This window comes from Aptenodytes forsteri, unplaced genomic scaffold, assembly GCF_000699145.1.
Source record: "Aptenodytes forsteri isolate BGI_AS27 unplaced genomic scaffold, ASM69914v1 Scaffold7, whole genome shotgun sequence".
Taxonomy (NCBI): domain Eukaryota; kingdom Metazoa; phylum Chordata; class Aves; order Sphenisciformes; family Spheniscidae; genus Aptenodytes; species Aptenodytes forsteri.
The window spans coordinates 1,017,114-1,086,071 of NW_008795919.1; the positions used below are offsets into that span (position 1 = coordinate 1,017,114).

Consider the following 68,958-nt stretch of genomic DNA (forward strand, 5'->3'; position numbering starts at 1 on the left):
CATCCTGGAGGAACAGGCACTAAATGATGCATACTGGTCCTGATCGGCCCATTTGCTAATACTGTCCCCAAAACAGAGCCCATCAGAAGAGGACAAATTGCCTTGCCACAGCCAGCCCTGCTGTTCAACAAGAAAGATGTTTTGTGACCTCAGAGCAAAAATACATAAAATACAGATCGTGGGGCACAAGAGGTCTGTGAGATGGAGGCAGGAGCTCTCACGTCCCCGGGGGAGCTCAGGCTGGCTCCATCCTCAGTAAGAGCTATTTCAAAACAAGTACTTCTTCCAGGATGTCACATGGAAAGAGACTGTCAGAAAGCTGTCTAAATGTGTTAACAACACTGTCAGTGGGGGAGAGAAAAGTGTTATCAGAAATAGTTGTTCAAAGCTAAGTAACTCAGTGATTTTATAAGGAGTAAAAGATAAGAGATCACACCACACACTGAGGGTTGTTGGAATTTTCTTTCCGAGAATGAAGCTGTTTGTTTTGTTAAAAAGGGGAAGAGGGAAGAAAGTGAAAACCTAAAATACATTGACTTTCTTGACTTAGCTTTCGACAAAGCTAAAAATAACTCCAGTTGCATTCAGCCTGCACAGCCACAGCACAGGATTCCCATCCCGCTGACCAGGCTTCTTTCTGGCTCCCTCCTAGGGCCATTCCAAAGCATCATAACCTGGAGATGGGAAGAGTGCAGCGTCTTTGCTTGATGCAGACAGACTTGGGCCTGTTCTGATTGACATCAGTGGGATTTCAGGTGTTTCGTGGGATACAGATTTTACCCTGAACAGAGAAGCTAATTTTCTGCTACTCAGTTAGAGTGAGATCCTCTGTGTTTTGCAGCTAAACCTCCCTTCACGTGCAGTGCCAGCCTCCTTCCCGTGGCCTGGCCCTACTATTGCTCTTCTGGTCTAGATCTAAAATAAGAGTTTCAGGCATTTGCTTTGGATTCTCATTTTGAAATTTTAAACCTCCCCACCTCAGCAGCAATATCAGTGGTCATCAAATAAAATAATATAAAATAATAAGACAGGAAGTTGATTCTAATTAGTGTGTTTTCCCATTTGCTGATTGACATTCTCTGGAGAGCAATTAGCCTGCTTTAAAGGTAAAAGACAACTGAATAATTATTTAACCTGCCTGGTGATTGATATTTAAAATCCAGGAAGTCAGATGTAATAATGGATGACTCCATCAAAAAATATGTAAAAGTAGGTGATAACAGTTGATAGCGTTTGATCCTGTCCTGCCTGAGAAGGTATCGACAGTTAGTGCTGAGGCATCTCCTTCAAGGCTGATTGCCAGACCTGGATCCCATTGCACTAAAGGCCGTACAAACATGGCATAATAAGGAGGTTTTCAGGGAGAAACATACATGCAAACAAACACAATCTGAAGTTGTTAAACCTCAGTGTGTGTTGAACAACACATGGCATTGCAGTAGGGAGTCTGGGCTGTATTGACTGGTCAAGGAAACAGCACGGTCCCTTCCTGGATAAATTTGGCAGCGAATACTCTCATGGACATCAGGAGGACATTGCAAATCGTGACAGACCTCGGCACAGCCGTCTTTTTTCTGTCTGCAAAGCTACGGGAGATAAAGAAAGAAGGAAGGGGAAACTGGGACCTGAACAGACAGAGGCAATACTGGAAAAGGTCGTTAGCACCAGGTCAAGTGAGCAGCATCAATTAATCTCCAAGACATTTGAAATATCTAAAAAAATAGGGTGGAGGCAGAAATAGTTTAGAGACTGACAGCAACACTAAAGGACCTTTAGTTTTACTATCTCAGATGAAACTTGTTTATAGGTAGTATATAAAAGTGGAAACTGTTTTGTTGTTGACTTTTTATAACCCATTGACTTTCTATATTTTTGTAAGAGTAAAGTCACAGTGAGGTTACTGTCTTAAGACCCACACGCGATCACTCTCTCTGGGGAGCACAGGGAGAGCTGACCAAGTTTGTTTGTCCAAACACTTTGCAGCAGATTGCCCAGCTTTGTATTGCTTCATCTTTCCTGTTGAGGGTTGCAGGGGACACATGGGGTCCCCCCCAGCCCAGTGATCAGCCAGCTGATGTCACATCCCTCATTCTCTCAGTAGCACAAGCTGATATTCTCCATTTTGCTCAAATGAAAAAGCTGCAACAATTATTTTCATAATTAGCTGGCTTTTCAAATTAATGCCAGTTATGCTATGTAATCATGATGAAGATTATGCATTAATCAGCTGTTTCAAGCTGGTTATTAGGCTCTTTAAATAATGATCGGAATGAACATCTCCGAAGGAGAGGCGCGCAAGCCAAGAGGGACGGCAGCGCGCGATCTCCAGGAGCGGGGAGGCACTGCCGCAGGGATGGGGCTGTGCTCAGCACGCCCGGCTGCAGCGCAGATCTGCCGTCAGACGCGCTCCGTCCCCCGGGTTTCTGAGGAAAGAGCAGGCTGTTGCATGTGGTGGCTGCTTTTCAACACCTTAGAAACTGCAGTAGATTTCACATCGTCCCAATATATTCAGCACCCAGCAGTATAACCAGAAATACATTACTTCTGCCTGTCTGCTTTCTCATTGCCTGGCACTAAATTCAAGGTGTTGGGTGGCTGCACAGAAAATTATTTTCTGTCAAAAAGCCTATTATATCCAGTTGGATGTCTGGAACGTGAATTTATTTGGGATCAAACACCAATAATCCACATACCCAGTCCTTCTATATTCTATTGCAATAAGATATGCTCTGAAGCAACCCTGAAAGCTCTGGGCTAGGAGAAAGCCTCATGTCAGCTAGTTGATAATCAATGTAACATGAACCCAGTTATCACTTCAGGATGATGCTAGAAAACAAAAAATCCTTTGCTAAAATGTTCTGGACAGTAAAGCTTTGAACAGAAAGACAGGGATGAATTTCACACTCACTTTAGTTTTGTTTATTGTTTCTGCTGTAATATTGTGTATGAAGTTTCTCCACCCTAAGAAACTTAGATTGAGCTACCAGCACGTGAAAACTTTGATATAGATGAATAATTTTCCTTGCACTGGTCAATAACCAAATGTTTTGGCATGATCCAGTGAGAATGAGGCACTTGGACAATTTTGCTAGGCTCCTGCCTACACTGCTAGGCATTCTAGATTGAAAACCTGGTCATAAATTGCTTGCTTGAAGATCGCGTGGGACTGAAATGGGTCTCCAGAGTGAGCATTCAGCCTCTTTTTCTTTATTCTTCCCCCTATTACCCAAGTTAGTACTGAGATCAATAATATTTTTTTCTACCAGAGACATGCAGTGAACAGCTCAAACGTTTTTGGATGTTTATGAATGTAAATTAATTACCGCACTCACTTTACAACTGGGGACACAGATTCACAAAGTCTGCAGGAGGAGGGAACTGACTTGCTATGATCATGGGGAGCAGAAAGTCAGAGGCCTTCTGCAACTTCCTTTGCACCCTTGCTGTGAAAATCTCCAAGCATTGCTACTGTGGTTTGCTCAGCCCATGGCTTTAGCCAGGTTCCTGGGAGGACATGCAGAGCATGGCTGTCAACAGAAATGTCAGCATGGCTCTTGCCAAAGTGGCACTCTTGGCTTACACCAAATGCCACAAAAACTATAGATAATGTGTTCTGCTCCTGGAGGAGGAGTTGCTTGAAAAGTTGTAGTTGCTTGAAAACAAGGAGGGCTGAGTAGAGATCTGTTGTCTATGACAAAACATTTTAGATCTACCTTAAATTGAAGAGAAAGATTTTCCTTCTGCTAATGAACCCAGAGACCATCTGTTACCAATTGCACTTATCTCGCTCATCCATTAGTTATTTTGGTTTACTTTTTAATGAGAGAGCAAGGTTTATGTGTCTTTCCATGGTTCTGTAAGGGGCCCAGGACAGTGCTTACATCTCAGAGACAAGGACATGCAATTACGTAATTTACGCCTGCACTGAGTCACTTCAATTAGAGTAGCTGTCAGCAGGGACCTGAGGACAAGACTCACAGATACAGAGCCAAGAAACCCAGCGATACAGTGACATGAGCTTGCTGCCCTTAGGGAGGTGTAATGGCATTAACAACTTTTGAACATGGGAAAGCATGCATTTGAGATGTGCATTATTGAGCAGATAAGCTGTAGGGCAGGCAAATTCAGAAGTATCTGCTGGTCTGAATTAAGAACTTGGATAACTAAACATGAGGAACAATAGAAGATGAGAAGGGCACTACAAATGGCACTAAAAATAGCAAGCAGCAGTGCTACACTGCCTGCCTCCTGTGTGAGGACTTGGAGATGGGTGGACAAGGCAGGGAGGGGTCCAGCGTGGCACGGAGGGAAGGGCAGTGCCAGCTTCATACCGCAGTAACTCCTCAGAGCACAAAGCTGGAGCATCTCTGCAGCTGAGCAATAAGCCTGTCCGCACTTGCCAAGGTCTGGTCCTGAAGTGTTATGGGAAGCCACTCATCTATCTCATAAAAATATGCCAAGACTTTAAGTTTGTCCCCTATTGCCTGCAAAAGCAGGCATTCTGAACACTTCCATGGACCAGCATGAAACAAAAACCCAAATGTTTTCATGTCTTTACTTCAGTCCAGGAAATGCCCTGGGAGCAAGCCTTGTTCAGCCTGCAAATATCACAGCTCTGTCCAAGAGTTTTCTCATCCTTGCTACATAAGATTAATAATCAAACTTTATGTGACTTAATGCTGCTTTTGTCTTGTCTTGCAGGAGGAATCTTTGAGTATGCAGATGGCCCCAATACCCAGGTTATGAGTGCTGAGGAGCAAGCCTTCAGATTTTCTGCCAATATTATTAATAGAAACAGAACTTTGTTGCCTAACACAACACTAACCTACGACATTCAGAGGATACACTTCCATGACAGCTTTGAAGCAACTAAGAAAGGTAAGAGCACAGCACACTTAGCAGCTTTGTGGCCATTTATTCATTAAAAAAAGGCATGGTTTGGCTGGAGACCCAGCAGCTCATTTTGTCCTGCTGTAGTCAGTCACTGAGATTAGAAGTCCTCCAGAAGCTGACTTTCCAGAGGCATTTTAATATAAGGGGAACAACTATTCTTTTTTTTCCTCTGCAAACCTCATAAAACTCCTTTCAGTGTTTGCTTCTAATCCTGAGCGAAGGTCTGTAGGCCATGCCTTTGTTTATTTTAGTGTATCCCTGGCAGCTTTAACATCCCTAGTGTAGAAATTCTGTTCTCTTCCTAACAGACAGTCATTTTTTATTATCGGATAACAGCAGTCCACTTGAATTACTGAAGGGGAGGGAAGAAATGGGAGTACACAGCAAAGGTTGTGGGGCTGATGCCCTGAGGGCTTACTGAGTTTGCTTCTGTTTTGGGAGAAACAAAACCCGCCTCCTGATCTCGCAGTTACATGAGGGGCATCACCGGAGAGAGGGGATATCTGCTCACAGGCGAGTTCACTGACCCCGCCTGTCCCTTTTTAAGATGTTTTGTTGTGGAGGTTTCTTCAGACCTCTGCCTGGCACTCCTCTGTGCCAGCCTGCTGGGAGCACCCAGCGTTTATACTTTCCCCCCCCTAAAAATGCAGCCCCAAATGCAGTTGTTCTGTTTTAATTTCTCAGTGAAAGCTTCAACAAAGCTATGAAAAGCATTATTTTGCAGGAAAAAAAAAATCTATTAAAATTAATGGGAAAATGCATTTGTCAGTGCAATTCTGATCATCTCTGGGTATTTCTGTCACATCTCTGGAGGCTCAGCCGTTTCTAACACACCGCAGCGGTTATTCCCTCCTCTGGAAACGTCCCTGTGCCTCTAACCACTGGTCCAGACCCCCACCTGCCATAACTCCTCCTCTGCCTCTCTTCACTGTTGTAATTACCTAATATCTACGCTGCTGTTAGTGCCCAGAAGCTTGTCTGTCCAGCCACTGCTCCATGGTCCAGGTCAGGAAGAAGTTTGTGCCCCCACGGCTGCCCCGACACTCACTCCTCCCACAGAGGTGCCCCGTACTTTACTGACAGCATCCTTCCCTTCCCTTCCTTTTCCAGCCTGTGACCAGCTCGCTCTGGGGGTCGTAGCAATATTTGGACCTTCTCAAGGCTCCTGTACCAATGCCGTCCAGTCTATTTGCAATGCCCTGGAAGTCCCCCACATACAGCTTCGATGGAAGCATCACCCTTTGGATAACAAGGACACTTTCTATGTCAACCTGTATCCCGACTATGCTTCTCTTAGCCATGCCATTCTGGACCTTGTGCAGTATTTGAAATGGAGGTCAGCCACTGTGGTTTACGATGACAGTACAGGTAGGTAAAGGAGGGGATTTAAAGGAGGAATCCAGGAGATTTTTTTGTCGTGGGTCCCATTTAGGAACTTCTCTAATGAACCCTTTTAGGAGCAAAATGACACCCCACGCAGTGATCAGTGCACAGGGACACACCGGTTCCCAAGCATTCAAGCAAGTTGTAGAAGGCCCGGGATCCTTTCTGAACCATTTCGTTCACAAAGCGCTTAGAAAGTGGGTAACCCTCAGCACCACCCCAGCTGACAAAGGGCCAAGGGGAGGATTAATTGTCCGCTAGTGTGATCTGGCTCAGCTCAGCTGTATTTGGCACCGCGGTGCCCATCTACACAAGCAAAGACCTTGGTCTGTGGCTGCCACTGAGGATGCAGTTTCCCAGCTAAAAGCAAAAGCAGTTCTGGAAAGTTTTTTGTTTTCTGGCTAATTCTATAAAGCATAGCTGACGAAGTTTTTCACATAAAGCAAGCTGTTGACGGTTAAACAAAGCAAAGCACTGCACACCACTATAGATAAAAAAACCCAAAACAAAAGATACATTGGATAGCCTGTCCAACCTCATTCCACTAAACCAAATGGTTTCTTTAGGGGAGGGCTGATGAGAACACAGTTTGACATTCCTGTTTTGCAAATGTGGGTCACAGTATGTTCCCTTTGTGGTGTATTCTAATGTATTTCTTCCACTATGCAGAGGGACATGCTTCTGTTTTTCTCCTCGCAATAGGCATCTGCTGAATTTCTTCTTGCAACATTAGATATCAATAATTCCTGCTCAGCTGCATCCAGCATGGCTTTGTACCTTCTGCATAAAAAAGAAATTAATTCTAAGGGTAGTAAGAAAGTTACAAGTTGTGATTAAGTGACCATTATGAACTATGCTATTCATAAATCTAAGCGCATATTCATTTTTTTCTTTTGCTGTTGTGCATGGTAAATACTGCAGATTTTAATTTGTTGTATAGATGATTATCATATTCTGTCCTTTCTCAAGGGCATATTTGCTTAAGAAAAAATGTCGTGATTGCAGAGACATCAAAGTTTAGGACCAATCTGCTATTCTCCTCTCCTACCTAGTGCAGGGACCCCAGCTCTACCATAGCTGGATGCAGGGGCAGCAGGAAAACACCAGGAAAAGCCATTCTGCCTTAGAACAACTGCTCTGGAAATATCTGGGTTTTTAATGATTGACACATGACACCTTGGCTTTGATATGCCTTTAGCAATGGCCATTTGAGGGAGGGAGGGAGGGAGGGAGGAAAGTCTTGATTGCATTCCATAAAATAATATAGGAAGAAATAACTTGCTGTGATACCCAGCCTGCAGGGCAAAGGCAGACTTTCCTGTAACACTGTGGGTTTGTCTTTGTGCAATGCCTGAAGGCCTTATACGGCTGCAAGAGCTCATCATGGCCCCATCAAGGTACAACATTCGGCTGAAAATCCGCCAGCTCCCGCTGGACACTGACGATGCCCGGCCGCTGCTGAAGGAGATGAAGCGGGGCAGGGAATTCCGCATCATCTTCGACTGCAGCCACCTGATGGCAGCTCAGATCCTCAAGCAGGTGAGCAGGGGGCGGTGGGGCGCGAAGCAAAAAGTGGCCACTGAAGGACCCATACGTATGGGCTGGCCATACTGCAGGGAGAGCCCTGCAGATAGGGGTGCAGACCTGCAGCTTTCCCTCTGTCCACAATCCACAGCTACACTAAAAGATACAACATGTACATTTTTCAAGGATACTATTGGATTTCTACAGAAAATGTAGTTTTCACTGAAAAAAATGGAAGTAAAAAATGGAAGTACCAAAAAGCGACTGTTGGTAAGAACAAACAAATCTTACGGGAGGAGAAAGAACCAAGTGCCTGCGTCGAATGCAGCACGGAGACCAGGCTGCTGTCCCGCTTCTGTCTGCGGCTGTGCAGCCCCAGCCCTCTGCCCTCCACCCGCAGCCATCTGGAGCAGCGTTCGCTTCTCTCTCTCAGCCAGGGCATCAGGCAGGACCGTGCTCTGGGCCACTTCTGTCACTGTTCATTTAGCCCTGTACAAGCTTTTCATGCTTGCCGATTTTAAATATCTTCTTTCCCGTCTGTGCTGCTTCATGCCCCTAGGTTTGTGAATACATGCCCATACAGGGCAGGGTATAAAACGCTTCGTTTTGGTTAGCTATTTTCCGAGTCGTGCACGCGGTCCTGCGTCTCACTGCAAGCAGTCAGGACTGGGCCAGCCGGGGAGGGACGGCATCCTCTGTCCCTTCACGAGCACCGTGTGCAATTCTTGGACTTTAAGCCAGATGTCAGTGATTTTCCATTCATTTGGTCTCTCTCCTTTCTCCCCGAGTTCCTTCGGTGGCATTTTTCACAGACCAGAAGGTTTGCTGCTCACCCCAGCTCCTCCTCATTTCCAAGTGCCTTTAGGTTTCAGGGTCAGTATAAGGCAGAGGAAAATGCTCTCACAAAGAATGCTAAAAGCCAGCCGGTGGAAGTGTTGCTCATATCAGCCCAGCAAGACACTCACATAGATTAAATAAATCCCCTGAAGGGCTGAGAAAGCAAGCACATGGAAAGAGGCTTCTCTTGCAGCCTGCTTGATGTAAAATGAAGGGAAGTGCTCAGAGAAATCAGAAAGCCTGGGAGGGATTATTAAAGAAAGCAATATAAGGGACTCATTGTCTCCTGCCTATTATTTTAACATGCTGGCTGTGTTTGGTGCTGTTCACTTATTATGCAGTTTATTATAGTGTATCGTGCCATCTGCTCTGCTCATCACTGTGAGTGCGGAGTGAGGAAGATGGAGGAGAGGGGGGACTAGGGGGAAAGAAGTCTTTCTAAGTCCTTCTGGCTGGTTTTGTGCGTGTGGTGGTGTTTTTCAGGACCCAAAGCCATGGATTTCAGCTTAGCAATATTATATAGTGTATTTTTACTCAGGAAAAAACTGTTAAATATTTTCAGAGTTTGGGAAGGTGCACAAACCCAAACCTCTCTGAACACTTGTACACTCCGGTGTATAACACTGGGGACGCTCTGGGCAGTGCACACCGCGACCCTCGTGTCTCTCTCACTGTTGGCACTCACATTTGCTGGAGAATTAGGAAGCTCAGAAACCTCATCGTTTCCTAACTTTTCTACCTGTATCAAGAAATGCACGTCTAGAGGTGCCACCTTCACCTGTGAAACAGCTTTTTTCTTTTCCATAGGATGGGATAGAAAAAAAGGCTTCCTGATCCCTACTCCCCACTGCCCTCCTCATGCTCTGCTTTGCACATTCACCGAAAGTACGAGCTGGGTAAAGCCAAAATCTTCTCCTGGAAGAGGGGAGTCTGCTTTCACTTTGCAGTGTTAGAAGAACAACATGCAGAAAATAAAACCGGACTGCAAAAAAAGTCAGGGAAGAATGGCCCAGCCTTCTGTTTGTCCCGGAAACAATTATGTTCATATATTATTGCTATTATTTGCTTTTTGTAGCATTTTGGTAACTACACCAGTTAGCTTGCAGACATTTGGCCTCTGGTGTTTGCCCCGACCAGGCAAGGTCCCTGGAGCCTCTCGGCTGCGCTGTCCACCCCAGTGCAGTACCAATGGACGCAGAAAAGGTTCTCTCAAGACTTGTGCTAAAATTTCCACCACCTGGTACTGATTTTAACTGCGCATCTTTAGGTAACATAAAATGGTTTGAGCAAGTCTAGCCTACGTTCGCTAAAGTAGTTCTGACTAAGCACACAGCATGAAGCCAGCCCAGATCTTGCTCCCAAGTTATTTAAGGTAACGTGCTCCCACAGCACACGAGTAGCAAGGCACTTCACTGATAATCTGGGCAGTATTTTTAAACATGGATCAGTAATCCATGAATAACAACGCAAGAGCTGGCACAAAGATGTACAGATGACATTGCCACGTACTGCTCTAGTCTGGGTTCCTTGGAGCGACTGAGACATCAAACCATTCATTATTTTACCCTGTTGGACAAACAAATCATTGTAGAAACCTATGACAGAGCTAGGCCTGCTCGTGAGGCCTTCCCATCCTACCCTACCTTCTCTGGCCTTGCTTATTTTTGGTCACTTGTTAATGCTTTACATCTGTTCTCTGGCTTCCCAGCTTTGTTCTCCTTGGCAGCTGTCTCTGAACAGTTGCTGCACTCTGCAGCGCACAGATGTGCCTGTCTTAACTTTAATGGAGCTCCCATTCTCATCCTGGTGATTGCCTGTAGCTTATCCACCAGGTTTATCATTTATTCATTTCCCCACAAACCCAGATGTATCCTGCACCCAGGCTGCAAGTACTGGGAAGCTGGGGCTTGCTTCTTACAGCAGGTCTGGGCTCTTCATCTACCACTGATCCAGCTGTAGGATCTGAACTGGAATCTCATGATATACTCTCGATTGGTTTCACATCATCTAACTGATGCTTCACATACTGAGGTATCGTTCCCTGCTCCAGCTCTTTGAACCTGGGTGTGCAGGTCAAGAGAGAGCTACGACGCAGATCCACTGACCAGACAGGGAGGAGGGGGACGGGACGGCACACTGCTGCACAGAGACAGCTGCCAGGCTTTCTGAAAGGTACTTCCAGGCCAGAAAACGTAGGATAAAGTCACACTCCAGAGTTACAATATCTAGGCTTGTAATCTAGATTCTTCCCTTTTCCTTTGTTTTTTGACATCTCACTTTTCAAACTGTCACTTCCTTCCTTGGAGCTAAATTCTGCCCTAGTAATTTTAGCAAAAACCAAAGCAGCAAACATTTCCTGGGAGGACTTGAAGTCACTTTCCCATCGGTGGAGATTTTTAAGTGCTCTTGCACTTTTCTTCAGAAAACACGCTCACAGAGCCAGCATCACAGTCAAAACCACGGGTATGTCTTTCCTTTAGCCAGCTACCAACTTCAAGGTGACCCTTCTCATAAACAGAAACACATTCCCCTTGTGTTGTGTAGGGCCTGGGCAAGGTCATCCAGCTGAGGTCCCTTCAGCCCACAGTCATTCTCTGACAAACCTCACAGAACAGCATGTTCTCTCTACTGCTCAGTTATGCAAATCCCAGCAATCTGCACAAACCATCCTTCGAGTCGGGGCTGGCACACCTAGAGCCTGGGCTGGCCAAGAGCCCTTGGGTCTGGACCACGATCTCCAAGGGCTGAGGGATGGGAGATGTTCCTGGCTCCCCATCCCTGTGCCTATACTTTCACTGACCCATTTCTAAACCATGCACTACGTTAGGATCTGGCTGTTGTACGCAGGAAGGAGGGACTCATAGACAAGAGCTACAGGTACACGTTATATGAACGGGCACTGAAGGGGAGGGGATGCAGAGCACCAGAAATACACGTGTGAGAAATAAAAAGCCTTTTACTTAGCTTCTTAGCCAGTACCTGGACTTGTAACCATAAGAATAGGCTGCTTTATGGTCATTCTGCACAGGTTTCTGTAAGGTTGCAGGTTGTTTGGTATCTGAGAAGGAAAGGCAACCCCCTTTCTCCCAGTTGTGCTGACAGAAGCGAGCCTGCATCCCTGGAAGATTTTGCACCGTGAGTGACCTGTGAGCACAGCAGTGTGCCGCAGCTGGTGTCCCGGCTTTCTGTGGCACAGCAACACCCAAAAATGCCACCGGCCTCCGTGAGAGCTGGACACCGAGGCTTTGCTGCTGTTTCAGAAAGGTCCGAGGACCACAGCTCAGCTCAGCACTTAAGCACATGCTTAACTGCTTCACGGGACCGATCCAGAATCCAGCTTCTGTGTTTCTGGGTCTGTCTCCTGCCGCATTTACCAGATCGGCTCTTTAGAGGTTTATGTTGCATGACTGTTGTTATATTCTTGTATCCACTTTTACTAACCTCCTTTCCCTACTCTCCTCAAGGCCATGGCAATGGGAATGATGACAGAATACTACCACTTCATCTTCACCACTCTGGTAAAGTATCTAATCTGCGCAAACACCTTTTACACTCACTGCTGAGCCGGAATGGAAAGTGAGGAGGTAGTCTAACTGGCAGGAGAGCGGGCTGGGTGTCCTGTCCTGGGCATGCACTGCGCAGCTGCAGGACACTAAAGCAGTGGGGTGGGAAAAGCAAGGGAAAGGGAGGTCTGGTACCCTAACAGAAGGTGAGAGCAGGGCTACACTTAGCTTCAGGTTAGAATCAGACCACAATGATTTGGTTGTAACATCTCTGCAACTGCAGCATTGCCCGGGTGCTCATTCTGAGAGGCAGCAGTCTTCTCTTTCACTGCTTTTGGACTGGCTCACTCCTTTGGAGCTGCTCTGGCTTTGCACAGATGTAGGTTCTGGTTTTATTTCCCCTGCCAGTCATTTCGATTTCAGTGCAGCTACCCATACACTGAAAGATGAGCATATGTGTGAATTTGCGAGGTTGCAGTCCCACAGACAGGATTTGATGGGACCGAGTTTCACTAAGAACTGGGTATGTGCTTCTGTGTGTTCACCTAGGTCTCCCTTAAAAGCCAGGAGCAGCCCTGCTGTGGTCAATAGTTCAGTACTGCAGGTTTATTTTGCATGAGAAGAACTCAGCTTGAAATTAACTCCACTCTCATTAAACATGGGCCAGTTCTTCTCTGACTCCAGGAGGCATTTTGGTTTGGATTTTTTGGCATGCCACTTTTGTTTCCATTTAGGATGCTATTGTCTAGTATACTGTTGAATTTTGTGTGATTTTGAAAATCCAATTTATCTTTTTGCCTTTAGGAAAGAATCAGACTAAACTAACCCTTAAAAACTGCAAAATTTATTTTTCAAATGCAAAAGAGATTTTAATTACCCCTGCTGCCATTATCTATTCCAGGCAGCTTTAAGCATTTCCCAGATAACCTCCTATTAATCAGCCCCAGCTGAGCCTAGAGTACATTTCATGTGTAGGTACAGCCTGGAGGTGGGAAAAGAAGAATTATAATAAATTAATAGATAAGCAATCACAATTAATGCCACTTTCCTGAAATAACAGTTATATCATGGGAAAGACATTTTAATCTGTCATTCCTTAAGGCAATGTTTTCCTAGCTTGCAATGCATGTGCTTCAGCTTCTACAGTACTAGACCCATGGGGTGCTAATGAATTAGTCTATTATGTTATACTGAATGTTTCTAAAAGGTCCCTAGTCAATACTGAGTACAGTGTATCAACACTTGGCATGAAATGCTTCAACATTTTGCTAGGCAGCAAGACTACAGTTCACTGACTTCAGCATGAAGAGCCCCATCAGCCTTTTCTAGCAGAAGAGGAGGAGGAACTCTTCTGAGCCTTTGTCTAATGTGTACGCAGCTTTTACATCCTGCAGAGTCCCAAGCAGTGACAACCCCCTTAAACCCAACACTTCTAGGAATTTCTCAGCAGCTTGTAAAAATGAGTCCTTGCAAATACAGAAGTTTCTCCACTGCCTGCTGTCACTGTTTCTGCAAGTTATAGACAGGCAGAAGCAGGAATCTCTTCCCATCTTTCGAGTTGACGTAAACAAAAATTACACACCCAACCTGCCTTCTCCCCATTAGGCGCTAAACCAAACCAGTCCAGTTTTCCACTGGCGCTGATAATCAGGTACTCTTGTTAAACTCAGTGTACCTGAGGCTCATGACACAACACAAGTGTACTCATGACTGAGTACATCGCAATTTATTATTCCGACAGCGCTGTACATGCATGCCTCCCATTATGGCCGCGGCCACTCCTCCCAGTGACAGCCGCCCGAGCAAATCCATGCCCAGACAGGGATCCTTGGCGATCTGTGGCAGACACATTATCCACGAGCTGTTTTGCACAACAGCAGATGGAGGATGCCCTTCCTGGACACCTGCTTTTGCAGCTTCCTACTGCGGATGCTAGATGTGGTGAGGATCAGACCTCAGCATTGCTGCCTACGACTGATGAACCAAAGCTGGGGATTTTAACTGGGGAGGTGGGAGAGTGTGTGTAAGAAAGGGGAAGAGCTGCACAGAAACACCAAGAATAAAACTTTCTTAAAGGTAGTAGGATGGAGGGAAGAATTAATCTGCAGTACAGAAAATAATGAGTGAAAGGGAATGTAGATGAGGTGGAAAATAGAACCAGATGTTTCAATTTGTGGCTGCACAGGAGCAGAAAATTCAGAAGAAACCGATATGGCAATTCCCCCCCACACCTCTCCGTGTTCTGACACTCAGCTTGTATTCTTAATTATCCTCTAATTCCAGGAGATGATAAATCAGGTTGCAGCTGAGATTTAAACTGGAACCAAGAAGGGACCTGATGGGAGGTTGGCTTCTATAGGAACTTGGTGAAATGAAGGGTCAGTGGAGAGCAGCAGGACAGGGAAGGCACCCAAAATACTGGTAGGATCTGAAAGGTGGCCAGGGCTGGCAGTCTGATAGCTGTGCGATGGAGACCATGAGATCTGGAGCTCGGTGGATCAGATTTGTCACATGTGGTCACATTCTGAGGGGGAAATGATCTGCTTTTGCAACCAAAAATTATTTCCCCACAGCAATTTCTAGAATACAAACTGAAGTGTCTGACAGAAAGTTATGAATCCTGAAAAAAATAAATCTATTCCAGTGGGTCAGGCACAGGACTGCTGCACACCCTCATATCCAGATGATATAAGCATCTGCCTGAGGTTAAACAACTGTATTTGCCCTTAGTTACTGTAAGGCATTTAAAAGTCAACATTATGGCCTGGTTTTCACGATGCCCTTTAACAAAATGTGGAGGTTTGTATTTGCAATTTTTCAGGAAAAAAACCCAACAAACAAATAACAAAGACCCTGAACTCTGTTGTCGCTGTGATTAATGACTTGGTCCCTGGCTGCACCTGCAGATTAAAACACAGCATCCATCAGCAGTATGCTTGGGGGTGCAAAGTCAGAGGCCAGTGCTTAAGGAAAAGATCAAACCCTCAAAACTTATTAAAGCAAAACAGCTGTAAGAATTCCTTGCTTTCCCACTGAGAATGAAGTCTCGGTTGCTGGCAAGTGCTGATTTTGTTGTGCTTTGCTTAGGGCAGTGCGTTTTAGGACCAGTGCTTTTCCAGCTCCCCCATGGGCAGAACAGAGCTTCTTGCTGACTGACACCTTGTCTGGGTGAACCCACAGCGTGGCTATGTCCTACCAGTATAGCCACATTATGCAAAACAACAACAGCCATGTAATCTCATGCTGTATTTAAACTCTTTTTTATAATCCCTTGTGAGACCAATGAATGTCGTTCCCACATTCATCCCCCACTCTCTATCACAGAGGTGTTGCCTTTCTGCCTCCCCACATTTTTACTACCATTGAACACTTGCAGAAATTGTTCAGGATAAACTCTGATTAAATATGTCCCATCCAACAAATTATTCCCATTAATGAAGCCCCCTCCAGACTGCCATTCTCCACCACATTCATTCATGATCCCCATCGCTCGGCGCCATCACCCAGGCAGCCCTTGCTTCCCTCGGGTCAGCTGCCCTGGGTTTTTGCTGAGCAGATCATCTGTGGTACGCTCCTGCCATGTTGTCTAACCCCAAACTACTCAGAGTAGTTACTGAGCATTGAAGTTAATCCCTGAACCGACGTTAATGTTTAGACGTGTGGCAGAGCCAAGAGATGCATTAAAGAAGCGCACTTGCAGAGGCCTCCAAATGCCCCTCTCTTGCTGCCTGCCAAGTGATGCTTGTGGGCTGGCTGCCAGCAGAGCTGAGGACTGCCTGGCTGTGTTTTTTTCAAATTATATAAAGGGCACTCTCATTCATTTGCAGACTGTGTAGGCTGGTCATAATGTCAAGAAACGCGTCTTAGTTCCTCTTTGATAGCTGTCTGCAAATTGGCATTCTGCATTCAGAGTTAGTCTGTCATCTGCAGCACCCTGTGGGCTTCAGCACTCACAGCAAATCCTCCATGGAAAGGCCCCAGGGAGCTTTGGATACAGGAACTCTGCCTTGTCCCCTCTCCCTTGGTTGCAAGCCTCTTTTTTCATGGTTACAGAGAGCGATTCTGGTTTTCTCCCCACAATTCACTTGCCTCTTTTATGCAGAGAGTGAGCTCTTTGGCAGGAGTTTCCCTCTGCTGTGTGTGGGTGAACCTGCACATATGACCCCTAATTCCACTAACACCTATGAGTCCTGTCTTTCTGCAAGTAGTGACTGATGGCAACGAACAGTACAATCCACCAAATCCATGAGGGCATCATCCTACCTCCCACCTTCTGTTGGCTCTGCCTTCTCACTTCAAACACAGACATGAACCGATGCAGAAAAGACAAACAAAACAAAGCTAAACAAAATGTTTAAACTGATTTCTCTCTTTTAAGGATCTTTATGCATTAGACCTAGAACCATACCGCTACTCTGGAGTGAACCTGACCGGCTTCCGGATCCTCAATGTGGAGAACCCGCACGTGTCCTCCATCATCGAGAAGTGGTCCATGGAGCGGCTGCAGTCAGCGCCCAAGGCAGAACTGGGACTGCTTGATGGCGTGATGATGGTATGAGAAGTTTAAACAAAGCATGGATGAAGTCTGGCAAGCAGACCAGAGCGATAGGGAAGGCAGGAATCTTCGTTAAGGCCTAATATTGCAGTTATTGGCTCTTGTATTAGTAAAAACTCATCCCAGGTATCTTTCCCAAGGTAGCTACTTGCATTCTTTAATAACCATCCCTCAAATGCAGCAAGTTCAGCTGGTGAATCCCCTGCAGCCCACTGCTCTGTTAACACTGTCCTTTTGCAGGCCCAACTGCCAACAGATTTGCCAATTTTGAGTGACTGTGCTCCTTCCCTCCCCTCCCTTCTTGCCAGTAAAAAGCTGCCCCCAGGACCGGCAAAATTCAAAGCTTTCAGTTCCAGAAAGGGCTGAGCATGGTGGGGAAGCGCCCTGGCTATTTGGTGCCGGGAACAATAGAGGGAGTTACAATCAGCTGGATACTGTACCCCTTGTTCAGGCGCAGCAGGATTTCTCCGTGCTCGCCTGATGTGCAGCTGCAGCGAGTGCTCGCTGACCTGGAAAGGGATGGGCTATGTGCACCCCAAACCCCGGAGCACGCAGCAAAGGGCATCCTCTCTCTTTGGTTGCCCTCCATAAGTCCTGTTTCAGTTCAGGGCAGGACGATCACCTTGCAAGTCCCTCTGCCCAGCCCTGGGAGCAGTGCTGGGGAGCAGAAACACACCTGTCCTACCGGACGAACCAAGTAGCCAGGGCCTGTCCCACAGGGGCTTGCAGGGCTCCAGCTGCCATCATCTCCCCATGCAGTCCCCGAGAGCAGCCGAACGCCCAGCTCCCAAGGGCTGGGAGCACAGCACACGGCTCGACTGGGCCAGGCAATTCGCTGAGATTGATGCAGGGAGGAAGAGCCAAAGCTATGCTCAGAGATGGGCTTTGCTGGAGCTTTGATGACTCCTTTTAGGGTCTGATGGCAGCTCTGCTCCGCTGAATTACTGCTCGGAAGGTACAGCACCTGCTCGCCCATCTGTCTTCCCTGTGAGGCTGTCTCTGACCCCCGTAATTGCTGACTGGCTTCCTCCTTCCCTCTCCCTTTAGATCTGCCAGAACCAATCCCAGAAGTGGCAAAGCCTCCCAGACTTTCACCTTGAAATGGCTCCTTGTATCCCTCCTGTTCTTTTTTTTTCTTAGAGGAGAGCCCCACCATTCTCCTTTAGCCTTCTACTTTTCTGCAGCATTGCCCACAATTGCAGCATCGTATTGCCTGCAACAGTGCTGGGTTCGCCCCGCCGCCGCTGGCTCCTCTCCCGTTCTCTGCCTGTTTGCTTCTTCAGAGCGGATCCTGCCTTTTATTTGTGTTTGTCTGGTGTCTATCCCAGTGGGGCCCTGATCTCAGCTGGGCATTACAGTATGTAATTCACCATGAAATTGCTTGGACATACTCTTTTACCCCCTCTCCCCCAGCCCCAAACTTAGAAAACCTGTCCCTGCTGCTGTAAATACAAGCCCATGGGATGCAGGTTGGGTGCCTGCTCTTCATGCTTGGGTGCTGCAGGAAGGGAAGGTCATGGGGATGGCTGCCAATGTTGGAGGATTTTCTCCATGGCCATGTCCTGTTAGATATTTGCCCAGTTATTTGCTGTATTATTTTGTTTTATTGTGTTTTATTACGCTGCTGCTACACTCACATCTGTTTTGTAGCTTTGTGAAGCCAGCAAACAATGTATTTTCACTAGGAGGACTTAACATATCAGAGTGAAAAATAAATACAATTCTCTTGATCAGTGTTTGGAGGTGAGATGGGGCATCTCAAATTGAATCTAAAACCATCACATTCTATAGAAGAAAAAAAAAAAAATGTTCTCCCTAATTCAAATCACCGAAATGTGGAAAGATGTTACAAATCTGTGAGGTCCTGATTTCGGTGACAGTTTGGGTCATTTTGGAAAATTCCATGCCCATGGACAAGCCATTAAACTTCTCTGTTTCTTATTTCCCCATGTGTAAAATAGTGTGGATAATATGTTCTTATATAGGGGGTTTTTTTTTACATTCAGACAAAACAGAGTAAATAAGAAAATTCTGTTACTATCTGCTACATTTAGAAATAGCTAGCTTCCTTGTTTGACAATACAGTAGTAAATGTGCTAGAAATAACCAGAATAGATGCACATAGACAAATGACATTTTCACAATCTCTGATTTTAAGACAGAACTATGATCTTTTAGTCTAAAGAGCCACATAACAGAAAAACACACTCATCAGGCTTTGTTATGTCCAGAGCTACGTGTTTTGAGGATGTGTTTTGCATGAGAGGTCAGCCTAGAGGTTTATACAAGTCTTGTGTTAAAGCATATGCATTTACGGCAATCTCTTGCGATCCCAGTGAATCTCTTGAGAGCCCAGCCCTGCCCTCGGAGTGCTGTTTGCAGGGTTAGACACCCAGGAGGTGGGATGGTCAGCAGTGGACTGCGATAGAGAAACCCTTGCGCCCAATGGGTGTTGGGCAGGGGGTAACTCAGAGGGGCTTCTTGCAGCTTCTCCTGCAGCACGTTACAGATCCCCCACTGCTTTGCTGTCTGAATGCTCCCTTGCTCTGGAACCACTATCAACACAAATGCTGTTCCCCTTTACTTTAGACAGATGCTGCCCTGTTGTACGACGCGGTGCATGTGGTCTCTGTCTGCTACCAGCGCGCCCCTCAGATGACCGTGAACTCCCTGCAGTGCCATCGGCACAAAGCCTGGAGGTTTGGTGGCCGCTTCATGAATTTTATAAAAGAGGTAAAAGCATGATTTGCAACCATAATTGCTTCCCGCTAATGCAAAAATTCCCCAGCAGGAGCAGCGCAGCCGCTCAGCACGCAGGTACGGAGGCACGTGGCAAAGAGGCTTGGCAGGTATAGGGTTATAAAAAATCCCCCCGCCTGGTCAGGTACATCTGGATGGAAGCACAGATATACATCAGGCTGCTGAGTGCGCCCAGAAAGCAAAAATCCTGTCTTTGCCTTCAAAAATAACATCCGTGCAGCCACGCCAAAACATCCAAAACAAGCTGAAATCTCCTATGCTGTCACTGAGACTTGCCCTGCCCTCCTCTTGCGTCAAGAGCAGCTGGACCACTCTCTCTAAGGCCATTTCTTAGCAGAGCAATAGCCATTTGCCTTTTACAGGAACATTTGCTTGGGGTCCACAAAGGGCATTCAGTGCAGCTAAATCCCAGTGGCAAAGTTGGCAGCGCTGTGCGTCTCTGCCCGTGTGCTGATGAACGGCTTTGGCAGAGCAGTGGATTTAGCAAGTAGGGAGCCAGAGGAGCGAGGAAGCAGATTCAGGCAGCTTCGTTCCCTCTCTGTTTTCAGTCATTATGATTTCTCTCTGTTCAGCCCACATAATTGTTTGTTTGCATCTGGCTTAGGCACACAAGCAGACTCAAACCACGGGTGTTTCTGAGCAGTGGACTCACCAAGTGAGTGCAGCACAGGGAAGTTGCAGTGAGAGGTGGCCAGCCCTCCCAAAAGAGCCCCCAAGCACGCACCCCTGCACTCACACCCCGGGTTTTGCTCTGTCTGCAAAAAGGATGCAAAAAAAAGAAGGCAGAGCTGCGGGGAGATACTGCAGACCCTACCAGATACGTCTTTGTGATAAAACCCCCTTATTTACCCTAAGGCCTTTTTAAACTTCTACGCCTGTGGCTCTTCACATGGCAAGTTATGAAACTGGCTGCAGTATAGGGTACATGATTGGGCCACATTTAAAAGGCCAGGTATAAAATCCCCTTAAGCTTTTAAACAGAAGAGCAGAAGTACGTTGTTAATCATTACTATAATTTGTGCTTCCAGTATCACCTACAGACCCCAGCAGACACTGAACACAGGCACATAAGCACAGTGAGAGCACGCCCACCCCAGGTGCTCCCTGAGCTGCACGGAGTGCACAGACATAGGGGAGGAGAAAAGAAGAATGATTCCCATTGCAGAGAGAGAATGAACTTTTTTCTTAATAGGCACTGAAGATGGTATCTCTCCTCTCTCTGCCTCTCTCTCTCTCTTCTTTTTCATGTTTTGTTCCCTTCTGCAGAAAGCCACTCCAGCTGGCTGCCAAAAGAGAGTGTAAATAATTTGTTTGGTTGGCTCCTTTTGCAAATTACCCTGAGCCTCACACTCCAGCGCCTGCCTGTTGTTTCCCTTTCTGGCACTGTGTCAGCTCGTTGCAGGGATAAGCTTCCTCCCCATTGCAATCACAACACACAGTGATTGCTCTCTCTAAACTCCTGTAAAGACAAAGCGGCACACAGAGGAATGCCTCACTGCAGAGACCCGCTCCCTCGGCTCCCCACAGATACCAGCACTGCTCGCTCTTTGTGGATGCACTGGCCGTGGCCCCGACTGCGCTGATCGCTGCAGAGTTGTCACTTCTGGGGTGAAGCCCTGCTTGTTCATACTTGCCGAGGTGCAAAGGGGCTGGGACGGTGGCCCTGCCAGGCCCGGGGAGGCCACCCCTTATCCCATGTGCTGTCAGGGCACCCCGGGAAGCAGGGGGACAGGGCCAAGCGCAGGGGCAGGAGACGAGGGGACAGGCTCCTCTGCAGCCGCCGCCTGCCCTGAGGTCAGGACGGCAGTGCTTGGAGTTTGCCTGCAGAGACAGGACCGACACCAGCAGGATCAGAGCCCGTCGGGGGCCGCGGCGATGCTATGCACACCCAGCCCAGCCCTGGGAGCCGTGCAGGGCCATGCACCAGGAGGTGCAGGGCTCAGCACACAGCTGTGTTTGCTCCAGTTGGGTACGTTAAACACTCCGTGTTTTCCCAGGCTCCTGGGGGGCTCCACAGGCTGCGCGTCCCACAGGCAAACCACCTGCACGCCAAAATGAGCAAACTGAGCACAGCCTTCTCCAAAACTCAAGGGTGGCAAGGCTGGGAGGAGGCTGTCATTACTCAGGAATTAATGAGGATGAGCCAGAGGAGCATATTTACTGAGAAATATGCCAGTCATTCCCCCCTGAGAATACATTATGCCACCTTCATCACACTGGGATATTTCAAGCTCCCCCGCCCATAAAGGAAACACATTCATCAGCGAGGAGTGCGCACTGAACTGCTCAGGGGAAGGAGCCCAAGTCCCAGCTCTCCACTGCCGAGATGCGATTTGCAAAGCAGTAAACCATGTCAGCAGCCCAGCACTCTTATGGGAGCATCCTCCTCGGGACAGATGCTTATAGAACAGCCTAGCACTGTCCCTGGGCAGAGCAGGCATCATATACCACGCTGTCCCTTAGCACCTGCTCTGCTAACACAGCTAGCACCTGGTATTTGGGGCTCTCTCACCTCCTAAATCAGAGAGATTAATTCTGGTGGTGCTGCAAAGTGTACAGTGGAAGAGAAATAGCGTCATAGCGTAATTTTGGTTGAAACTAATCTGGACATCTTTACCCCAAGCTCCGGCTCAGAGCAGGACTAGCTCCCAAGTCAGACCAGGCTGTGCAGGACCTCGTCCAGTCAAGCGTTGAAAATCTCCAGGAACGGAGCTTCCCCAGCCCCCATGGGCACCTGCCCCATGCTTATACTGCCAAAAACTGAACCAACTACTGACAACAACACGCTCCCACCAGATTCCCATGCCTGTTTCAAAACAACAGATCCTGCTAGCATGGACAAGCTCTTGGCCTCTTCCGCCCCACTTTCCATCTGAAAGGAGGGAGGGAAGTGTCCAGGATGTTTTAGCTTCCACACACCTTGGAAGCATCAGCAGGTTCGTGCAAAAAAGCATTATTTATGAGCTTGACTGGAGTTGTCCCAAACTCAGGCTGCCTGCAGCCCGGCATTTATCAGTACTACAAGGATAAATGCAGCACACAAGGATGCCATGATAAATGCAAGCAGTTTTCTACTGAGTCATCATGTCCTGCAACAGCTGGTGAACACAAAAGGCATGAACAAAAATTGTAGCAAGGATGGCAAGAGAGTTAAGAAAATCTCCAGCTCCGTCTGCAGTCTGAACAGTGACAGAGGTGACTTAATTAATCATGCTCTTTGGGAAGAAAGAATCAGTATAAGGACTAATTAAAAGAACGTAGAGTGGAGGGCAAAAGATTTTTTATGATACCAAGTAACAACCCTGCTACTTTTTCTCCCTTCCACAGGCCCAATGGGAAGGATTAACAGGACGGATTGTCTTTAATAAAACTAGTGGTTTACGGACAGATTTTGATTTGGATATCATCAGCCTCAAAGAAGATGGTCTTGAAAAGGTAGGCAGGGTTTGTCTTATCTGCATGTGGTTTAGTCTAACTCTGATATTCAGGCAACAGAGAAAATGGTTGGTGGCTGTACTGTTTCCATGTTTTCTGTTCTTATATGAAAGGATATTTACTTTGTGGGATTTCTCAGATCCTTTTCCATGCCTCATCCATGACTCACTGGCCCCGAAGCCACGTGCGTGGGATTACAGTTACTAGCTGCAGAAGTGCTTGTGGCACTTTCCTGGGATAGTGGAAGCAGAAGAAACTTTCTGAGCGGCCATTAACCTCTCCTTGCCCAGGCCAGAGGTGGAAGGAATGGAGCCTGTCCCACCCCCCCCCATCTTGCTGGGCTTGCTTACAAAACGTTGATTTTTCCCTGAGGAGGCAACAGCTCTTGAAAGCATCATCTCAGTGTGATTTCCCACAATGAGAATTGCCTGAAAAAGGTTTGGAAATGGCACCAGCTAATTACAGCCTAGATTTTGCAGGAGGATGTAGCGTGTATTTTTGTTTCTTTCTTCTCTGTGTTATCTAAGGGACAATAAGAAAAAAAGCGAAGTGTGTTTGTGCCTGGCTGGCTGGAGGGGTCTCGTTTGGTGGCCATGCCCAGCCACCCAGAGGAGACACGGCACAAAGGCTGCAGCCTCAGATCCTCCTAATTAGTCCAAATCTCCTCTGGACACAGAAATATGATGCTGATGTGTAAATCTGATTCTCAGGTGTTCATGGGGATTTCATTTCCTTTTCTTCCATTACCTTTAAATAAAAAAAAAAGGGCAATATGCAAAGCATTACAGCTCCTAGAACACAGGTTTCAGGGTTTCAAGGTGAGATCAGTTTGTTTAAGACAAAAGAGAGCAGCAAGTGGCCTGAAGTGAAGAAAGCACTGCACAGCAGACAGCTGATACCAGCAGCAAGCAATGCCCAGGGGCTGTGCTCTAATAATGGCATGCAAGGCCGACTAGGGCTCCCAGAGCCTGACCCCTTTTGTCAGTAATTCCAAGTCCCCGTTCTGCTAAAGGTGTCTTGCACATTGACAAGACAAAGTTGGCGACTGGGCAGCAAATCCCTTTCTAGAGCAGAGTCTGCTTTTCGACACGCACAAGGTGCCTACTGGCAGCTAGGGATGAGTGCTGAGTCCTGTAACCTTTGGGCATGGAGACAGGTTATGCTACCGCAGGAAATGCCAGCCGGGAGCAGAGAGAGAGAGTTTTCAATTAACCATGCAGCAAGCGGCCCAACATGCACAGATGACTTTTCCAGTTAAGGCTGGGGAATTAATCAAACAGTGCAGGTAGGCAGCCGCCGGAGGCAGGAGGCAGCAGTTTGATCAAACCCCCGTTTCAAGGGGACAGATCCTGCGCGGTGAAGTTCCCTGGGACCAAACAGCTTGACTTCCCCATCCCCCTTTTTTACAGTTTGTTTTTTCTTCGCTTTGAAATAAATTCTTGCCACACTTTCACACCACAGCAGTAGTTCTTTGCTTCACGTAAAAAATCTCAAGGTCACCACAGCACTCTCCTAGTGGGTATTTTTTGGTGTCAAATACAGAATAAAGAAAACATTTCAAATAAACCCAATGACCTTCAGTCTCAGCTGCGATCAGCTGAGCCTGTGCAGGAAGGAGGCAGGAGAGGAGCAGGGGAAGACGCTGCCCTCTCACAAGAACTGAGCAGGAGATGATCTTTGTAGCCTGACTTCTTTTTTTACAAAATATTTTGTTTATAGAGTCTAAACCAAAAAGAACAACACGTCTTTTTGGAGTACAGTGGCACCGACGGACTGCTGGAGAGCTGTGTTGGTAGAATAATAGAAAAATGTGCAAGTATTTGAATACCATGAGAATCTAAATGTTTCAGTACAACCACAATATCTATCTGTCAAACTAATACTCCTCAGGTGTACTGGAGAATAGCTAGCACCAGCTGTATTTATTACTATTGTGTGTCACATAAAGCCCATAGGAAGCCGCCAAACCTTGATGCATACTCTGTACAGCCGTTCAACTTCTGTCTCCAACAATTCAGCGATTTCACAGTTCGCACTATTATTTTTGTCGAAAGCTTCTTGTCAACTCTAGAGGGGTTTTAAAGTATTGATGTCCAATCTCTGTTGAAGCTAGCTTTCTGTCAATAGTTAATCTGAAATAACAAAACGCCAAACTACAAACAAATCCCATACGGATTGTGCATTATGTATAATAGCTTATGTTTGTTGAGCTTTAGGATTGAACTCCTGATCCTTATACCTCCTGGATGTTCCAGGGATTACAGAAGTATTAACTAAACCTAATTACATGTAGTTTGACTATCTGACTTGCACAGTTCTCTTAATGCACTTTTTTCCTTTTTCTTTCCTTTTTTAATATTTTAAACTGATTAATTCAGTCTTAAGTGCCATGTATTTAATTTTCTTAAAGAAAACTTAGAAAGGCATAGCTAACTGAGTCTGCAGCGCTGCTAGCAGGGGCCTCTTAGACTTGCTTCTCTTTTCCCACGCACAGTAATAATCTTTTGACATTGCAGCTGTTGTGTGATCGAAGGGAGATATGGGGGATTGGTTAGGTTTTACCTGAAATATTTAAGAGCCTTTCACAAAGTTCATGGAAACTCTTCCAGAATTTATGATATTTTTTTGCCAGGCAGCATTGCTCATTACAAAGTCTCTTTTTGGGGATGCAGTAAAACCAAGTTCTCTCTTTGGACTGCTGAAGAGGTTGAAGAATCTTAAAAATAGCAATAAATAAAATATTGGAAGTTCCTGGTTCCCCAGTGGGTTTGAGCTGTCTGCCTTTGGTTTCTCTCTGAGTCCCATCTCACAGTTTGACCCTACAGACGGATCATTCTGTTCCCATTTCCATGAGGGGGTTTGTTTTTTCTCACTGTCAGGCTGGCTATATGGCCACCCTGCTCTGTTTCTTGGCAGCAATCCCATATTCCTCCAGCTTTCCTGACATTTTATCTCACCGTCACAGTCCTTTAGTCAGTCCTGCCTTCAAAGTTTGTTCTAAAGCCTCCCCTGCACTGCAGAGATCAGGTTAACAGGCTTAGAGTTGCGCAGATGACTTCTCTTAAATAGAGACATGTTTTGCTATTTCTGGGTCAATAGACTTCTTCAAAGTCTAATAATTTATTAGAATTGACAGCCTAAGAAAAACAGAGCATCTCAAATTGATGAGGAACGTAGCTGCGTGTGCCTGTGCTCATGCCCGAGCAAGTCTGCTGCCATTCCCTCCTTCAGGTTTGCTACCAGGACCAAGACCTCCCATTGCAGTGGACTTCCCTGAAGGGGTGACCAGGGCCCTTCCAAGGGGACCTGTTAGAAACGTCTGTCTAGTTTGCCACAGCGCATGTAGGAATGGTCCCTGCCACGGATTTGCAGAGCTGGTCAAGTCGTTTTTAATTTTCCCTACCAAAGCAAATTGGTGGGGAAATAAAAAAGAAAGAAAACGGCCTCATATTTGTATTTGTTTTCTTTTGTTCTGCTTTATCCTTGTCCAGACTTGACTCTTCAGCATGGTTTGATTGTTTTCTATACACAGCACCTTTGCAAATTGTTCATCCAGCCCCTAAATTCCAGTCATTGTGGTCTTTTATGCACCTGCATCAGAGGGCAGCGTAAGCGTTGTGTATTATACATGCGCAGCTGGAGTGACCTGGAACTGAAGGGTTAATGCAAATCTTCTATTTGGGTGATACAAGATTGCAATTTCAGCTTTGCTTCTGTTTACTGTAGGTGAAACAAGCAAGCTCCTTTTTCCAGGCCAGTAAGATGCTGAGAGCAAGTGAGGAACATAAGCCGGGTGTTCATGCATTCGTTTGCTTCCTTCATTTCAGGTTGGAGCGTGGAGCCCTTCTGATGGCTTGAACATCACAGAAATTTCCAAAGGACGAGGGCCTAATGTCACAGACTCACTGAGCAACAGATCTCTAATTGTCACCACGGTCCTGGTAGGAGATTGCAAGCCTGTCTTCTTCCTCCACCCACAAATCTCAGGGATATCCGATATCTCTGAAAACTCACAGCATCCCAGTACAGATCTGCTAGTCCCTCTGGAAAGCCAAGAAAGGGCACAGAGAGCCCCCACGTGCGGGCTGGGCTCAGCAGGGCACCGTGATGCCCATGCGCCTGCACCGAGGTGACCTGCAGCATCCTCCGATGCCACCGCTCCCAAGCAGGCTACCAGCCAACACGTGGTGGATGGTGAGGCTGGCACAGGCTAGCTGGGACCACGCGTGTTCCGCGTGCGCAGGAGGCTGCTGCTTATCCTGGCTGAGCTCCTCTGCTTCAGCCGCCCAGCCAGGTCCCCTGTCCCCCCTTGCTCCCTGCATGCTGGAGGGCATGGGAGGTTTGTGCGTGCTGAGCTCCAGGAAAGCTCTAAGTCGCCCATTTACCACCAGCGCCTGGGCAGGCAGCGGCAGGCACTGTCAGATGGCCAGCACTGCCTGCCTTAGATAGGAGTGTTCTTGTTACAGAAGAAAATACTAAGAACAACCAGAGACCCTGACTTAGCTATGACAATCGTGTTTCCTTCCTCCTCTTAAGTACATATTTGATAAACTAGCTAAGAGTAATGCCGTTATCCAGCAAACCACGCTTGCTTAACAGGTCTCCTCCGCTTCCAACTGTCGTGCTGCATTTTGTTCTCACATTCGCTATTGGATTTGATGGCAGGCATCAGATCAGAATGAATTTTTATTTACTATCTAATGAATTATGACTAGTGGCATTGGTTTCTATATGTCTGTATCACACAGTGCAGGCTCATGGCATGTCACCAGGAAGCAACAAAAAATATCAGCCCTTTGACAGCCTACCCACAATTGGGCCTGAATTATGGTTTTGCCTATAGAAATTTTCTAGCCCTTTTATGTTCCATATTTTCAGGGAGCATAAAGGTACAGATGGTAAAGAGCCAGCTGGGGATGCATTCCCCAGTCCGGAGCAGTGTGACCACTCGTGATGTCCTTGCCTTCCCAAAATGATATGACCTGACAGAGTGGGGTTTTGTATTATAGAAGGAATGGGACCAAGAAAGTGTCCAAAGGAGAAAAGAAAAATTAAACACTTGGTCCAGGGCAGAAGAAGGGCTGGAACTAAAGGTATTGTATCACTCCACAAGAGATTAGCAGAATAGAAGCAGGCAGAATATGAGCCAAAGACAGACGCTGCTGCAGCTTTCCTTGCAAATTAGCCACCCCTTCTAAGGAACTTCCCATTCATCACACAATATTTGTTCCAATGAAACATTTTCATTAAACTCCCTCTCTCAAAGAGTCAGGTACAGGCTTAGCTCATTAACTATGCACAATAACACGCTGCTTTCATGTCTCAGCATACAGGGGAGACTGGAAAAGTTCCTTCCGTTCCCAATCCAAAAGTTTTCTACCGTGCCAGTCCCATGAAACCGCGATGGGTCGTGCTTATGGGGGAGTCTGCACGGGGCAGTGTTCCTGTGCCATGCGCTTTAGCAGAATCAGCGGAGCAATGGTTCCCCACTGGATACGGTTATTGAAATGAATCATCACATCAGGAGAAAGGAATTGCCACATCAGGAGTTACTGCAGAAGGAGTAGAGAAATGACAGTGCAAAAGACACTTTAACAATTCAACTTGCATCAGATTGTTAGACTGCTTCTGTTGAGACCTTTGCAGCAGCGTGTGGGCACTCAGGCATGATACACGCACTTTTTTTTTTTTTTTTTTTTTGCGTTTAAGAATTTTTGGGGTGTTCAGAAAGCAAAAAGAAAAATTAAACACTTGGTCCAGGGCAGAAGAAGGGCTGGAACTAAAGGTATTGTATCACTCCACAAGAGATTAGCAGAATAGAAGCAGGCAGAATATGAGCCAAAGACAGACGCTGCTGCAGCTTTCCTTGCAAATTAGCCACCCCTTCTAAGGAACTTCCCATTCATCACACAATATTTGTTCCAATGAAACATTTTCATTAAACTCCCTCTCTCAAAGAGTCAGGTACAGGCTTAGCTCATTAACTATGCACAATAACACGCTGCTTTCATGTCTCAGCATACAGGGGAGACTGGAAAAGTTCCTTCCGTTCCCAATCCAAAAGTTTTCTACCGTGCCAGTCCCATGAAACCGCGATGGGTCGTGCTTATGGGGGAGTCTGCACGGGGCAGTGTTCCTGTGCCATGCGCTTTAGCAGAATCAGCGGAGCAATGGTTCCCCACTGGATACGGTTATTGAAATGAATCATCACATCAGGAGAAAGGAATTGCCACATCAGGAGTTACTGCAGAAGGAGTAGAGAAATGACAGTGCAAAAGACACTTTAACAATTCAACTTGCATCAGATTGTTATAGACTGCTTGTTGAGACCTTTGCAGCAGCGTGTGGGCACTCAGGCATGATACACGCACTTTTTTTTTTTTTTCTTTTGCGTTTAAGCATTCTTGGTGTGTTCAGAAAGCAGAAATTTAGGTACTGTTTTTCTAACAGGCCAAATGGAGAGACCTGCCGTGCCAGGTTTGGTTCATTTTAGCAAGGTAACCTAAAGTGCTGCCAGTACCTGTACATGGGAGATGCAAATTTTTAGGGCAACATGAATAACACATCACATAAGTCACTCCCAGGTGGAGGCTCAGGATCAGCTCTAAGGGAATTGTTCAACCCGTACCGCGGCTGGATAAAACTCACCAGAAGTTATATAATGACTCCTCTTCCCCCCACTCTCTTTAATTAGAACTGTGTGCAGCACCTTGGGGAAAATTCCTGGGGTGGGAGGGCTGGTAGCACTGGGGAAAAGGCTGGAGGGACGGCAGCAGAGCTACCTGCACTGAGAGCTGGAGGAGCACCTGACCGCGGGGTGAAGCCAAGGGACAGCAGATAAGTTCAGGACTGGAATATCGGTGAAAGCTGTATGAACAGGACTGAGGGAAACCAGAAAACATGCATCTTGTCAGGGGTAAGACGCATGGCCAGAGTTGTGGAAACGTCTGGGTCTAGGGTGCAATAATCACTGTACCTCAAAGGCCACGGCATAATGCAAAATGATGGAGCCAGGAGGAGACCTGTCAGCCATCTGCCTTTGACATGCTTTTTTCGGGCAGCATTTTCATCTCATGCTCCACGAGCACGTACAAATTACATAATGTACAAGGGTGATACCAGTTCCTATTAATTGCGCCATTCCTTGGGCCTGCACACATGCCACGGGGTACCTACCTCGAAACCACAGCTGTCCTGCAATTCCCTTGCCTGCAGGGGGAGGAAATGTGCTTAGTCCAGAGTTCTGCAATAATTGCATTTTCATATACTGGATTCTAAAAAATAAAATACAACCCTAAATTTTATTTGCATTTGCAACATCCCTTTATACTTTTGCACTGGTGTAAATGATTGTAGAAAAGCCATAGGAGGAACCCTTAAAAGGAAAAGCATCAAAGGTTGTTTTTTCCCCTTTTGCTCATATTGCAGTGACTTGTTGGAAGAGAAATATTACCCCAGCAGCCAGCGCCACTCTCCCCAAGCAATATGGGAACTGTGAAGTTATGAAATTGAGGGCACCTTCACTGAGAAATCGATTAGCAAACCGAGAGAGCTTGTGAATTGGATGTCTGGCCATTTTCAGTAATAAATTGTGAAATAGTCCGTGAATAAGTGGTTCACAGAGTTCAGAATTACCCCCTAGGAAATGTTTGAGACCTGGAGATACATTACTGAAGCGAGTGGCGTCCTAATGTTTAGTGCTTCGTCTGTTAAATATGTATGTAATCCCTACAGCGCTTCCCAAAATTAATAGTGCTTTATAGCTGCTCTGGAGCTGGTGTATTTAAATCAAGATCCATAGATTCAGCTGATTCACAAACAAAGCACTAATTCCAGAGAAGAAAGCTGAGGAGGACGCCAGGGAGAGCAGGATTTAACCAAGCTGCGTGTGCCAAGCTAAACTCTATAGGCGTGATGGTTTCAGTTTTGCTTTATAATTCGAGCTTCACATGCTCTCTCATCCCCCCCCTACCCTGCTTTGAGGCCAAGCAGGCACCTCCTGCCCACCCCCCCCGGGGGTGGCACAGGTCTCCCACAGCAGAGGTAGGGGCTGACAGGTCATACTGGGAGACAAGAGCCACCAACCTCCAGGCTGGCACAGCCCAGCTCTGGGTCCCGAAGCCCCTCCTTGGCATACCCACCCAAGGCAGGGTGCCTGCCCTCCACTAAACGGGGCACCTCGGTGATACTCTCTCTAATCGGGACTCCAGACCTTCCCTCCCATGACTTCAAGCCCCCCTGTCCCTGTGCAACACCGCAGGGACTCTGGCAATACAGCTCGCTCGCCGGAGCAAAACATTAGCCCTCCCCTCCCCGGCCACCCCGCGGGCAAGGACGGTAGCCTCACAGATACCTTCAATTCAAGCCAGGTATTAGCTGCTGTTGATATCTCATCCTCCCCTTGCCTTCTAGCTTTGCCTGCTGCCTACCATCTTTTGCCATTTCCATCTGTCCTCTACATGTTTTCTCCCTCGGGCTCCCCAGCCTCCCTCGTGCTCGGTGGCTGCCCAAGCCTGATATTCACCAAAGGGCCGTGCAGTTTGTTGTGTGTTTGCTAACTTCACCTGCCAGCCCCCGCTAAAGAGACAGGGATCCATAGGGCAAAGCCTGCTGTAAAGCACTTTATTAGTTATTTTTCACTTGTGCTGGTGCTTAGTACTGCTGTGATTAAAGACACCCCCAACCTTCCCACGGCAGGCATAACTGGAGCAGACGGCAGAAACTCTCTCTGGGCAGCAGTAGGGCCCCGTATCCCATCAGCTAGTGCCGGCCAAGAGGAAAACAAGCTGAACTGGGAAATGTTTTGGGCTGGCCATCAGCCACGCACGGCTCCCTCGCCCTGTATTTAACCCACCAGCCTCTTGCTCGCTGCAGCAAACAACAGGTACTGCGGTGCAGTTCAGCCGCATTTCTGCTGTGTGGGACTTGGTGCTGAATTTGTCCCCCACCCCTTTATTGTTTCTGAACACTCTTCATTTTCAGGGCATGAAATGGTTATTTTTCTCCCTGAAATCCTACCAAATGGAAAGCAGTTGGCTGCTCAGAAGAGACAAAATTAAATTTTGTGGGGTAAACAAGGTTGCTAATTAGCTGATGTGCTGTGCAAAGTTAATTTATTCCCAACATGTCACGGTGCCAACCCTGCTGAAAGAGCCTGCGCCTCGTGGCTCAGATTGACCCGCAGGGGCAGCCCTGCCTCCAGTAGGAGCTGGGACCACAGCTGACCCTTAATGGGGACTTTTTGCCTTCCCATGTGCAGGAAGAGCCCTTTGTCATGTTCCGTAAGTCCGACACAGCCCTGTTCGGGAACGACCGCTTTGAGGGTTACTGCATCGACCTCCTGAAGGAGCTGGCCATCATCCTGGGCTTCACCTACGAGATCCGGCTGGTGGAGGATGGGAAATACGGGGCACAGGATGAGAAGGGGCAGTGGAACGGCATGATCAAGGAGCTCATCGACCACGTGAGTCAGGCCCATCTGCGGTGCAGGCAGCCAGCGGCTGCCGAGGGGCGGCTGTGCCCAGGCTGTCCCTGAGGCTTTCTGCCTGGGGTGGGATGGGTGCCTGCTGCTTGCTGGCTCGGGGTACCTGCAGTGAGCTCCTAAATCCGCCTGGGCTCTGCCTGTGTTGCACGTTTTGTCAGAAGAGTATCTCTTTGTCTGACTCTTCCAAATATTCATTTGGAGTTTCTGAAAATGGACATTCTCACAGTACAGAAATGGGCTCCTTTGCTTCAGCTGCACACCACCCCCACCCCCCCAGCTGTGCTGCTGCCCTGCAGTGGGATGCAGGCTGGGCACACAAAGAGGAGGCAAGAGGCTTCTCCGAGGCCCGGCTGCACACTGGCTTTCCTGAGCCAGCAGCACAGCCGCCTAGGCAGGAGCAGTGCGTTCCTGCTCTCATCCCCTGAGGATGCTGCTGCTCTGCCCCCGACAAACACAGGCCAGGGCACAACACCGGGGTGGCTCAGGGACCCCAGACATGTCCCAGACACAGCTCAGCTGAATCCAGATGACATATCCAGACTGCAAGAGCAGGTGTGCAGGGAACAGTTAATACTAAACGCAGCTTATTTTCCAAAATCTGCTGGGACACAGAGCTCACCCTGCAGCACAGCAGCTGTGCTTTTCCTGCCGCGGCCACTTCTAAAAGCCCATTAAACACTAGTGAAACTGTTGTAGCAGCTTTACTCTCGCAGTCACCAAAAAGTCACCTAGTCTGAAACCTCAACTCGCGGCCAGAGGTTGCTCAGTTTCCTAATTAGGTATTTTGCCTCCAGCACATCCTGTGATCCCAGAAGCCCAGTTAGGGAGGTGAGGAAAGCTGGTGTTTTTATGAATCTCTTATTCCCAGAAAAGGTCTCTGGAAGAAAAGATCAGGACAAAATTAATCTATGATCTCTGCAGCACAGGCAGCAGTATAAGCTGTCCTAGAGCTATAACACAGCTCTCTCCTCCTGAATATCCTGCTCAAGTGGTGCAGCCCTTGGACCACCTCTCATATTCCTGGCTACATTTTGAAAACATTGCCTAAGCAGAAAAGAGACAAAAATTATCCCGCGTACGTAGCAGCTGTGATGCTCTAACAGTTCATCTGAGAAGAAGGTATTTGCTGGGTGAGTCACTTCAGTAAATGAGCTTCGCTGTGAACAGATAACAGAGCATTGTCTGGCGGTGAGACTGTGGAGCTGGGGCTCAGGGATCTAGGTTGTGTTTCCGGATTTGGCTTGTCTGCCCTAAATGACATTGGACAAGTTGCTTCTGTGCAATACCTCCTCCATCTGTAAAATGCAGATGATAATGATTATGTCCCTTATAGGGACAAAGTGATGCTTAATCAGTTTGCGAAGAGCGCTGTAGTCCTTAGATGGCTCACCCTGGAGAGGCGGGAAGTGCGGCAAGGGCATACAAGGACAGCCCTTGGGGGAGCAGGACGCTGTGTCTCACAGGGGAATATGCCACAGGCTGTGCAAACCTGCCTTTGTATTTTTGCTTCCAGAAAACTCCATAGAGCTCAAAATACAGATTTCGTAGTCTCTTACGCAACAGCCTTGCTAAGTTAGACAAGTGACACTCAGCATCCCAGCGGAAGAGACTGGTGCTTTGTCGCTCTGAGTGATGCGTGTGACACAGATACGAAGAGATGCAGAGCACAGGCTGCGAACCTTGGCAGCGTGCTGCGGGGCACAGCCTCCCGCGGTCTCACACCCGTTGCCGGGAGCAGAGTCTGTGGCTTTCACCACTGCATCTGTAGTGCAGGGCTCTGAAGAAGTAAATCGCCCCAAAGCAGGAAAGAAGATACAGGGAATAGGAGCCAGACAGTCATTTAGTCTGAACCACACCACTTCCAATGTCCTGCAAGATGTTATAGGGCTCTCAAGAGGCTTTCAGCCATTCCCAAAGCTGTGGTCAGCTAAAAGAGACGGACAAAGAAGAAGGTATGCGGAACAATGTCATTAAGTAACATGAAATTCATGGTCAACCTGCATTAAAGTATTTCTTGGCTAACTATTTAAAAAGCAAATTAACATACAGCAACAGGAAAGGACCAAATCCCTTCTTCTTTCAAGTTTTACTGTAGCATCAAGTTTGAACTCTGCTTCCTAACAGGTGTGGTTGGGTGCACGCCTTGGAGTGATTTATAACTATTGCCCAAACCCCATATGAAGCCATTATTTTCTTTGTCTGCATGTCATTGCTTTTTATAGCACTGTTTATGTAAAGCATTAAAAAGTGAAACTGCAACCAGATGGGGTCCTTCCTCAGCAGCAAAGCATCTTCAAATTGTGTGGGGAAAGGAACAACCAATTGGCATGTTGCAATGGGAAAGTTCAAACTTATTTCACACCTAGTAGGAAAAGTGTTGGAGACAGCATTCAAACAAAGTTGTAGTGATGGGCTGCCCACACTGCGAGTTTGATATCTGGGCTGGCTTTCCTCCATATTCAGTGTCTCCTTCTCATAAAAGAATTGGGATCATTGAGGTGGGAGCATAAAGCAGGTAGGATTTTGTGAGGTCCAAACACCCAGGCCAGGATTAACTCTATGCAGAAAGTCTGTGCATTGCTGAAGACCCACTTAACTCGTGCATCTGATACTGAGCCCCCCAGGACTGCTGTGATGCACCAGCTCTGGTGGGCTGAGCCGATGTGCAGGCTTGGTTGAATGTCCTGTGCATAGGAGAGGGTGCTCCTGAGGTGAAATAAGAGGCTAAAATGGTGATTGTTATCACTTGGAAGGGCTGAAAGCCATGGGAGCGGCAGATGCTGTGTACCAGGAATAGCCCGATCCAAGGCTGAAATTCAGTGAAAAGGAGATGGGCAAAGCAAGGGGCAGCCCATCACTCAGGATGGCCTTCTGCTGGGCTGGGAAATACAGCCAGAGAGGAGCTGGGTGTAGGTGGCAGGCAGGGTAGCCCAGGTAGGTATATAATTATAGTGCTTCAGGGATGATGGTGCCTACCACGCAAAGGTATAAATCACAGAGCACATGACGGAGGACGGGCTGTTTACGCACAGACCTCTGGTGGTTTGTTTTGGAGTCTCGCATCATCCTCCTTTCCCTGTCCTCTCCAATCCAGACATGCCTGGCCATAGGCAGTAATGCCTTAGGCTATGATCCTTTGTAAAATTGCTTTGTTTCTAGTTTGGCCTTAAGCTTAAACAGGAAAAGCAACAGCAGTCAGAGCAGCTCACAGCATGACCCTGTCTTCCAGGTCCCCAGCAGCAGATCTGGAAGAGACAGCCTCGTGCAGTTAGATGCAAAAAGCCCTGCCCTACTGCTTTTCATCTGCTGCTCGTCCTTCATCACAAAAAAGTCCCTATTCTGGGGGAGTTCAGTCCATTGCCTGGAGAACTAGACTCTTTCCTCACTGCAGCTGGTTGCTTATTGTCACTCTCCCTGGCCGCTCCTGCAGAGGAGCCTCAATCAGATGGGCCATGAAAGCTGAACTCGCTCACAACACTGGCATTTGGGGAGGTTTGGGGCACCCAGGTGACACAGAGAAGCTCCTGTGCCCTGCATCCCTAATATACGGGGAACCTGGCAACTGTCAAATCTCCTCCTTTCATCAGTAGTGAACTGTTATTGATGTTTATTCGCAGAAATTATTATTGATACAAGCAAAACTACACTGTGCATTGTGGCACATCCATTCTGATTTATAAATTCTAGTTGTCTGGCAAAACAACGCCTGCAAATCTTCCCTATTGTTTGTGGGCAGAATCACATAGAACCAGCAAAATGAGTTGTTCTGGACGTTTTGCACAGACTTGTTCACAAATAAAACTTGTCTTCTGCTGAGACAGTGCGTATCAAATTTCTATTCAACCTGAAACTTCATGTGGGAATAAAAAAGGTATGAAAAATAATAGGGTTTCTAATGGAAATCCCTGCCAATGGTAACTATAGAGAACATGTAATATCTATCCTTAGGGACGATTTATGACAGTTGATTTAACACTTTCACAATAAATGGGCATTTATTGACAGTAAATTCTGGCAGAAATACATACTGCACCACATTGCCACATTCCCATTAATGTTCCTGCACTGGTGGATGTTTATTTCAAGTGCCGTGAGCTGGGGATTCATTTGGAAGCCACTGGCCCAGGAATAGGAAAAAACCAATTTCGTTGGATGAAGTGTCCTCCATCTCTTGTTTATACACTGCATGAACTCAGCATTAGGGAGGAGATAGAAATAAGCCAGAACAGCTGGCTGCATTTTCTCCCTTTGTGCTCAGCATTGTTAATTGGGGGGATTCATATTTATCATATTCAGCGATCCAGGTGATGGAAGCATACTGAAGTGTATGTTGGGAGCCCTGAGTTCTCTGCTTGCTTCTGCAGGTCTCTCTGGACCTGCCTTTCCCTCCCCTGGCTTGCTCACCTGCCAGTAATTCATAGGATAGAGCTTGTCTCTAAAAATATGGCTGTTCTCACTGGGATCCTACAACCTTTGACATCTCTTAGGTACAATTAATGGTAGTTCTGTCTCTGAGGAACTTCCCTAAAGAAAAGATTACAAGAGGCCCAACAGGACTTCATGGTCCTCATTTCTCCTCTTCAGCTTACAGCTAGGTTTTCCCTGCCGACATCTGTTCTTAATTCCCCTCTGATATTAAAGAAATTCATTGACAAAAATTATGTCTAAATTAGGACTGAAATTGTAAGAGCAAAATATGGCTTCTCACTGGGATCCTACAACCTTTGACATCTCTTAGGTACAATTAATGGTAGTTCTGTCTCTGAGGAACTTCCCTAAAGAAAAGATTACAAGAGGCCCAACAGGACTTCATGGTCCTCATTTCTCCTCTTCAGCTTACAGCTAGGTTTTCCCTGCCGACATCTGTTCTTAATTCACCTCTGATATTAAAGAAATTCATTGACAAAAATTATGTCTAAATTAGGACTGAAATTGTAAGAGCAGCCATTAAGAGCTGGAGTCAGACAATTAACGCTGACTCCCCTGTGCACGGTGCATGCGGTGGCAGGCCAAGGCGCGTCTGGGATGCTGCCGGGCATGACCTTGCTCTCCCTCGAGCATCACTTCTCACGCTGAGTGCTTTCCTATCCCTGGCCAGCGAGAGGGGAGGGCTGTGGGCACAGGGCTCTCTGCAGAGCACTCAGTCGCCTGCTAAAGTAGCAGCCCCTCTTATCTCCAAGCCACGGGCTGCAAGACAGACCGGCTGCCTCAGCTGTGCCTGGCCTTGTTGTCCCCCAACACTCCGGGATGTCTGTGCCCAAGGATGCCTGGGTGCTGGCTCCGCCGCAAGGAAAGATGCAGAAAGATGCAGGAGTGAGGCCAGCACGCAGCAGACCCATGGGGGGACAGGGTGCAGGAGCATGGCACAGCAGCCGAGCAGGCAAAGCAGAGAGGGGTGCAGAGATGGGACCTGATGCAGGGCGGTGGGAACAGAAGAGCAGAACAGCGCTGGCGCCCCAGCGCTGGCAGTGGTGGTGGCAAAAGAGACTGAGAGATGAAAGTGTCGATGCTGCCAGACCAACACCTGAATAACAATTAAATAAGTAAAATATGCACTATTTGCCTGCCTCTCAGGCAACACACACATTATTAGTTTATGTAAATACCTAACTCGGATTGGCAAAATAAGCACAGAGGCAGCTTATTTTCTTGAATAAATATTTATCTTGGTGCTTATGCTGTTTGTGGGCTCTGCTGTGACTGGCCGTCACAAGCAGCTTTCCTCTGGCGGAGGTCGGATGCTGCAGAATTTCTACAGTAACCGTGGCTGTGCAAAAGCTGTTCTGACCCACAGGCCACATTCCCGTGATAACTGAGAACTTGAAGATAAGACAGCATTTTCTGATAAAAGCCAAATATCTCTGCAGAGAATACAATGAATAAATATTTATCTTGGTGCTTATGCTGTTTGTGGGCTCTGCTGTGACTGGCCGTCACAAGCAGCTTTCCTCTGGCGGAGGTCGGATGCTGCAGAATTTCTACAGTAACCGTGGCTGTGCAAAAGCTGTTCTGACCCACAGGCCACATTCCCGTGATAACTGAGAACTTGAAGATAAGACAGCATTTTCTGATAAAAGCCAAATATCTCTGCAGAGAATACAATTCTCCATCCACTGAACACCTGGTGAACCCGTGTCAGTTCCACCCAAGTGAAAACGCGGTAACACTGGGTGAATAAGGAGATTCAAACCCTTCAAGGTGTGTTAGAGAAGTGTCTGCATTTGGTGTGTAGCTGCCTTGGCAAAATTCATCTTTTTGGCCTCAGTTCAGCAGAACACTTAGGAACGTGCATAAGACTTGGAAGGTGCGCAAGCTCCAGTAAAACAGAAGCGTGGGCTTAAGTGGTTTTGCTGGATAAGGGCCTTTAAGCCACTGGCACTTGCTATAATTCCTCATTTTTAATAAAACCTCTTACTGTGCAACAGCATAAAAGTTGGGGCTGAGGGAAGGAAGCAGTCAGGGCCTGATAATTGACTTCCCGGTTTGTAATGTCAGAGCACGACAAATGAAAACTTCACCCTTGGTGGGTTTTGATTTAGATCCTCTCAGTCAGCAAACCCTTAATTAGAGGCCACCTTCAGAAAAATCTGCATTGATAAAAAGGTTATCAAAGTGCAGCCCCGTACTGCCTTTAATAGCTCAGGACACCACACCAGACTGGGCTCCCTAATACATGCTCCATTCTGCCTGCGTGTGACATTTACTGCCAAGGACACGGGGCTGTGATCAACTCACAGGAGCTGCTGAAATGACACAGTAAAATTTTATTTCTGCACTAAAAGCGTTTTGATCCTTGGGCATCCATGCAGATTTCTCTCTCTCTTCATTTTCTGTGGTAAAGCATAAACTCCTAGCTGTTATTTAGCTTGCTATTTCATTTTGACAAATTTGGCTTAGGATCTTTCAGACAGGCAGTTGCTAGCGAGCACTGACCACAGAACTGATCATTTGTTTCCTCCTTCAGAAAAATCCATAGCCAAATCCTTCAATATCTCCTTCGGTTTTCCCTGTTGGGTCAGAACACTCACACAGAAGTGATGGAGAAGCTGAAATGCTGCATTTCTTTTGCCATTTCTGCCTTGTGACTTTGGAGACTGATAAGCCGAAATTCTCAAGTGTGCTGTAACGTGGGGAGAGCAGCTGAGCTACAAACCTGCCGGGCATCCTCCGCCAGGACGGTACCATGGATGCGGACTCTGCTCCTGAGATGCAGAACTTCACTATCTCAAGCTGGGCAGCCAGCATTGCCTGTCCACTCCTAAAAACCACTGTCCTTCACTTTTCATCAATGTCACCACAGCCACAGCTGGCACAAAAGGGCTCATTGGGAAAATATTGTTTCCATTTTCTCTAAGTTTTGACAAATGCCAGTGATTGAAAAGGACACTTTCTGTACCAAGCTGATTTAAAAATATATTTCCATTTGGAAAGTGACAAGGAAAGGGAACCAACCAGGGCTCGGCTAAAGAACCATGTTAGAAAAAAATACGTGTTTTTACCCTTGTTAGAGAATTCCTGAAACTCTTCTGTTCAGGACCTCTAAAGCTACATTCTTTGGAGAGGAGACCCTTTCATGCACACACACACATATTTATGTAACAGATAAAAGCTCATGTAGAAACTCTTCTTATAGAAAAAGGCCCAGATTCCTGTATTTAAAAATATTCCACTGACTTTCGTCACAGATTTGCAAGGTCAAACGAGATCATTAGTCTGACCTTGCTCCACAACACAGGCCAGATCTTCACCAATTTCTACAGTGAACCCAGAGTTTCTGTTGGAATAAAGCATGCTCTAGCAAGGCAGCCAATATTGATTTGAAGTTTGCAAGTAATGACAAATCTACTATATCTCTAGGTAATTATCACTCATGGTTCATTTAGAATTTTAATTTTCAGAATCAGATGTTAAATAAATCTTGCACGGGAACCATGCGATGGTTTCTCACTCCCACCAGCCAGGCACGCTTGCAAGCATTCCCAAACAGCAGCTCTCTTACCCTACACCACAGCTTCCTTAGAATGAGCCTTTCAAGTTGTATCATGAAGTCAACTGAGGGGAAAGAAATTCAACCTTTTACCTCATGCTGCTACAACATTACTTCCTGCACCTTCATTCTGGAGTGGTCTCCCCCTGCAACTTTCTCCTCTCACAGCAACATTGAAAGGAAGGCCAACAAAACCAAATCATCTCTGCAAACGGTGGGATTTGCACACAGCAAACTCCTGTTGTAGAGAGTTCTGTGGCAAGAAGCAAGCACAGCGAGGATTGCAGATGTTTTATACCACTTTAAGATATAATTGTTCCAACCATCTTAGAAGAGCCTATCAACATGAGCTCATTGCATCTGGGCAAAAGCTGCGGAGACTGTAAGACCTGTTGTCTGCGCTGTATGTCGGTAGCTAACATCAGCCGAAAATCTATACAATGAAAGTCATAGAGTACAATTAGCAAACAGTAGACCATATTTTGCTCTCTACCTCGCCGATTTAAATCAGGAACAACTCTCCTAAAGATGGTAAACACATCCACACCATCGCCCAGCGTGCTTTGGGGACCCTGCATCTGCGTTGGGGTTTTGTTTAGGTGATGAGAAGTATTTGTGATAACTGGACCGTATTATATCAATTCCACCTTCCACCTGTCCTATCTCGGGCGTTCTTGTGCCTAATGCACATAGACCAGTCCTTGGTCCCTTACCGAGAGGGCTTCGGAGCAGAGCTCACAGAAAGCTGCCCAAATACCATTCGTGTGCAATGCAGTGCAGCTCTGAAGACAGCTTTGTGTTTGCCTGTACAGCAAGGCTGCAGGTCTGAAGGGAAGCAGTTACATGGAGTCCATCCTGTGCCAGGCACAGAGGGCCCTGCCTGCACTGGAAAGGGGGGCAGGAGGTCCAGCCTGGCTCGGGCAGAGGCACAGGGCAGACATACCCCATGCGCAAAGGGAAGGGGGAACCCCAGGGCTGCACTTTGGGGTTTTTTTGGCCCAATACTGCAGTGTGACTGCTGTGGGTGTTTCTAAGGGGATGGAAATGCCTCGGTTTCTAATGCCTTCTTTCTCTCTCTCTCCCTGCGTTGCGCACAGAAAGCTGATCTGGCCGTTGCTCCTCTCACCATCACCCACGTTCGGGAGAAAGCAATAGACTTCTCCAAGCCCTTTATGACCCTGGGGGTCAGCATCTTGTACCGGAAGCCCAATGGGACCAACCCCAGCGTGTTCTCCTTCCTCAACCCCCTGTCTCCTGACATTTGGATGTACATCCTCCTTGCCTACCTGGGGGTCAGCTGCGTGCTGTTTGTCATAGCCAGGTAAGGGGACGCCGGTGCCATCCCACCCAACTGCCATCAGGCCACATCTGCTGCCATGTGACAAGACGCCCTCCCCACGCTCAGATCCGTTTTGCTGCCTGGTGTGTCGCAGGGATCCAACCACCCAGTGGGAGCCGCAGCATTAAATCTGTGTCATTAATGAAATTACTTTTGGTCCATTACCCAAAGTCAGGCTGGTCTCTTGGCGTGGGGTTGCTCATGACTGCCAGACTCCTGTGCTCTGTTCCCTTTTGGACCTGTATCTCAGAGTGGCTGTAGAGGTGATACAAACCCCGTGGTGAAAATTAAAGATGAGCTAGCCACAGGGGAAATTTGTTTCCTTCTTTGCTAGCTCCAGCCTGTGTTATATCCTTTGTACCGCTTTACCATACTAAATGTGCTTGTGTTTGTTTGCTTTATTAACATAAACCTGTAAGCCTCTTTTGCTGTATCAGGGCAGGCAGTTCCACAGATTTAGTAGGCTTCCAGTACAAAAGAATTCTAAAATGTGCTTGCTTTTATGATTTTAGAAATTTTATTGCCTTTCCATTTCATTAGCACCTCCCTGGTAAAGCGAAGGGTAATTTTCCTACTCTGTATCATCCACCATTCATGCTCCTGTCAGGTCACTTCTCACCCACCTTCTCCAGGGAGCAGCTCAGCCTCTCCGCTGTGTCCTGGACACAAAGCTCCCGTCCACGTCCCGCATCATTTTCAGCTCCTGCCTCTGAACCCTCTGCCAGCAAAGCCCCCACAAACCCTTCCCTATATCAAAAGAATGGAGAACCTGTTGCTACGGATCAGACAATGTGTCTGTTTACAAAATTAATATGCATCTAATTAGCATGTTTAAAACCCCTATATTTAAAAGCAGCATAATTTGCATATATTTGCATGTGTTATTAATTTCACAGAGTCTTTGATGAAATGCACAGTCCAGGGCTGCTCTCGATACGTGATTCCACCTTTTCAAACCAAAACAAAGCACCTGCCTCCCTCCTGCTGGGCAGCCGCCCTCCCCGGCCACGCACAGCCCTCGCTGGATGCTTAAATATTTTGCATAAACACCATGCCCAGGGAAGTTTCCTAAGCACACTCTGCAGTTAGACACTCATTTCTCATTTCTTCCAGTTCAAGTTATGCCAGTGGTGCCTTCAGAAACCTCCCTGCTGACCCCACACCTTGGACCGGGGCTCTGTGCAGACCCTCTCCCTCCAAGGGCTGCTATGCTGTGTTTTTCTCTGAGCATCCTTCAGAAACCAGCTTCTATCTAATCCACTGACATCAATCAGATAGTCAAAGTAAAGATTAAATATGAAACTGCAGCAAGCAGAATCCATTAACCCTCATGTTACAATAAATCTGCAATTTTCAACATCCCTCAGGTCCACGGAGGCATTTAGAGATGATTTCCTGAGTTTACTATGTAATATCCTAATTACATGTAACAGCAGTTGTCAAAGTAAACTCGGCTTAGCAGACAGTATTAGTGCTCCAAACCATCTGGGATGGTGAAGCAGCTACATTGCCTGGTCCTTCCTCTGCAGAGGTGCAGAGCCGGAGAGGTTGCACTTTGCTCTTAGAGAACACAGAAGACCTTCCATGTTCAAGATTTGAACTGCAATCGTTCTCCTCCCTAGCCTTTGCAATGCACCTCTATCAAATGGAGATACACCAGGTTTCCAGGCGCTTTCCTGAGGTCCCACAGAAGCTGTCTGAGCACGGATGGCTTTGCAGGCTGTTTGCACAGTGCCCGCTGGGAGCACAGGCCTGGGCTCTCATAGCATTGCAGTACAAACAGCAACTCATAAAAACAACCTAACAGATCATTTCAGCAAGCAGGTGGTGTAACGCACAGAAACAGTAGCACTTGTTATTACTACACTATAAGAGGACGAGAGTCACGTTGCCATCAACACATCGCTCCACCTTCCCACCAGCTCTGCCCTGCAGATGCGCTGCAGCTGCAGGCAAGCACCACTGCTGGGCACACAAAATGCAGGACAGTTTGGCAAAACACTGCTGCTGGCTTTGTCCTGCCCCAGCTGAAGCCCCTGGGAAGACTGTTGGGGACTCCAGCAGGGCAGGATGAGGTCCTCGGCAGTTTTGCTTTGTGCTAGAGAGGAACCAGACGCTCTCAGCAGGAAAAGATACTCGTCTGGGAAAATGAACCCGAGGTAATTATGGAAAAGAAAAATATTGCGATGACTGATAGAACTCCTTCACTTTATGTCTCTGTTAGCCATGCAGAACATAGCTAGATGGGCTCTGCTGCCATAACGTCTTTGGCTCTGATGCCATAAAGTATTAGACTGCTTGTGCGGCTCGGAATGACAATTCAAATACAATTTTACATTTATGAGTTTATTTTTCCAGACTCACATAATGGCTAAATCCAGCGCAAATTGTCCAGATCCCACTTTCAAAGCATGGTAAATGTGCAAATTGTATCTGCACGTGAAATTCATTGCCGTAAATACTGAGAAAAGGTTGAAGGAAATGCTAGGACAGGCCCTGATGTGAAAACACCTTAGAAGCCACTTTTTATAGACCAGAAAATCTAGATGCTCTGTTCAGAGAGCAGCAGGGCTGCCCAGCCTCGGGCAGCCCATCCCGCTGTCGGCAACGACGTGCACGCAGCGCCTGCCCTGATCCACCGAGTCGGGTGCCCAGGCACCCCAACCAGGGTACCAGCCCAATAATCCCCCCTGCCCTGCCCTGGAGGGCACTCGCTGCCTAGAGAGGTGAGGATCTGTGCTAACCCAGTCCCCTGCATGTGCCCGGACACACGGCAGTCGCACTCAGGAACTGAGTGTCTGTTTTAACACCCCTCTGGTGACCGCCCTGGCACGATGAACACAAGAGGGTCTGAACCACTTGCTGTGCTGGGCTTTGTGGCTGGCGTTGAGGGATGAAAGCCTGAAGAACTGTGCTTTAGTCTCTGTTTTTGTTCTTAAACGAGCCTCATAATCTCTCTACATCATAGCAGTTATGATGTAATACAACAGTTTTTCCTCATCAGACTATTTTTTGGCTGAAATTGAACCTATAAAATATTGCAATTACAGTTTCTTTTTCACACGTTTTCCTCCTGACATTTCTTCTGTCTTCCTGTTCTTTTAAAGAACACCAAGCATTCGGTGTAATTAAGGTTCTGCAGGAATGATCTTCTAACACAGAGATGAAGAGCAAGAGATTTCATGGGGAAAATATTTACTGCATTCAGAAGTAATGGAAACAATATCTGCTTTTGACCCCAGCAAGGCCTCTAAAACTCAATTCTCAGTAGAAAACCACAGTCAAAATAGCAAAGCTTTAATTCAAAGACATGAGTCTCCTGAACTAGGCACCAGAGTCCTCTGCTGATGCTATAATCATAGGTCAATGCCACTTAAAACCAACTTAGGGACTATTTAGAGGCAGGCAAAGGATGTATTTGATCCATCTCCCCTTTTAATCAGTCTTTCTTAGTTATTGATGGAGCCTCTGCTCCTAACCACTGCAGCCCCCAAAGAGCCATAAACACTAGCAATTTATAAGGCTTTGTGGGGGTAATTTGTCTGGTAACTCTGGTGTGAGGTTGCAAGTGGGCTGTGCAGCTGGCTGATTTGAATTGTCACCCCTCCTCAGACTCCTACAGCCTTCAAATTATAGCTAATCACCCTTGGGTGCACAGCAGGGCAGGTGGGTTTAATATTCATCTTAATTGCAATGAGCACTGGGTCATCCATAAGAAATTTCTCTGGAGATGCAATTTAGACTCAAAAGTATTTTCTGTTAGATCTTTAAACCTTCTTTGAAATGCTCCCCTGTTTCCCTGCCAAAAAGGCCAAGACCAAGAAAATAATCATTGTTTTTGATGAAATATTTCTCAGATCCTGTTTTGCACCTGAGGAAGAGGGAAGCCAGCCCACAGTGAATCCTGAGCAGCCCCCATTTATTATGGCTCCAGCTATATGGGGTCAACGAGCTCCACTTGCTTCTTCCTTCATTACCCCTCTGTTTCCACTAATGGTCCCACTCGCTTTTCAAGCACTGAAGACTCTCGTCACTGCTTTGCAGTTTTCTGAATATTTCTCTGTAATTTGAGCAGCACCAGTAGGTTTTCACTCAGAGACCTTGAAGTTCTTCAGTGTGTCATCTTGTCAGGCTCATTTGATCTTACCAATTCCCTTTCTGTTTCATATTCTTTCATTGGCAGCCCAAGAAAGTTTTCATCTAATTCTTGAACTCTGGGCTTTATTCGACAGAAAGGGCTTAGGCACCATCCTTTATACACCTCTGGCATAAATCTACAGCAAGTTTAAAGGAATAGGCAGCATGTAAAGCCAGGTCTGAATTCAGCCTGATTCTTGTTTTCCTTTCTGATTTTCTCTTATTTAAAAATGAAGAAGGTGGGCAACAGCCCAGCCATTACCCAGACAAACAAGCCTGGGCGAGGCCTCTGGTTCTGCACTCTGCAAACCCAGAGTGGGCAATGGTCCCTGCTGCAGAAAGGCAAGATAAAAGGGGGGGGGAAAGGAGAGGTCATTACCCTGTATCTTGCATGTGGAAAATAGAAGCAAGAAGTGGGACAGATGCACCTAGAATGAACTTCTCTAAGACCACAAGTCCTGTGTGTTGCACCTAGTCCGTCCCCCGTGATGGGGTCTTCCCTGCGGACACCCTCCTCTGCTTCACCCCGCTCGGTTCCTGTGCTCGGGGACCACAGCTCCATGTTCGTGGAACGTCCCCACATGTCAGGGTCCGAGGGGAGTCTCACAGTCTCTGTGTGACTCCACAGAGAAGAGGCGGGGGTAGCTGTTTGCTTGGGGAGTTTTTGTGCCATGGGGCACCTTGGAGAGAGCTGTGGCCCTTTTCTCCAAATACATCCAACTGTCTGAAATTAAGCAACAAGACGTCTCCTTGGGTAGCAGCATGTCTGGCAGAGAATTACAGAGAGAAGTATCTCCTAATACAAACTGTGGGCTGGGCTTTGAGAAAGGGCTGTTTGTGAAGCTACAGGGATTTCAGAAGGAAGCAGAGATGATAATTAATGCCTGGTTCAAAAGCAATTATACCAATTATGTTTTTAATTTAATCTCAGCAAAATTTGGGACTCTTAGAAAATGTAAATAAACAGCTCTAAAAATATTAGCGTCTCCTGTTGAGCATCCTCCTCCCCAGATCCTGGCCAAAAGGGCTACATTCACGGCAGTGCTTGCCTACCTATCTTAGGCAGGATGTGCAGAGAGATGATCATAGAAAATTCCCTCAGTTTTGCCCAAGAACTACAGCGCTGTCCATGGAAATATGCCCCCACTGGGAATAAGTGTTCTCCCACCACCTGCAATGGGGCTGAGCATTGTGGCAGTCCATGCTGAACCTACACCAATTTCCACTGTTGTGCTGGTGCCCCGACCGTGCAGGATTCCTGCTTGTCAGAACAGTGGAAAGTTCTGCTTCTCACCTAGCTAAATCCCACCCCAATTCCCATATGCATTAGCAGGAAAGCCCCTGAAATACCATGGTTTGTCCCAGCTACCGCTGCAGAACCACTGCAGCATCTCTCCTCAGTTGATCTAGAAATGCCATTTTTCCCCACATTATGGAACTGTTCCATACTCGGGCTAGAGGTCACATGTCTGCACCGCATCCCATCCCATAGTTGTGAGCTCCAGTTGCTGTCGTGTGATGTAGTGTTGCAGAGATGATCTGAAATGACTGAAGGCTTTGGGGAAGCAACCTGAGATACCTCAGAAGGACCTGGCTTCCCAGGTTTCTATGCTGTCTGCAGTGCAGGGCATGGGGCTTACAGCCATGCTGGTCACTTCTGAAAATCTTAGCTGAATTTGTCTTTTTCTTTAATAAGCCGCACAACCGAAGGAGGCAGCAACCCCTGCACAGCAGCACGAAATGTACTATGGCTCTTTTTTTACTGTTCCTTTAGGGTCTTGTCATGCCACATCCCAACTAACGAGCTCTCACTTTCCACATGCTGCTGTAGGTTCAGCCCATACGAGTGGTACGATGCTCATCCCTGCAACCCAGGATCAGACATCGTGGAGAATAACTTCACCCTATTGAACAGCTTCTGGTTTGGGATGGGAGCACTGATGCAGCAAGGTACGGCAGCACCTCCCCGCCCACACACCCTCCTGCCAGTTCTCCAGCGCAGACCTATTGTCATGGCTTTTTAAATTCAAAATTTATTTTGTTTGCGACAGGAACAAAATAAAACATCTGAACAGGCACGGAAACGCTCCTCAGCACCAGCTCCCGGCTTCCCACTGAAAGGCAGTGAGGTGTGGGAGAGGGGAGGCAGCTCTCCTCCAGCACCTCCTGGGACCTGCTGTGCTGGGAAGCGCTCAGCGCCTGCTGCTCCTGATGGAGAAGTGCGTACGGCACCGCAGTGCCTAAGGGAGCTGCTCCCTGGGGAGCTGCGTGCACGGCAGGCAGCCTCTGGCTGGGGCCACGGCCAGCAAAGGGCCAATAAGACAATAATCTCATCGGGGGAACTGGCTGTAATCTGCAGTTCAGGAGCTCTTGGCGACTGTGTTTGTTGTTATTCACTCACTTTGAACGTCATCTCCATGCAGGCACCCACTGAGCCGTGCCGGTTCGCCTGCACAGCAGGGATGGAGAGACAGAGGGGGACATGTGCCAGGGCTGGGCCCTGTCTGGGGCACCAGGAAAAGCTCTAGGGTTTTTATGCCAAGAAAGCCATCCGATTTCTTCTGCGTCAGAGCAGGCCGGAGGTTTTCAGTCATTTTTTTTTTTTGACACCTGCTTCTGTTTGTACTTTCTGCCTTCTGTGGGTCAAAGCCCCTGTGTCCGAACAGCTCACCCCACAGCTCTGGGGACAGACTCATCGCTCGCCCCACGAGGCAGAGCCCCGCGAGCTGCAGCTGGCTGTCAGCACACACGTGCCACTGCATAACAATAATTACTATTAATGAAGCGTGCACACTCTGGCAGGTGTCAGAAGGAGCAGCTCCCGAGTCTGCCATCTGGAAGCACAGAGCTAGATGATGGAGCGGTGGTGTGTTCGCACGTGTCCTGCTGCTGGTGTGCACAGAGCATCCACCCATCCACCGTGCCCCAAGGAGGAACACTGCCCTCGTCTCCCTCAGCTGTTTAATTCACCAAACTCAGCAGCATCCCACAGATTCTGTAAATTCCTACTTCTGTTAATTCAAGTAATTTGTTTAATTTCAGGATCTCTGTCCTGGCTCGCTCTGTTTTAAATCAACTTTTACAGAAGACAGGACATCTTGCCCTCTGGTCTGTCTCCATTTTTATCCTCATCTGGTCATTCTGCACATTGTGAAATGGCCTGAAACTCCCTCTAGCACAGGGGAAAGGCTGCTGGGTCAAAGCGGACAGGGAGGAGCTCCTCCAGGCAGCTCTGCCTGGCAGCCACTGAGTGCGACACTGAACGTTTTCAGTGTTACTGGTGTAAGATACCACAATGACAGGGACCTTAGAAATGGGATATGGATTGGATCACATTCATATATGTGGATGGAATAGAGCAAATGGAATATATATAGATGGAAAGAATAGAGTAAATCTGTCAGGAAGACAGCAGAGGGGGAGCTTGTGAGCAGCTCTGAATAAGGAACGAAATTCATCTGTGATCTAATTGCAGAAAATCCAGGAATAGAAATAAGTGGAAAATGTCAAACATTTGTCACACTTTAATTTACCATGTATCAGTAGTTATACCCAGAGAGCAAAAGAACCACAGCATCAGCTTGGTAGCATGCACAGTGCTACTGCTCCATGCTCCTCCTGCTGCCACTGCTGCAGTGTGTAATAGAGATTCTTCCCAGATCTCGGCTACCCTGATGGACAGTGACAGCTCCCAGCACGAGGGTTTAGCAGGATGAATCATCCTCTTATCAGATACTGATAAATGAAAAGAGCTGTATCCTTTTTAACTCTATTCTGCATCTAAGAAGGAAAATATTTCAAAGCTAGACTGATGTCACACTGTCTAATGCATCAAAGGGCAAGAGAAGGATCTTGAGAAGAACCAAAGCAGCCCTCGATATCCAAGGCTCCTCTGCTTCCTGGTGCCTCCTTGCTGCACTCAGATAGGAGAAAAGCTACACTCCACGCTATGCTTTGATGCCACACTGCTTAAAATTGCTTTGCAAAGCCCAATCTTTGTTGCAAATTCCAGGTTGGATATATCCTCTGAACGCAATTGTTTCAAACCCAAAGCTCTTTCCTGGCTTTAAAAGGTGTCTTGGGCGATTACAAAAATAGCACAACCCATTTAGTCCTTCATGTCTGCTCAATAAAAGTCATTCCAGACCTGTTATACCTTTTATGCTGTAATATTTCCTGCTTCCCTACTTCTAACCAGTATTCAACGTCCTGGACCCCGACAGTTCCCTTCTCTCGCTGTTTAATTTTTTTTTTTAAACCTTGTGTATTCGAACACACTCCCTAGAGTGAGTCCTTTGAAACGTAATCCATATAAAACCAAACCACTTTTTAAATAGCAGAACAAAACACTCATAAAAGTTCATAAATGGCTTGCTATTTAAATCTCATAAAAGCAGCCTAGTTAATTACTTCAGTTTGAATGTTTCCTGTAAGTTGTGCACTGTACCCAAGGTCAGCAATAAAGGGAGAGGGTTTTTCTGCACATGCTACAAAAACCCCACTGATTTCCTTGCATGCAAGATGTCTGGATAATTTGCCTCAAAAACAGTTAGCTTTAATTATGTAGCTATTACAGTTTTGACAGTGAAACCTAATCCTTTATACATTTGTATATAATATATGTATGTATATATAAAACATGTCCTTTCTCTGTTTCCTCTTCCCTCCTTCTCCTTCCCCGTCTCCCACTCCAGGCTCTGAGCTGATGCCCAAAGCACTATCTACACGGATCATTGGTGGCATATGGTGGTTCTTCACCCTAATTATCATCTCGTCCTACACGGCCAACCTTGCCGCCTTCCTGACGGTGGAGAGGATGGAATCCCCCATCGACTCGGCAGATGACTTGGCAAAGCAGACAAAAATAGAGTATGGAGCAGTGAAGGATGGAGCTACTATGACCTTCTTCAAGGTGAGACCAGGCAAAGGCTTTCTACCATCCAGGCAGGGATGCAACGCGCTCAGGCCAACAGGAGTGAGAACAAAGAACCAAAGACAAAAAGCCTCCTAAGCCACCACTGATTCTCCTTATAAGCAGGTTGTTTCAGTCTTGCATCCTTGTCAAGACTTTGACCCCTGTCAGTTTAGCTTACCTAGATTCACATCATGACTAATTTCCCCTCTCCCTATTGCTAATTGAAGTTACAATTACAAAATTGTATAGATTTTACAGCTTCAGAGACTGTACCCAAAATTGGCTCAGACACCCTAAAATGAAGCACATATTAGGCCCAACAGGACAGGTGTATCTTATATTAAAGCCCTACAGAAAAAAAATCTTACATTCCCTGAAGTATCTTCCCTATTTCCACATCTCACCCATTGCAGCTCCTTCCTTGTCTCTGCAGTAACAGCTCCACAGAGCCCTTGAGGCTGACCCAGCCAGCCTTCAGGGACAGAGAAGAGAACAAATGAAAACTAAAGCCGGACAGATGTTGCAAAGCACCCTCCCTGACCTGTATTTTTTACAGCCAAAACATCTTTCTCATCCTTCAGGAATTCAACATTAATGTAGTCAAATTTTATTAACCTCCAAAACCCTATGCAAGGTAACACCACCAATGCATCAGAATCAAATTACATTAATTTATTCTCTTTAAAGGATAATTGATTTCAGAAGTTAGCCAACACTGCAGAGGAGGGTGCTAAGAGCATTCATATTTCACTATTGCCTCAAAAATGGAAAGACACTGAGAGTCTTGAAAAGACCTTTAAAACCACAGCTGGGCTGTAAAAACACACTTTAAAAAAAAGAGTGAGAGAATAAAGGAATAGAAATGAGGGGTGATTAATCTAAGGAATGATCACCGTGGCTTGGAGAAGAATTTAACTTCAATGATGAACTCAAAAAGCCGCCTTTCAAGGGCAGGTTTGGAGTTATCTATGCAGGCGGTGCAGGGCCCCGGCCACGCTCCCCAGGCAGCACGGGTCAGAGCTCAGGCCTGGCTGCAGCGTGCTCAGGGTCCAGCGCTGCAGCACTCGATCGGCGCTGATGCTGATGCTCTCCCTGGGCACTTTGTCAGCAAGGCAACAGGAGCGCTGGCAGATCAGAGCCTTTGGCTGCAGGAACGGGGCTGCCTCCCCCTGCACCTCTGCAGTAAGCAGCATTGGGGAATATTCCTTTCCCCTCTGGTCACCCTAATTCAGAAGGAAATACGTGGGCCAAAGTGTGACAAACATAGTTAATTCTTTAAAAAGCAGGTTGTGCCTGGAATACTGCAGTAATTTGAATAGGCACAGTGTAAAGGCAGCTAGACTAGGCCATCAGCAGTTTAGTTGCCAAGACCCATTAAAGGAAGCCAATGTGCTGATATTTAATAACAAGAAACAGCAGCATTCTTCTGTAATGTTTCTTGGCTAGGACTCAGTTAAGGAGCCACTATACTTTCTGAATCTCTATGCTTACTTTGCCAGGCAGGAACACAGATTGGTAAAGAAACATGGAGGATTTTGTTTGGTTTGATCTTTAATTAATTCTGGGAAATGAAAATGTTGCATAGAATAGCAAGTTGCTGCTGGTTAGTTTGCTTTCTGCAGTGGAGCTGGTGCAGGCAGTTTTGTCTTTGGCATGGTCAGATGTGTTGTGTTACCTTCCAAAAGCAATATAAACCTACAACAGCTATTTGGAAAAGACAGACTTTTACTGTTGTGTTTTAAGTACTCTTTCCAATGAGAGTTTTATATAGGAATAAAAGGAAACTGTCTTTATTAAAAATCATTAAGGCCACAGTATATTTATTGTTTCATATCATTATCCATCAGACTAATTCTTCAGGCTTCTAATGGGCCTGAAGAACAGGGTTTATTGATGCAGTGTATTTTCCTTTTTCTTTTTATTATTATTGTTGTTTGGAGATGAATTCTCAGGGATGTCCCTTCTGACAAGCATTTCGATTACTGGAGCAGTGAGAGCACTCATATGGGACACTGTTCACTTGTCATTCGTGTACAGAGAAATACGGGAGAGCCAGAACTTCTCCCACTCCTCAGCGAGGTCTTTGTCAAATGACTGGGCAAATCCCGTGGTGGTTTCAGTACGGCTGCTCTGCCAGCGCCACCTTCATGGGGACATCTGTCAAACAGCACAAAGGTCTGGAGGACAGAGCAATGGGCAGCTCCAGTGTCTGCTGGGGATCTGCACTCCCTCCGGATGGGTGGGACTGAAGGAATGGTGAACTGCATGAGGCTTCGTGTCACCTTCCTCTGCTCTCCTAAAAGGGGGGTTACCATGAGAGAGACAGCTGCTGTGCGACCACTGCTCTTGAAAAGCTCCTGGAGATCTGACAGTCAAGCACTCCTGCAGTTTGCTGAACAGACTGTCATTGCTGGGACAAAAGGCTGATGGCAGCATCCTGACTGGGATCCCCCATTGTACCTATTTTGTAGATTATCCACTAGGACTTATCCCAAATTGCTGCTTTGCTTCTTGTATGACTGTTCCCCAAAGTCGCTCCCCTCACATTAGGAACTCACTCCTCCGCTTCTCCATGTTAAAGCAGCTTCAAACCACACACGCTGACACACACACACACACACCCCAGCCACGGCCTGGGCCCTGCCTGTCGTCTGTGACTGGTGGCTGTGGCCGTTCTTGTCCTTGGCTGAAGCTTGCATGGGTCTGCAGCCCTCCTGGCACTTGGGAGGTCTGACAAAGCGCGATCTAGGGCCGCAGGAGGAGAGCACGATCCTGGAGCTGAGCTTAGGGAGCAATGGGAAACAGGAGGAAGAGGAAGGCAAATGCCTTGCATGCTGTTCCCTGAGACGGTTCCCAAAGCACTAACCAGTTTTCTGCCCGAGGTCAGGCTGACCAAGGGTTCATGCAGAGCTCACTGCAGAAGTTCCCTGTTGAACCAAGCCAAAACACATCTCTGGGGCAGACCCACAGCTAGTGATCTTGCTCCCACAAAGAGGTTTTTGCCTGTGCAGCTGAGCTAACCAGCTACGGCAAATGGGAAGCAGAAAAGAGTTTTACCAACCATACTGGCAGATTTCAACTTAATGAAAAGAACTTTTGAGAAGCTATTTATTCCCTGGCAATGCAGATAGAGTTACAGGAATAAACACAGATCAATTAATTTAGGAACAGCATCTAGCGTTCATTATAAATCATGCTAGAAATCCTTCATTTCTTGCAAAGGATGCTGTCTCTCTCTGAACAAATGCCGGGTTTAACGTGCAGTTTGGAGTACAAGTGTGAGAGTGTGTGTATGTGTGTACATATATATTCACTTGTACAGAAATGTTAAATCCTCAAGAGTAAGTATCTTCAGTTGGTGAAAATCAATTTATTTTTTCATACAGGCTGGAATTGAAAATCTTAAGCCTGAAAGTTACTTTCTTGCCAATTTCACTGATAAAAAAAAGTATATATGTCTTGGCAAGATGCCTTGTAGTGGCTCCTCTAAACTATTCCATTAATTTATTTGGGTGACTGGTCTTGAAGCATTGGTTATTAAAGGTAGCTTCTGAGCTGTGACTCTAAAGAATGAATTTAGAGGCGTTTTCAGTGTCGTTGCAATTGCTGCAGTCAGAGGGGCTGGTACTCGGCTTTTCATACATGCATCTCATTTAGCACTAACGCAGGGGTTTATTAAGATGCAGAGGACAGCAGACCAGATTTTGATGTTTATCCCGACCAAAATGAGGAGAAGCTCCACCCACATGAATCAGTGGGAGAGGTGTAAGCAGGAGAGAGACACAATCCCCCTGCTGTGAACCACAGCTGCACTGATCAGCAGCACTAACGCAGGTTTATTAAGATGCAGAGGACAGCAGACCAGATTTTGTTATTTATCCCGACCAAAATGAGGAGAAGCTCCACCCACATGAATCAGTGGGAGAGGTGTAAGCAGGAGAGAGACACAATCCCCCTGCTGTGAACCACAGCTGCACTGATCAGCAGCATTAAACTTGTTTATTAGCAATAATCTCCATCATTCCTAACATTCCGGAGTTCCCGACTCTGGAATTTCTCTGCCAGGAAAAAGTCATTGTCAGGCCATTTATCTTAATGCTTCAGAGCAACCAAGCAGTTCCTCTTCATCTACCTTTGGCAGCAAAGTGGTCACTGAGGAGGACCTGGGGACCCTACAGAGGATGCAGGGGCACAGGAGGGTCTCTCTGCCTGCCACCAACTCAGATTTCTTTTATGCAGCCCATAAAAGTAAATGGTGATTCCACAGAGAAGAAATTTGCACCTAGCCACGGCACAGCAAATATCAGTTCAAACCAGTAACTAGCCCCAGTAAGGATTTTTTAAGGTAAATTACTTAAGCTGTAAAATCAGAGGTCCAGCAAAACAAAATGTACACACACACACAGAGTCCAGCAAAATAAACACAGTTTATGTGCATTCTTCACTGACTATTAAATTACTACTAAAATGTTTTTGCTTATTTGAATAGTATGTTCTCAGGTAACGTCACTCAAATTCCCATAAGTAAGCGACCACCTTTGCAGTATGGCTGAAGTATTCTGAGAGGAGGAAAGGGAGGAAGGAACAACTTTTCCCCAATAGGAAAAAATGTATAGTGGCCGAAGCTCTCCAGAATTAGGTGTGAGCTAGAGCACTGTACGCTCCTCACCATGGTTGCTCCTGCAATTTTTGATTGATGACTGCTCTCACAATGACTGACAATTGCTTCTAAATTGGACTTTTAACAAATAGCCAGGTCTATCAAACTGCTAGTGCTGTGCTGAGAATTACAGTTGGTGAATTTTCACTTGGAAAAGGAGCATTCTTATCTCACGTTAGCTAAGTTAAAGAAACTAATAGGAAATAAATTCCCAGTGAGGAGGTGGCAGGTTTTAGACTACGGGGAGAGCCTGAGATTGCCTTGACTAGAGACATGTGTCAAGCCACCCTGCCTGCACCGAGCTGACCTGCCCCCCCTGAAGGAGCTAGCACAGCCTTATCTTTGGGGAAGATGAGGTCATTGCAACCAGCAGCATTCTGCTGAGGGGAGACAGCCCTTCTCTGCTGAGGGGCTCAGCCCTGTGTTGCCAGGTCTGTTTCGGCTGTTTCATTAGGCATGAGCAAGCAGTGACAGGTAGCTCTGGCCTCGTGGTGAGCCCTCACCTAGGTGTGCTCCAGCCAGAGAGGGTGCTCACCCCGCCATGGGTGCCCCCAGCCTGGTGCCCCCCACCCAGGATGCCTGGAGGGGGCTCGAAGCAGCACAGCCAGAGCAAGAAAGCTGGGCTCCTCCTGGCATTTCAAAAAAGTCCTTTCAGCTGGTCAGAAGCAGTGATTTAAGAAGAGAAAAGTATTTTTTCTCTTCCAGGAAGCCCTGTCTCATGTAATTTAAGTTGCCTGAAGAGCTACAATGCCTCATGCAAGTCCTATTAGCTTCACTAAATGCAGCCTATTGATTTTTTGCCAGTTTATTTTGCTCTATGCTTTAAACTGGGAGAACACTGATGTTAAGAGCTCTGTGTCAACACCCAAGCAGCATTAAATGCAGGAAGAGAAGGAGAGAAAGGGAGAGCCAGTGAACCCAGAGGCCTCTGATGTGAACTATATAAATGTTAAACAAGTCGTTATCAGCAAGCAGAGTATGCTATTCATTTCAATTACCCATTGTAATGCACAGATATTTAATAATCCTTTTGGACGCTACATTTCTTGCTGCTCTTTGAGGTTTGATAGATGCCACAAATCTACCTTACAGGCACTGGCCCAGATTTTCAAGTGCAGGAGATTATCCTGCCTCTTGAATGAAGTTTGCTCCAGCACATCCACTACTGCACGTTCATCAAGTGGATTATAACAAGCATGAGCTTTAACGGAGAATAAATGAGTCCGTGGTTATTTCAGTCAGGAGAATGAGCCCACAGGGTTAAAGACAGAGGAACAGCCTTTGTCACTGTGCTATACTAACCAACTTTGGGGTGTTAAGCCACATGCCAACTTTTGTTAAATATGCTGAAAAAAAGGAGGTGGACAGGCAAAGCATTTGAAATATAAAGTATTATGAGGGACTTTTTTCTTAGCTAATTTACCCTTATTTTATAGTGTTTTTATGAGAAGAACCTATGCTGGCATGTTTTGGGTGATACTGAAAAATGAGGGGGAGACGTGATAGCAGCAGTTGGGATGGGATGGGGCTCCATCTCCTTTCTTAGCTATTTACCCTTATTTATAGTGTTTTTATGAGAAGAACCTATGCTGGCATGTTTTGGGTGATACTGAAAAATGAGGGGGAGACGTGATAGCAGCAGTTGGGATGGGATGGGGCTCCATCTCCTGCTTTCTTACGGAAGGACAGAGACCTGAAACGGAGATAAACGACAGCTAAACCTGAGCAGTGACTCCTCGTGCAGCTGCAGGTGAGCAGTTACCCTTATTCAAGGCAAAGCACAAAAGACTTAATCAGCCCCTCCAACTTCAGCCAGCTTCAGGCTCTTGCTAAGTAGTGTTGTGGAGGAGGTTTTGGCTGACTAAGCTGCCTCTTACAAAATGAGACCTAGGAAAAACAAGAAATTAGGCAGAAAAGAAGAACGGCACATAAAGGAGCAGGCAGCAGCATGAACACAAGCCTCAACATCCAAGTGTTTTTCCAGAGCTCAACTGGATGTATAGAGCTGGTTTGACAAGAGGTACATTCACCCACAGGAATACCGTGACCAACAAAGGGGGTACTTCAAGAGAAAGCTGGTGTGCCTTTCCTGGGGAGTCTTTCTAGAGCAAAGACGGTTACGTTTTTTGTGACAACCTGCATAGAGACAATTCAGAAGGTGGTCGTAGAAAAATGGTGTATTTCAAGTGTTATGGAAAGACATAAAATAACCGTATTTCTTCTCACCCAACACATTTTCTAGAAGAAAAAAAACATCCACATGAATAGTAAGCTAGAAAACATATCCCTCCTTTTTTAACAGAATGCCTGCTGATAGTGGAAGAATATCCATGCTTATTTTTAGCCGTAAGACACTCTTCTTGAATATTTCTATGCCTGTTTATGTGGATACGTTAAATTTGTTTGGCAGTTGCACATATCTCAGAGGAGACATGTTTTCTTGCGATGCTTGAGGAAAGACAAAACTATAATAGAGTGTGTGCAAAAGAGGAAAACATGCCCTCTGAAATGTTCTCGGTCTTCTCTCCTTGTGCAGAAACATTACAGGATAAACAAAATTCTGGTTAGGAAACTAATACATTTAAACAGATATACTGATAGCCTGTCACACTAGCAAGTTCTGCAGGGCATCAAGGCAGGGTCTCGCTGTACCTTACTGAAGCGAATGAACAGTTCAGTCCCACCTACAGGATAAGGTCTCTGGAGCAGTGACTTTCTGCCGAGTGTCTGCACAATGTGCGCTGGAACTTTTGTCTCTTGTTATGGCAATGTGAAGCCAAACAATGTTGAGCAGTGAAAGCAGAGAGATACTTAAGACAAGGTCAAATTGGTAATAGCTCCATTATGTGATCTGTTCTCAAACTGGTATTATCATTTACTATAAAGACATGAGATTTCAACAAATTTAAGACTAATTCTTATTTTGGGTGTGGGGGTATCATTTTTCCAGAAATCCAAAATTTCCACATTTGAAAAAATGTGGGCTTTCATGAGCAGCAAACCCACAGCACTTGTTAAAAATAATGAGGAAGGAATCCAGCGAACCCTCACAGCTGATTACGCCCTGCTGATGGAGTCAACCACTATCGAATACATCACCCAGAGGAACTGCAACCTGACTCAGATCGGGGGGCTCATCGATTCCAAAGGCTATGGGATTGGGACTCCCATGGGTAAGTGACAATGGTGGGGTTTCTGTAGGTAGCCCTGGATGGGGGCTAGTTACCACAAATACAACAGATGGGATTAAGATAGTTCACTCTCAAGAGCAAAATTTCCAAATACCAAAGCTTACGCTGTCTGCCTGTTGAAGAGAGGTCTGAACAGCCCTGCCTAGCGCAGACACATTCTCTACTTCGTGTGATTTTTGTCCTACTTTCCATCTGTGTGTAATGGTATTTCCCCCCTCCCCCCCAGGGTCACCATACAGGGACAAGATCACCATTGCCATCCTCCAGCTCCAGGAGGAGGACAAGCTCCACGTAATGAAAGAGAAGTGGTGGCGAGGGAATGGCTGCCCTGAGGATGAGAACAAGGAGGCCAGTGCTCTGGGCATCCAAAACATTGGTGGAATTTTCATTGTTTTGGCAGCAGGCCTGGTGCTGTCTGTCTTTGTGGCCATGGTGGAATTCATCTACAAGCTGCGCAAAACAGCGGAACGTGAGCAGGTACTGATTTCCTCAGTCTCCCTGCACCACCACTAGCCCAGCCATTAAGGATTTTGTACACTGACCCCAGAGACAGGCAGGGAGGTGGACAGAGGGATTCAGCTCTGCCCCTGCTGCCTGGATGTCCAAACACTGAAATGCAGCACCCCCGAAATGCCGTTCCCTAAGGCTCATTGCTTCTGTCCCGCTCCGACAGCCTCAGGTCAGGGGGCAAATCATGTCTACTCTGATCAGGGTCATCTGCTGCTGCAGTAACTAGACTAGTAAACATTTGTAGGGTAATTTTGAGCAAGCCGACACATAAGTCATGAAAATACAGAGGTCCCTGGGAGGGACCTTTCTGAGATGTTATATCCACTCGCCACTATCACATGCAATCACATTGCATATTCCAGGCATAACGTATACACACATGAAATCCCCATCTCTCCTCCCCACTCTTATTTAAAGAGCCCCAAGGAACTGGTCAGGGTCCACCAGGAAGCCTCATGCTATTTTATCAACTTTTCACACCACTTACACAAATGGCCCATCGCACCCGCAGTGGCTGATTAGTGCTCGTGAAACAAGAGGACTGCTTTTATGTTTTTCCCTCTTCCTTGCGTGTTATGGTACAGTAAGTAGAAAGTGCATTTGCGTGCATGACCAGAAATCAAAGCAAGCTGCCCATGTGATGGACTAGATAGATGAAGGAAAACTGCCCACTAGCAAGCCCAGCAGGATTCAATAGCCCTCTGTTTCCCAGCATATAAATCTACCAGACCCCCAGCAGGGATGACACAAAGCACTGGCACTCCAACAGCCACCTATAGCTCTGCCTTTTTGCAGGATTTAGCGTGTCAAAGGTACAATTGTTGCCAAAGGAGAGAGGGGTCAGACACCCGTGCATCACTGAAGTCCCACTAGGTGCAGCTGATGCCTTAAATGCAGCCTAAACCTCGTGCTCGCCCTCTGCAGAGCCTAGTTTCAGCATCCTCCCGCTCACGGAGAGGTTAGCAGAATGTGTTGCCAGGAGTAACGGTGCTTTTTGTCCCTGCTCTCCCCAGCGCTCCTTCTGCAGCGCCATGGCCGATGAGATCTGGCTGTCGCTCACCTGCCAGCGACGGGTCAAACACAAGCCCCAGCCACCCGTCATGGTGAAGACGGATGCCGTGATCAACATGCACACGTTCAACGACCGACGACTGCCAGGGAAGGACAACATGACCTGCAACACTGGATTGACACCTGTGTTTCCCTAGGGAATGGGGGGGCGGGAGGGAAGGAATTGCAGCAGACAAGGCTGGATGCACTTTTAACTAGGGAAGAAAGGATTAAAAAACAAGAAAAAAACAGGAAAAAAAAAGCCTGGTTTGGTTTATTTCAAGAACAAGGCCTTTACAACACAGCTCCATCGATCACCGGCACAGAAGCAAGAACTTCAAAGCACAGACTGTAACATGGGTCTTGGGGCTTTTCCGTTTTGTTTTTGTTATTTTTCATTCCTTTTTTTTTTTTCCCCAATGCTTAGATCCTACAGGCCTCATGGCATCCAAACACACTACCATCCAGGAGTCTGATGTTTACATACTGAAAACACGGAGGCGAAACAGAATTGAGCCAAACTGACCCTCAGCGGGTAAGGAGCCCCCAAGCAAGGCTTCTTTAGCATGGCAATAAAAAGAAACACGTTGTCAGGTGCAGCGTGAGCAGCCGTCTGCGCAAGCATCTATTCCACACTGACACACACAGCACATTTAGGATACATTGTCTGGGAAAGGTATCTGTGAAGCACCGTGACGGTCAAGGCTGTGCCTCCTCTCGAAGCAGCTCACAGTGGCCCTTTACCTCACAGCTGTGCTGGCCATGGCCATCCGCAGCTGGAAGTCCACATGGGGGTGTGGTGGGAGAAGGCAACACACATTCATCAGTAGATCCAAGACAGCTGACTATGAAGGGACAAGTAAGCCTGAATGGAGCCGAACTCCTGGCCAGGGATGGGATAGTGTGGCATGCATGGGAGCTACTGCCATCTCTGAGTGACAGCACCCACACGCGCCATGCCAAACTCCAGCCCGCACCCAGGGTGACACCATGACAACTAGGTCCTCAGCTCCTTCACTCTTCCTGCAAAGCTCCATCTCTCCTGCAAAGCAGCATGGAAAGCAGCCGAGTCCACAGGCTTCAGCAGCAGCAGGAGCAGAGCTGCTTCCAAGAGCCGAAGAGTATCAATATCCATGAAATTCAGCAGTGCTGAACTGCAGCTCTGCTGTGTTCACACTCAGACAAGGAGAGGACTGTATGTCTGGTTTAGGACTAAATGTTCTCCATGGCATCAGAGACCTGAAAGATGAAATTTCAGCCTGCAGGGCCAGCACTGGCCTGGGACAAGCAGCACTGTGTGAGCCAAGCCTGACACCCCTCTTGCTCTGCCCAGTGAACCACAGCCCCTCAGGCAGCATCTTCACATGATTTAAGCAAACACACTCAAATGTTTTTAAGAAATCTTCCATGAACTGTGTTCTTATTTTCAGGTTGCTTAACCCAGAAGGCTGGTCCTGCAGATGAATTTAGTCAGAATTACCAAAGACCCCTCTGCTGACCTAAAGTAACACTCAAGTAACATCACTCAGCTCCATCCCTCCACAGGGAACAGCACAGGTGGCCAGTGGGACACTCTGTGGATTAATTTGCAAAATGAAACAAACAAATGGCTCTGCCCATTGTAACCCAGAACATCACATGGGGAGTACTGCAAAGGTGCTTAAAAGCTCTGATTTAAATGCTGGTGTTGAAGAAAAGAGCGACCTCCTGCCCTTGCACGCGTAAGGGTAACAGTGACCTGCCACTGATGGTGCTGCTGCTGGACACCCGTCCTGTACCCACCACCTAAATCCTGGTTTGGAGAGCAGGCAGGGCAGTGCAGCGATGGAGCAGCCTGATGGTGCCCGAGCTCTGCATCCCAAAACTTCACCCTCGGTGTCATGAGCATAGCGAGGTGCCACGGCCACCACAGGAACCAGCAGCTGAACTGACCCAGTTTGCCCTCCCCTGGCTGCAAGGCCTTTCTGGAAAGTTCATCCTCACCCAAAGGAACAAACCTGTTTGTAGTTGATTTCAGATTTTTTTTCCCCCACCTGCTTCTTTCTGAGGCTCAGTTAGGAAGGTTATCTTTGGAGCTGATCAGAATTAGCAAGTTAGCTTAAGGGGAGATAGCTGTTCCCCCCTCCCACCACAGAACATAATTTGTCCTTATTTTGTTTTTTCTGTGATGTAAAGCAGCAACATAGTGACCCGAAACAAAAAAAAAAGGTAATTTGTCATATTTTGACTCAAGTAAAGATATACAAATAATTTACGTTAATTTTCACCTTTTCATAGAAACCATGAAAAATTAGGGGTGAAAGCTGCCAACTCAATGGGCATCATATTCTTAATAGTTTGCTGACCAAATACCTACAGCAGAGGACAGATTAGAAGTATGGGTCTGCTTCCCAAAGCTAATGACATTCTTTCTGTATTTCTTTGCAAAATCCTTAGGCTTGTCAGACTAGTAGATTTTATGTTTTCTTTGCAGATTTCTAAACTCTCAGAAAGAGATTTTTACAATTAAGGCAGAAATAAAAACAAAGCCTGAAACTGGCTTTAAATGTCCAGAGAGTAAAATACCACAGAAAATAGCATTCATTTTGCTTCTTGGCAGATTTTTTTAAAAAACAAATAAATATTACTAATACTGTAAACCCCATTTATTCATCTTTGACACCAGTTTGATTTGATTTTACTCACAAATGTCCCAGAAGGACAGGTGAGATCTGGAATTACTGGTGCTGTCTGCCAGCAAGACCAAACCCTGCAGATTAACCTTTTCCCTTGCCTCTCTACACTGACCATAAATCAACCATGAAATAGCAGCTAACTTCATGCATCTACATTACAGTTTTATGTTTAAATCTTGATCATTAAAACATTTGACACAAGGAAATGTTCTGCACTGCTCAAAACAATGTAGGAGCCGGGGAGCTGCCTGGGACCCCAGCCCAGCAGGGACCCCTGACTCCCCCCTTCCCTGCTAGCTCCTGCTCACTGTGAACTGAGGGGAGGTGAGCTGGCTTCAGACCTCAGCCTTCCTGCTGTAAAACCAGGGGCAGCTCCACCCAGAACGAGTGTTAATTCAGCCTGTTGCTACACCACTTAGCAGAGACTGGAGTCTCTCCCGTTATTCCCATTTACCCAGTGTGCTCCTTGCCTTCATCCTGGGGAGCACGGGAGCCCATAAGCCATGCGGTGTTTAATCGCAGAGGAGCAGCAATGAGCCTGATGCTTAGCAGCGATGGTGTTGGGAGACTTCAGAAGCGGCAGACCCGGTGACAAAGCCTCAAAGCCTTCTGCAAGCTATTTTGTGACCTCTTTGTGACGATCGACGACTCAAGTCTTAGAAATCATCTGACTTCCAACTTTGTTTAAATCAGTTCCTTTCTTCGCTTGGTGGGCAGAGGGACTGAAAAAGTGAGGAGGAAATAAAGAAAAAACAGGTTTGGGCTATTAAACTGTATCTAAACTGTTGTCACCTCAGTTCACTTGTCCCTTTATCACTTGCTTTTTCCTTCCAGCTCTCCTGTGAGACACAGCAGGGGCACAGCAGGTAGCTTTGTCTGGAGATGCTTTTCTGTTTGGAGTTAACCAACAGTGCATGTTGGGTACGATGTTGAGATGACAGATCCACAAAGAGACAGAATATGCAAAGGGGAACCAGCTCCAGCTCCCGGCAACCACTGCTCCCTCCTCAGTGAGTGCTTCTGCAGAGCAGGATTCGGCCGGGCGCAAGCATGGGTGGTCTCTGGGAAGGTCACCGCAAAGGGACCCCGCAGATCCTGGCAGCTGTCACCCAGCGCTCACTAACCTGAGCCACACGCGGCCAAACCTTTGGGAGACCCCGAGCCCCAACACCCAGCAACTGTGGGGTGCGACGGCACGTCCCTGCGCGGGCGTCAGCAGGGCCACTTGGGTAGAAGTGTTCCTGGGCATCGGCATTGCAAACCCTCTGCTGTCTGTACCTTACTTTGACATGTTTCTCAAAAAAAGACAAAAAAAAGAAAAAGAAAAAACAGAAAAGAGTGGAAAAAAAGGAAAAAAAAGGTCTCCGTGACATTCAGGGGATTTTCCTTTGTGGACATGCAGAATTTCTATGAATATAGTTTTTTGTAAACATTTTGTAACAATTTTGGTTTCATAGTAACTGTGTTACTTGCTGATCATTCTAGGCTGATGTAAATAAAATTTCCAAAAAGAAAAAAGAAAAAATTCTGATTATTTTCCTTTTTAAGACACTGTGATATATCAAAGTGCACAGTTTGCTGTATGAAGTAATATGGTTTTAAATTTTAAATAAAAAATAATTTCTAGAAAATAATTACGTTTATGCCTGTTTATACTGAACAACTTCCTCCTTCCTTGTAGAAATTTTATACCTAAAACCAAGCTGTTTAATGACATCCCCTGTCTCTCCTGATAATCAGTCATGAAAAGTGAGTGATAAAAAAACCAATTCACAACTAAACCCAAACATCTCAGGAAAAGAGCTGCTAGTGCTGCTCGCCAGAGGGGATTTGTGTGTGTTTAGGAGTGGTGATGATGGGCTTGACCACAACCCACAAGAGAGGAAGGAAAGATCCCCATTTGCTTCACCTTCAGTCAGACAGGGGTAAAACAGATGACAAGGCTTAGACGGCATAACCCTCCCTGTCCTCCCTTACCTATGGAAAGTTTGGTATCAGACAAATAATTAAGTCCAGGTAGTCCATGAAAAGCCATCTGCAGAAATGCTCTCCCAACGTGGTTCGCCCGGAGGCTGCGTGCGCTTTTCATTACGGAAAGGTGCCTGAGACCCTCTGACAAGACCACAGGTCCCCAGCGGGCTTCAAGGTTCGTAAAAGCTCTGTTTACCTGCTTTCCCTTTCGATGTAAGTCAAAAATCTTATTAGCCTGATAAAAGCTGAAAGCACCCTAAAGGCCAATGTTTATTACTCTGAAATCTTTATGACTGTGCTTTATTATATTGAGGCAGGGAGAAAATGTCTGCGGTTTCTGGGATGGGAACAATGAGAGCGATCGGAGCTGTGCCATTCGAGGCTACAGTAAAACAAGCCCTAGAAGCAGAGGCACAGCCCTGGGTACAGCTAGCCCAGCTCTGGGCTCCTGCAGCACGGCAAGCCTCGCTCCCCAAAGCCCTCCTCTCCTTCACTGCAAGAGATAGGCATTGCCCTAGAAACGTGTTTGGGGTGGAAGGGTGGCATTTTAGGCACTGTGGTTGTGCATTTATTAAATAATCCCCAGAAGTTGCCATTTCCTGTACACTGAGATTTAAAAGACAATTCCTTCCCATTTTAATTATTTTTAAGGGTCACCCTCATAAATCTCTCTCATCTCTATTCAGTCGAGCCCCCTGGAAAACTGCAGCTTTGACGCTCCTGCCAAAGAGGGACTTTCAGAGCAGAGCAGAGTCTCACTTTTATATTCTGAACCCTTATCAATATGCAGAGAACATGTGAAAAAGAAGGGGAAAAAAGGTAAAAGCAACTGATGCCTTTGCAAAGCTTATTCTACATTGCTTAGCATGTGAGACCTGCTTCTGGGAATGAAATCCCTTCCCACGTGCTAAGGGTTGCAGCAAAGGAACAGCTGCTCCCGTCTGCTGAGGAAAGCACAGGGCAGGACAGGGCAGCGCTGGCTGACCCTGCGTGGCAAATCTCTGTCTGCACTAGAAATACAAGGAATTGTCAACATAAATCGTTATCACCAATAATGCAAGGCAGCAGTTAACCTTGTCAGTCAACAGATCACCCTTTACTGACTGTGAACCCACCACCTCAAAGCTGCCAATCATGCTACAAATGAATAATTAATCAGACAACAGATTTCACTCATAAAAAAGGAGATCAGTTCCCTTTGAGCACCAATTAGTCCCTCTGGGCAAAAGAAGGAGAAAATCAGGAAATTGGGTGGAGATGCCTCTCACGATCTCCCACCTCCCTGTTCCATCCAGGCACCTTTAGACATTTTAGATTTTCAGCTCAGCAGAGAGAACAATTTTTAACCTGTATTTCTTTCAGCAAAATCTCATTTTAAAGCGGTAATTGTACATCTGCGAGCAGGTGCTTTCCTGACCCTGGATGTCAGAGCTCTGATGCATCCCTGTGCCTGCTCACAGGGAAGGACAGCTGACATGAACCACCATGACGCCTCCCTTGCACACTTGCTCTCTACCCAGCAGCTACAAACACCAACTCTCTCATCCTCCCTCAAACCAAACCAAAACTTGTCACTCAGGAAGGACTCAGGCAAGTTTGGTCCTAAATGTTTTCATAAGCAAAATACACCTGACTTCCTTAATGAAAAATTGGGGAAGGAACAGAGAGAATGAGGACAGCAGGAAATCCAGTTTCTCCTCTAAAGCACTACGTGGTGGGTTTAACAGACTGAGAGACAGTCATTACGTACCAGAAGAATCAGGTATGCATCGTTAACATACAGGCCCATAACAACCATGGAAACAGGGAGCTGTAACTACATATAATAACTATCCGCTTGAAAAAGTCATTGCCTTTCAGGCATTGAGAGCCTTTCAGGATCTTGATGCGATTTTCAGAAATGGCATTATTGTCATCCCAAGCGAGCCTGCTGAGCATGACAGGGGTAAGCACAGCTCGTGCCACCTCCATCTCTTGCCACCTCCATCTCTTGCTCTGCTGATGAGAAACTGAAGGGACTTGCACCACAGGGGTAGTTGTCAGCTCAGCTACGGAGCCCCCTCCAGAGAACCCCTGTTATCCCCCCCTTCCAGGAGGAACGAAGTGGGAACGGGGCAGGCTGGGCCCTGCAGAACCAGAGGGTAATGTCAATGAGAGGTGAAACCCAGTAGAAAAGTGAGCTCACCGGCTCACAGCAAAGCAGCCGGCAGAAAACAAACCTACCCTGAGCCTCTGCTGGACACCCAGCCTGAATCCAAACTTGCTTGTGACATTTGGAAGAATTTGGTGACATTTACCTTCAAGAATTTCTGTGCAACTTCTGTATCTGATATTTTCAGCCAGGAACTGAAATATCAAACCAGCCATGGGGCCAATGTTGTACATTGACGTTCTGCTTTTAACTAGAAAAATCTGGGATTCTGGCTCGGAAAGCTGTGCATCTTGCAGGAGCTCAGGTAAACAGAGGAAAAGAAACCAGAAGACACCAGAAAACTGAAAAACATGTCCTACCCAGAGAGGCAAGGAAGGAGAGGAGAGCAGGAGTCCGGCTCTGTCAGCAGAAGGGTGGGCTGAGGGTCATGTCAGCCCCAGGACAACACAGGACTGCACTGGGGATGCAACTGCACTCCCAGCTGGGCCTGGTGACAGGGACAGGCTCTGTGCCTTGCTCTTCACACCCTAGCAGAAGCTGCCAGATGTTTATAGCATCAGCACCTACGGACATACGGCTTTGGCTTTCCTCTGCATTTCCAGACATTAAAAGCATTAAAAAAATTGAAAAGTGCAACCCCCACCCCAACCCAAGAACAACTTTCCTAATGCTGCTCTTGCCTGGCGCATCCTCTGTGGTGCCTAAGAAGTCATGTACACAGGGAGATGGGGGAGCACACAAGGATAGTCTTTACGAGGCGAGAGAGCACCAAGGATGGGTCAGGACTGGAGCAGAATCAGGCCACACTGCCAGACCAAGCAAGCAGGAGGAGCTCAGCTAGAGGCATTAGTGCACAGGGACATTTGCAGAGCTGAAAGTGCTGAGCAATTTGCTGGGGCAGACAAGGTGCTGACACCTTTTATTTTAAGTAGTATCAATGGTGCTGTTTAGTACACTCCGAACACCGACTGAAAGCATGATCTTAGTAAACAAGAACTCTTTTGGCAGCACTGAAGTAACATATGGGCTCTGTATATAACGTGCCTTGAAATAGTTTTCATAGATTAGCAAAGCAACTGTGATACAGCTAATACTTCACAACCCCAAAGATACTCTGCACTGGCTGAAAGGAGGACCAGGTCTGGAGTGGCTTCTTTTTGTGGGCATTAAAGGGAAGCAGGCGGAACCAGAACACGATCTCCAGCAGAAGGGAAAGGGGCATCACTACAGGAAGAAAGGGGGCACATGGCAGAGTACAGGGTTAGATGAATCATTGCAGAAAAGACTGAAAGTGTGCTGCAGAAATATTTCAGGCACAGACCATCCCATCCTTTTAGGGCTTTTTACCTTTCAGCAATAGTTAGCTTATTTTCATCCTCCCCTGCTGCCCAGAATTTCTTTCCATTTTCTACATGCATGCTGTTTACTCACATTATGGCTTTTTCTCCATTAATGTGTTTATATTTCTCCCTATGCTTTGTCAGACACACCATTCACTGCTTCTTTATAGCAAAGTGTCTGCTACACTTTGACAGTGAATTTTGCTCAGGGAAGTTTAGGCTGCTGCTTACACTGTTGTTATTGTGGGTATCATTAACCATGGAGATTTGCACTATTTTTACAGAGTCAGTAGCAGCCCCCTGCATTCCTCAAGTGCCAGGGAGCAGAGGGGCTGTGGGTGCCAAGAGGAACCAGCCCATAGGGGTATCACCAAAGTTCGCTCTCCTGCAGTGAGAGCCTGCAGGGCTGGGGAGCAGTATCAGGGCACTCGCCCACATGGGACAGCAGCAAGCAACAAACCCACAGGAGAGCCCTGCTGCTCCCAGCTGCCTCCAAAAATTCAAGTGGGACAGCACACGAAATCACAGTCCCCCAGGCACCCCCGGTGCCTGCAGCACACAGACCTGCCCGGGCTGTTGTCCTTCCTGCTCTTGCTCAGAGCTGGAACAAATGCAGTTTCCCCCCCCCCCCCCCCACCAAAACCGCGACGGGTGCGG

At 46.8% G+C, this 68,958-nt stretch overlaps 1 protein-coding gene across 1 annotated transcript; it reads left to right on the forward strand.

Moving 5' to 3' along the window:
* The first annotated feature begins 4,676 nt into the window (after positions 1–4,676).
* GRIK3 (glutamate ionotropic receptor kainate type subunit 3) lies at positions 4,677–60,321 on the forward strand. Its single transcript, XM_019473530.1, has 15 exons — positions 4,677–4,878; positions 6,004–6,261; positions 7,634–7,815; positions 12,102–12,155; positions 16,519–16,692; positions 19,285–19,428; positions 22,783–22,890; positions 26,718–26,831; positions 32,150–32,353; positions 41,459–41,682; positions 47,669–47,787; positions 50,532–50,749; positions 58,363–58,585; positions 58,830–59,080; positions 60,127–60,321. Exons 1-15 carry the CDS (start codon positions 4,677–4,679, stop codon positions 60,319–60,321), a joined length of 2,670 nt encoding a protein of 889 aa, XP_019329075.1.
* The last annotated feature ends 8,637 nt before the right edge of the window (positions 60,322–68,958 follow it).

What these genes read in the sequence shown, in the direction of transcription:
- GRIK3 (XM_019473530.1), top strand. Translation starts at nt 4,677, where the DNA reads ATGCTGCTTTTGTCTTGTCTTGCAGGAGGAATCTTTGAGTATGCAGAT. An exon ending in TCAAGGAGCTCATCGACCAC is followed by an intron (nt 32,354 to 41,458) that starts GTGAGTCAGGCC and finishes CGTTGCGCACAG; the next exon opens with AAAGCTGATCTGGCCGTTGC. An exon ending in TGGGATTGGGACTCCCATGG is followed by an intron (nt 58,586 to 58,829) that starts GTAAGTGACAAT and finishes CCTCCCCCCCAG; the next exon opens with GGTCACCATACAGGGACAAG.